The 72,089-nt window shown below is 43.5% G+C and overlaps 1 pseudogene; it reads right to left on the minus strand.

Annotated features, from left to right (window-relative positions):
* Positions 1–21,450: 21,450 nt before the first annotated feature.
* Positions 21,451–52,053, minus strand: LOC145713693 (BOS complex subunit NCLN pseudogene; annotated as a pseudogene).
* Positions 52,054–72,089: the final 20,036 nt, after the last annotated feature.

Raw genomic sequence — 72,089 nt, forward strand, 5'->3', positions numbered from 1 at the left:
TCTGAGCGATCAGCACAGAGCCCGACGCGGGGCTTGAACTCACGGACTGCGAGATTATGACCTGAGCCGAAGTCAGACGCTTAACCGACTGAGCCACCCAGGCGCCCCTCCTCTTTTTCTATATTATCTCTCTTAGTAATTTTTTTTCAGGCTTATGTGAATGACAGTTTTTTGTTTGTTTGTTTGTTTGTTTTTTAAAGTAAGCTCTGTGCCCAACATGGGGCTTGAAGTCATGACCCTGAGATCAAGAGTCACATGTTCTACTGACTGGGCCAGCCAGGTGACCCTTATGTGAATCACTTCCAAATGTGTATCTCTGATCTCAACTTTACACTTGAGCTCCAGACCTGATTTCCAGACTCCTCACTGACCATCTTCACCTGGATGTTTTGAGGGCCCTGCACATCTATATGCTAATGTCTTCTCTTCCAGTTCTCCTTCCCACCCCACCTCAAACCTGTCCTTCTGACTATTTCAGTTGTTAATGGCCTCACCCTCTTCTCAGACCCTAGGTTTAAACTCTCAACATCTTATGGTTCTAAGAACTGTCATGCAGTCTCCACATTTCTGTTCTCACTGCCATCAACCAGTTTGCTACCTCGGCGTCTTGCCATCCAGTAGAGGCAATCCATCCCTTTCTAGTGGGGAGGCCGTTTGAGTACCGTCCTATCCAGAGTACTCCCTTTTCCTGATAACAAGATTGCCGGGACATACAATTCAGAAATTTGCTTGATGAACAAGGATTTAAAACAAAGGGAGGGGAATAGTCCTGACGGATATTTTATTCCAGCTATGATGAAGACCAAGGAACTGTCCCTGCTCTGCAGCAAGTGGTACTTAGATTCAACCTTTCTCTCCCCCATGTGCTGTAAGACACGCACTGCCAAGCCATGCTCTTGGGATACTTTTTTTTTCAGTGCTGAGTTCTATTAAGAAACATTAATGCATGCGTTAACACCATTGGCTAAGCGACCGTATAGTTGACAGTCCCCTTCCATTATGAGTTGATTCAATGAGTGGGCATCTCAAAAAAGCAATCTGTTTTTTTAACGTTTATTTATTTATTTTTGAGAGAGAGCAAGAGAGCAAGGGAGGGACAGAAAGAAGGGGACAGAGAGAATCCCAGGCAGGCTCCGAACTGTTAGCACAGAGCCCAATGTGGGGCTCGAATTCATGAACTGTGAGATCATGACCTGAGCCGAAATCCAGAGTTGGACACTTAACCAACTGAGCTACCCAGATGCCCCTTAAAAATGCGATCTGAATCCTAACCATAAATCCCATTTGGCCATTATACCCTAGGGAAAATTTGTACCTGTGTTCCAAAGACATTTACATGGGGCAAACTGCCCCAGACTGAAAACAATCCAAATATCCATCAGGAGCAGGATGGATGAATAAATTATGCCATATTCCATAAAATGGAATATCGACAACAAAGAGAATGAGCTACACGTACACACAAGGTCACAAATAAATCTGAAAAACAATGTTGAATAAAGTAAGTCTGAGAACATATGCAATATAATTCCATTTATATGGAGTTCAAAACCAGGCAAAACTAAGTAATATCATATTGGCTGGAGATAAATGCATATGTGACAACAACTGTAAAGATAAGCAAGGAATAATTAGCACAAAATTCAGGAGAGTTCTTGGAGCTTTTGAAGGTGGAGAGGAGCATAGTAGGCTGAGGAGGGGCTTTGAAGGCTTTAAAGGCATTGTTTTTTAATGCTGGATGGTGGGTCACAGGTTTTCATATCATTATTATTTAAACTGTGTATCTGCATTAAATACACTATTATATGTACAGTATACAATTTAAAAAATGTATTTAAAGTAACATTATTTCCAAGTTCTTTGAGATGAGAGGATGACCTTTCCTTTAGCGAGATAGCTCTATTTTTTTTAATGTTTATTTTTGAGAGAGTGCACAGGAGCAGGGAAGGGGGCAGAGAGAGAGGGGGACAGAGGATCTGAAGTGGGCTCCGTGCCGATAGCAGAGAGCACCATGTGGGGCTCGAACCCACAAACCACGAGATCATGACCTGAGCCGAGATTGGACGAGGTTGGACGCTTAACCGACTGAGCCACCCGAGTGCCCCTAGCTAGATGGCTCTCGTCCACCTTCAAAACTCACTTCAAACCTCCTTCGGGAAGCCACCTCTGACTCCCCAGGTTTATTTAATGTGGAAAATTTCAAACATAAACAAAAGTAAGGAAAATAATATAATGAGCCACCATGTAACCCCCCCCCCACCCCCCCCAGCTTCAACAGTTATCAACGTATAGCCAACCATGTTTCTTCTGTACCCTGGCACACTCCCCTCCCCATACTGGATCATTGGAAAGCAAACCTCAGCCATCCTATTACTTCATTTGTAAACACTTTGGTAAGAGTCTCTAAAAGATAAGGACCCAGGGCACCTGGCTGGCTCAGTTCGTTGAGCTTCCGACTTCCGCTCAGGTCGTGATCTTGGGAGTTGGTGAGTTTGAGCCCTGGCTCGGGCTTTCTGCTGTTAGCATACAATCGGCTTTGGATCTGCTGTCCCCCACCCTCTGTCCCTCCCCTGCTCTCGCTCTCTCTCTCAAAAGAAAAATAAATAAATAAAACTCTAAAAAATTAAAACAATAAAAGATAAGGACCCTTTAAAAAGGGCCCAACCCCAATACCATTATCCACTTAAATTTGACAGACTCCTTAATATTAAATATCCAGATAGTGTTTAATTTTCCCATGTCCTATAGCTTTTGATTCGTTCAATTCAGGATCTAAACAAATTTCACACATCACAGTTGGTTGTTATGTTTTTTAAGTCTCTTTGAATCTAATGTTCTCCCACCCTCTTTTTTTTTCTTGCAATTTATTTGCTGAAGAAAACCACATCTGGTCAATTTCCTACATTCTGTATTTCTGGCTGATTCACCTGTCCTCCACTCATTTCCAAACCTCTCTACCTTTCCCTTTCCCACCATTTTCTATTTCCACCTATACATTTTTTTGGAGGGTAGATAGAACGGACGCCAAGAGCATAGAATGGAGGGAAGGGTCACCCCTATGCAGACCTCTACCCTAGCACTCCATACACTTGACTGGAATCATGAGGGGTTTTTTGTCTGTCTCCCTCCAGCGCACCTCTTGGGGCTCAATACTGTCTCTTAGTTGATTTTTTATCCTCTGCTTTAGACAGAATTTTACACATAGTAGGTGCCAAAGAAATGTTTATTGAAAGGATGAATAATATCGCTCTCTTGTACTGCTTATGTGCTATACCCTCTTTTCCAACTTTGCAGTAAGATTAAGACTTTGTAGAAACTTTGATTTCAACCCCCTGGGGTAAGGTATTATGCAAAATTCTTTTGATAGTTACTTTTCTTGATAAGTGTGACAAATTTCATTGTGAAGAGTGCTTTGTTTATTGTACTTTCCTTTCTTGCCCATTTCCTGAAACACCGTGGTCTTGATAAGCTTGTTTGAAAGTAAGCACAAAAGTTCCCTGCTCTGTAACTTGATTGGGGGGGGTGGGTCCCAGAAGCCTTGGCCTCAGGGGGAATTGTGGGTTAACGGCTTCTGAGTAATGCATTACTCACCACAGCTTCTTAGAAACTTCTGAAGCAAATTATTACTTTCTGAGATATCTTTGCTTTGTTCTTTGAATTCTACGGGTCATCCCCTCTTGTAGATTTTCCTCCTTTACTATATGAAAAACAATGTCTCCGAGAAAGCTAGGAACGAACTTCCTTTTCTGCACTCACTCTAGTATTTTCTCTTGATTTACAGTTGAGGCGTATGCAGTCTCCAGTGTACGTGGCTAAACCTCCTTTCTGTTAGCTCTGTAACAGGTGCTTGAACCCATATTTATGATCTGTTTTACCTCATCACAAATACAAAATGTACTAACACCACCAAATAAGAAAACTTTCCTATATGCTATTGGATTTGATAATATTTTACTCCTTATCCATCTAATCCTGTGAAAACCCCTGATGTCCTTAGAATTGTTTTAGAAATACTCCCCATCTTCCTAATTCCAGGAAATGAATGTGGTTCATGGGACTTGCGATATTATTTTTATAAAATTGCTATGAACTGGCTGAATAATTCAAAATTCAACTGAACTAATCTAGCTGTAGCTCTGAATGTATAGGGTTTATGGAATTATGTTTGAAATGGTAGGTGATGAAGTCCCTTCCTCGGTATTTTTTAATGCAGCACTTAGATAATGGTGAATTAAGATTTCCTGGAGAGCCAATTTTAAGCCATCAACCGACAGTGAAGGATGAACAAAGACTGGATGACATATTGAAATTATACCTGGCACATAAACTTGTATCAAACACTTCTAATCTGGCAAACAATGCCATGAGTGATGGCAAATGCAATCAAACAGAAACCTAGATCAATTATCTTAGAAAGATTGAAGTCAGCAGATAAAAATGGGACCATGGAGTCTTCTGAATTAACTAGCACCGAGAACATGAATCGGTCTTTCATCTTTTATTATTTCATCCTTTTCCTTTGAAGTAAACTTAAAAATAATCTTTTCGCCAACTCCTCAAAATGAAATATTCACTATATCACTCTTACTCCTTATTAAAAACTGGTATTAGTGTGCCTTTATACTGAAGACATCAAAGAAACTATGGAGTGTGCTCATATAAACATAAGGAAGCCTGAAGTATATTGCTTATTTTTCTATGGAATAAATGCAAAATCATGATACTTCCTTGTGCATTTACTGGAGTCTACTTGGATTTTCTGAGAGAAACTTCCCTTTCTCTTTTGATTCAATCCTCGTTGAATGGATGAAACATGTGGTAATTTGTTTCTAGCATCTTGAGATCAGCCCTACTTTTCATCCATGATAATACCCATCAAGCAGAGTACCGTACTATTTTAGTTTTTCCAATGGGTTTGGATTTTAATAGGTTTATTCCATTGCTAAGTAGTATCAAACTCTTCTATATATAATTGTGTGAGTACATCTGGATGTCATCTAGTCATTCCACATTTAAAAGTGTCTGAACGTATCTTGTTACATGTTGTAAACACCATTGATGGCCTGCCACTACCCCCTTTTCCATGGTAACAGAACCCCAATTGTGCTGGTATGAGGCACCATGGGTTTTAAGAGAGACTGAGTCCCTTCCCAGCCCCAGTCCCTAACCTGGCTAAACCAGCCTTGGTAGTTTTTTTTTTTTTTTTAATTAACACTTTATTTTTTATTTTGTCTTAGTTTTTAAAATGATTTTTTTAGGGGCGCCTGGGTGGCTCAGTCGGTTAAGCGTCCGACTTCAGCTCAGGTCACGATCTTGCAGTCTGTGAGTTCGAGCCCTGCGTCGGGCTCTGGGCTAATGGCTCAGAGCCTGGAGCCTGCTTCGGATTTTGTGTCTCCCTCTCTCTCTGCCCCTCCCCCGTTCATGCTCTGTCTCTCTCTGTCTCAAAAATAAATAAATGTTAAAAAAAATTAAAAAAAAATAAAAATAAAATGATTTTTTATGTTTATTTATTTATTTTGAGGGAGACAGGGGCACACGAGGAGGGGAGGGGCAGTGAGAGAGAGAGGGGGAGAGAGAATCCCAAGCAGGCTGCACCGGGTCAGTGCAGAGCCCGACGTGGGGCTTGAACTCATGAAACTGTGAGATCATGACCCGAGCCGAAATCAAGAGTCAGTTGCTTAACCGACCGAGCCACCCAGGCACCCCCAAAACTTTATGGTTTAGAGCAGATTTAGATTCACAGCAAAATTGAGGAGAAAGGAAGAGATTTTCCATATGCCTCTCATCACCACACATGCACAGCCTCCCCCATTATCAACAAACCCCCCAGAGCGGCACATTTGTTGCAGTCGGTGAACTTACGTCGTTGCCTCATCATCACCCAAAGTCCATAGTTTACGTGACTCTTCACTCTTGGTGGTGTGCCTTCTATGGGTTTGGACAAATGCATAATGACATGTATTCACTGTCATGGCATCATGAAGAGTATTTTCACTGCCCTAAAAATCCTCTGTACTCTGCCTATTCATCCCTCCCTGTCCCCCTGGCAACCACTGATCATTCTGCTGTCTCCATAGTTTTCCCCTTTCCAGGATGTCATATAGTCGGAATCGTACTGTAAGTATCCTATTAAGATTGCTTCTTTCACTTAGTAATATGCGTTTAAGGTTCTCCCATGTCTTTTCATGGCTTCGATAGCTCATTTCTTTTTTTTTAATTAATTAATTTATTTTGAGAGAGACAGACTGTGAATGGGGGTGGGGCAGAGAGTGAGGGAGAGAGAGAAAGAACCCCAAGCGGACTCCATGCTGCCAGTGCAGGGCCCGACACAGGGCTCAAAGTCATGAAACTGTGAGATCATGACCTGAGCCAAACCCGAGGGTCAGACCCTTAATCGACTGAGCCACCCAGGCACCCCATAGCTCATTTCTTTTTAGTGCTACATAATATTCCATTTGTATGAACCACACTTTATCCATTCACCTACCGAAGGACATCCTGCTTTCTTCCTGGTTTTGGCGATTATGAGTAAAGCTGTTATAAACTTCATGTGCAGGTTTTTGTGTGGACGTAAGTTTTAAGGTCCTTTGGGTAAGCACCAAGAGAAGTGACTGCTGGGTCATGTGGCCAGAATATGTTTAGTTTTGTGAGAAACCGCCATAATGTCTTCCAAAGTGGCTGTACCATTTTGTAGTCCCATTAGCAGTGAATGAAGATTCCTCCATATGCATTTGGTGGTGTCATGGTTCTGGATTTTGGCCATCCTAATTGGGATCTAGTGGTATCTCGTTGCTGGTTTTTTTTTCTTTTAATTTTTTTAACGTCCATTTATTTTTGAGAGACAGAGACAGAGTGTGAGCGGAGGAGGGGCAGAGAGAGAGGGAGACACGGAATCCGAAGCAGGCTCCAGGCTCTGAGCTGTCAGCACAGAGCCCGACGCGGGCTCGAACTCACAGACTGTGAGATCATGACCTGAGCCGAAGTCAGACGCTCAACCGACAGAGCCACCCAGGCGCCCTGCTCATTGCTGTTTTAATTTGCATTGCCCTTGTGATACGGTGGGAAGCATCTTTTCCTATGCTTATTTTCCATCTATGTATCTTCTTTGCTGAGCTGTCTGTTAAGGTCTTTGGCTTATTTTTCAATCAGGCTGCTTGTTTTCTTTTGGTTGAGTTTTAAATGCTCTTTGTATATTTTGGGTAATAGTCCTTTGTCAGATGTGTCGTTTGCAAATATTTTCTCTCAGTCTGCAGCCACGGTAATTTCGTTACCCTCATTGACGCCTGGCTTAGGCACAGATATTTAATTTTGGTACCGACACATGTGGAAAAGTCTGTCGGAGAGCTGTGGGGAAGGCTTTTCTCAGAAAGGGGCACCAGAAAAGGATGTCCTCTCTTCTGGCCTTTGGAAGTCGCTGTTTGGGGACGTGCTACCTGGGGCTGTTGGAATGATTCTGCAGCTATGAGGAGAATAGGAGACAAACAGAGCCTCAGAGTAGAAAAATGGAAAGAATATGAACCCCTGGTAGTATTGTTGAGCCAGTGAATTACCCAAACTGCCTTATCTCAGTTCTCCTTGTCATACAGCTTAATAAACTCACAGTTGTTGGGTTGCTTTCTTTTACTCGCATCCAGGCATTCTAGCTGACATACTACCTAAAGCGGATGGTTCCTATAAAGCATTAGGTGACATCACTCTGATTCCTGACACTACACAGATTCAGCTCCGTTAGGGCTGAATGTCAACATGAAATAATTAGAACTGGTTTCTACAGTATGTCTGTCTTTTGTCATTACTTTTACTTTATTAATAAGAATGTGTCGTTATAAAAGCAATAGTTATAGACAATTAGGAAAAGTCTTTACATTTCCTTTTTCTTTTTGAAAATGCAGAATTATTGGATGAGGTGTGCTCATTAAATTTGCAATGACACAGAGATAGGAGAGCACCATATGACAGTTAAGATTCAGAGATATTTCAGCAAGCTATAATGATGAGCCCGAACCAACAAGATGAAATGTAATAGAAACGTACATTTTTGCATTTAGGTTTGAGATGAGAACTGTGGCTGCTCAGGATGAGAGTTAAAGGCTGTTTATAAGAAAAGTATCTGGGGGTTTCAGTTAAGCGCTAATTCCCTAAGTGCCAAGATTAGAACAGGGCAAAAAAAAAATTACTGAAAGTGTAATTATAGAAATCCTTCCTTCCTTCAATGAGTATGTATTAAACACGTATTCAGCAAATGCATATTGGCAGCTGGTTCCAAGAGGAAGCGTTTTGGACTTCAACCGATTTCAGCTTGGACTGTGTGATCTTAGGGAAGTTACTTTACTTCTCTGTGTCTCAGTTTTCCTAACTGTCAAATAGGACTGATTACAGTGTATGGTGACTGAGAGAGCCAAAATAAGGATATAGTCAAAATACTTATTAGCAATATTTTTTTAGTGTGTGGCCTTGCATTAGATCAATTGTGGTAATTTATGCACAATAATCTGTTTTGTTCCTTTTATACCTGGAGAACTTTATTTTTATACCGTGTTTTGAAGCACACTGAGACCAGGGAAGGACCAGGCGAGCTTGAAAAGAGGATCTCTGGAAATGGTATCACATGAGGAATCCTTTCAGGAATTAAACGTTTGATCTGAAGAGAACAGACTTCATATGTTTAAACAGGAGCCATATGAATCGGGTAATGTAGTTGTTTAGCGTTGCTACAAAGGGAACCCTGGACACAACAAGGAGAGGCAGAATTCAGCTCAATATACTGAAAACGTTAACTATGATTGTTCTGCGATAATTGCATGGCCTAATTGGAACAGCGGTGACCTCCCTGTCACTATTGTAAGGACTTGGGCAGAAGCCAGACGGGCATCTGTCAGGGAAGAGGTGGGGAATTCAGTGAGTCCGGCAGTTGTAAATTTGACTTGGGCTCCTTTGAGCAGCAAGGTTCTGATTGCATTTTTCACCTGTGTATCCTTGGAAGGTTTTTTAACCTACAGGGAATATTAACACACCATCAGGGAAACTATTGTCTCACCTATTTTGCAGAGTCAAAAATTTCAGAATTCAAATGTCCTTTAGAGACTAAATAGATGTATTTCTCAATTACTGGTCTATGAATTGGTAAGAGAGTTGAAAGACAAATTATTCTTCTCTGTATTAAGTTTTCTTCCATTGTAAGACTAATATAAACACATTAAATAAAATGGTAAAAAGAGAAAGGAAGGGAAAATCAGTTCGGCTACATCATTTTTATGCATAGTTTTAAATATATAACTTGTATTTCATATATATAGAAATAAGTATCAACATAATTATATATAATTATATATTTGTATATATAAAAATACAATATATAAAAATATATAATATATAAATATATAATATAAATACAATACTATATGTATGTGTGTGTATGTGTGTGTATGTGTGTATATATATATATATACACACACACACACACATACACACACACATATATATATATATATATATATATATATATATATATATATATAAATGTTTTTCGCTGTTTTCAGTATATAAGGGTTGTACTAGTTTGCTGGGGCTGCTGTAATAAAAAACCACACCACACACTGGGCAGTTTAAACAGCAAAAATGTACTGTCTTACAGCTCAGGAGGCCAGAAGTCTGAAATCAAGGTGTCGGCAGGGTGTACTCTTTCTGAGAGTGGTGAGGAAGAATCTGTTCCAGGCCTTTCCTCTAGATTCTGGTGGTTTGCTGGCCACCTTTGGCCTTCCTTGTTTCTGCTGCATTACCCCAATCTGCGCCTTCATCATCACATGGCCTTCTCCCTGTGTGCATGTCTGTCCCCAAACTCCCCCTTTTCATAAGGACAACAATCACATTGGATTAGGGACCCACCCTACTCCAGCATGATCTCATCCTAACTTAATGAATCACATCTGCAATGACCCTATTCCCATATAAGGTCACATTACGAGGTACTGGGGGTGAGGACATCAATGTACGAATTGGGGGGGTACACAATTCAACCCATAAGAAGGATCAAACCAATTTACAGCGCCATCTGCAATGTATAAGAGTGCCTGTTTTCCTGTATCCTCAATGACGTTAGGTTTCATTTTAAAGAGTAATATTTTTGCCAACTAGGTGAAGGATAGCACCATGGTGATGTTTTAATAGATATTCCTTTCCTAGTGAGAGTGAATGGCTTCTGTTGGCTTGTTAGTTGAACGTCTTCTTTTGTGAAATGTCTGTTTATGTCTACTGCCTCTATTTTTTTTAATTAGGAAAGTAATATATTACAAAAGATTTGAAAAACAGAGAAAATAAAAACCACCCATAATGCCACTACAGTGTATTATAATATGGAAATGGGTTAATACACAATGTACTAGGAGAGCACATTCTTCAATTATTATGAATTCAGAACCAGGCTTCTGGTATTAGACAAATAAAAGCTTTCCCCCCTTAAGGATATGCTACCTGGCCATTATTGGGGTACAAAATAAGAGGACTCCTGGTTGTAAGAAAGTTAAAATTACGTTTCTGTACCAGGGCCTATCTTTGAGCATCTTACATGTCCAATACCTGTTGAATGAATTCATAATCTAGTTATTAGACATAATTTTTATTCATTATTTTGCTGAGACAAGTCAGGTTTCAAAATTTTCTTCGTCCTGGGCTACACGCGTGAAATACCTTAAGGCTATCGTAATGTACATAAGTCATACATTTAAGAACCAGCATCTTACTAGGCCAAACAGAAGTTGAACCAGTATAAGATCTACCATTTAAGACATATATTTAATAAGTCATAAGTGAAAAAAGGTCTTACAAAGTACTTTTTTAAAAAATTAGGCTTCCTGCCCAGTGTGGAGCCCAATGAGGGGCTGGAACACGCAACCCTGAGATCAAGACCTGAGCTGAGATCAAGAGTTGGACAATTAACCAACTGAGCCACCTGGGTGTCCGTACAAAGTATCTTTCAGAGTAAACTTACGTATATCAAAAAATACAGTTTCACAAAAACAAATCTGTTCTGTGGAAAATTCCCGACATGGAATCCTTTTGTTTCCTTTGTAAAGGAAAAAATTCATGTTAGAATCAAGAGACGTTACAACTTATCATTTGTCCATCGTCTGAAATAAGTTGAGCTAAAAGAAATATCTGATGGTGTCTGTAATGTTATAGGTGCATATTGGTAATATACGCCAATTATCTATTTTTCTATTTTGTATCCTTCCTCTTATTTCTTTGGTAATATTTTGCCCATATTGTTACTCATATTTCAGTCTTTGTAATTAAAATGTAAAGACTGGCCTCAAAATGAAACTCAAAGTTTTCATATCTAAAAAAAAAAAAAAAAAGTTGAGGCACCTGGGTGGCTCAGTAGGTTATGTGTCCGACTTTGGCTCAGGTCATGATCTCACGGTTCATGGGTTTGAGCCCCGCATCGGGCTCTCTGCTGTCAGCATGGAGCCTGCTTTTGGGTCCTCTGTCCCCCTCTCTCCTTGCCCCTCACCCATTCTCTGTCTCTGTCTCTGTCTCTGTCTCTGTCTCTCTCAAATATAAAAAATAAAAACATACAAAAAACCTGTTTAAAAAGTTGTATAAAAAATAGAGCTCCTCAAAATGTGTGGTGAAACTCTTTTCTAAAAATTTCCAATTCGTTTATAAAAATTAACTATTAGAAGAATACTTTTAAAAATCACCAAGGCATAGAGAGTAAAAATCCAAAAATTTAAAAGCTTCTGTAGACATGAAAACTAACTTGCCAAATTTCTATAAATTTTTTTAAATTTTTTTAAATGTTTATTTATTTTTGACAGAGAGAGAGACAGAGCACGAGCAGGGGAGGGGCAGAGAGAGAGGGAGACACAGAATCTGAAGTGGCCTTCAGGCTTCGAGCTGTCAGCCCAGAGCCAGATGCGGGGCTCGAACTCACAGAATGCGAGATCATGACCTGAGCTGAAGTCGGACGCTCAACCGACTGAGCCACCCAGGCGCCCCAAAATTTTTTAAATTTTCATTTAATCTTTTTACAGAGAGAGGGTGAGAGTCGGGGAGAGCAGCAGCAGGGGGAGGGAGAGAGGGAAAAGGAGAGAGAGAATCTTAAGCAGGTGCACACTGAGCAGAGTCCAACGTGGGGCTCAGTACGACGACCCTGGGATCATGATCTGCCCTGAAACCAAGAGTCAGAGGCTCAGCCGACTGAGCCACCCAGGTGCCCCAGATTTCTATAAAAGTTTTAAATGCTTAATCTTAATTCCTGAACTTATCTAGGCATGGTCTGGTAACAAATAGTCCACAGACTACACCTTGAGTAGACCTGATGTAAGATATAGACCCTGTCCTCAAGATTCCTCAAGGAATCTTGTTAAGGTGAACCCCGCAAGAGTACATATAAGTAAGCACAAAATTGTATTATAATCTATGCTACCCCAGACCACACCAGCCTGGAGTAACGTGAGACATACTCACTGTGACATAATAGATAAAATATATATTGGTCTCTGTCCCCAGTTCCTGACACAGGGCTCCTAACACCCTTGTAGTTTCCTTAGTGATAAGAGCACCAGGAACTTCTTTTGTTCTAATATTTGGTCTTTGACCCCAGTTCCTGACACAGACTTCCTAATCCCTTGGAATTTCCTGGGTGATAGAAGTGCCTTTTTGTTCGAATGGATGACTCTTGGTGGGCTTTTGCATGGGAGCTGGTCACCAAGCCATGACTAGAAGCTTGGAATTTTCAGCCCCACCACTCATTCTCCAGAGAGGGGAGAGGGGCTGGAAATGGAGTTAATGATCAATCATGCCTCATGAAGAAGCCTCCCTAAAATCTCAAAAGTATGAGGTTCAGAGAGCTTCCAGGATGATGAACACATCCACCTACCGGGAGAGTGACCCACCCCCAACTCCATAGGGACAGGAGCTCCTGTGCTTGGGACCCTTCCAGACATTACCTTATATATCTTTTCATCTGGCTGTTCATCTGTATCCTTTATCATATCCTTTTATAATAAACTGGTAAATGGTAAGTAAACTGGTTTCCTGAGTTCTGTGAACCACACTAGCAAATTAATTGAACCCGAGGAGGGGGTCGTGGGAATCTCTGATTTACAGTGGATGGATCATAGGCACAGGTGACTTGTGGGACTGAGTCTTTAACCTGTGGGATGTGATGCTGTCTCCACGTAGATAGTGTCAGAACTGAGTTAAGTGAAAGAGATACACAGGAGGAAGACTGAGGTTGTTCCTTCTCATCTTAAAGGTATAGGTGGGTATAATATGGACAAGGGAGCATATATCTGCCTTCTCAGAGACACAAAAAAATCTTGAAAGTTAAAAGAGGTAAAACTGTCAAAAACAGCATTATAAATTGTAAAACGTAAGTCATGGTGAAGTCATGGTTCCTTAATTTGTATGACTGTAAGATTCACAGATTTCATGGAGAAAACCACCATTATTATGTCTGAATAATCACAATATGGTCGGAATAAGTCACCCACAGCATTTCTCTCGATTTGCTTCTATCAAGTCTTGTGGCATCTTCAGTTCTCCTCTATACCAACCCTCACCCCATTATTTCTTGGAATCCCCAAGAACGTAATCTTATTCATACTCAGCTCTCAGATAGTCTTGTCTATACTCTTCCATTATCTGGTGATGTGATGCCAGGGCTTTTGATGCTGATGAAGTTCTCATTACTGGCAGGATCTACCATAGGTACTGCTGTCCTCAACTTTTAAGTTGCAAATATGGGAAACACAAGTTTTGTCAATTATGTTTAATAATCCACGAGAGGAGCCACTAATCTTTTCCAGCCCCTGGACCCCAGACCCATGCACTCTGACCATGAGGAAAAGCATCATCTATGTGCTGTTGGTTGTTTCAGAGTGATTTCACATCCTGTGGCACATTGTCCCAACCATGCAGGGTGTTAATTTCCTAGGTGGTACCATAACCGAGTCTTCAGTAAACCTTTCCAACAATCTATGAGACCTCTTGCTTCTGTGATGATGTACATAAAACCAGTCAGTCTCATGGATTTCAACCCAACTTATCAGTAGAAGCAACAAATTCGGAGCTCCTCATAAGGTACTGTACTTATTTTTGTTGTTTGTTTCAAGTTAGTTAACATATAGGATAGTATCGGTTTCAGGAACAGAATTTAGCAATTCCTCACTTACATATAACACCCAGTGCTCATCCCAACAAGTGCCCTCTTTAATGTCCATCACCCATTTAGTCCATCCCCCCACCCCGCCTCCTCTCCATCAACCCACAGTTTGTTATCTATATTTAGAAGGCTCTTATGGTTTGCCTCCCTCTCTGTTTTTATCTTATCCTATTTTCCCTTTCCTTCCCCTATGTTCATCTGTTTTGTTTCTTAAATTCCACATATGAGTGAAATCATGTGATATTTGTCTTTCTCTGACATATTTCGCTTAGCATAATACACTCTAGTTCCATCCACGTTGTTGCAAATGGCAAGATTTCCTTCTTTTTGATGGCCGAGTAATATTCCATCGTATATATATACCACATCTTTATCCACTCATCAGTCAATAGACATTTGGGCTCTTTTCCATAATTTGGCTATTGTTGATAGTGCTGCTATAAACATTGGGGTGCATGTGCCCCCTTTTGAATCAACACTCCTGTATCCTGTGGATAAATACCTAATACTGCAATTGCCGGGTCATAGGGTAGATTTATTTTTAACTTTTTGAGGAACCTCCATACTGTTTTCCAGAGTGGTTACATCAGTTTGCATTCCGACCAGCAGGGCAAAAGGGCTCTCCTTTCTCTGCATCCTTGCCAACATCTGTTGTTTCCTGAGTTGGTCATTTTAGCTATTCTGACAGGTGTGAGGTGGTGTCTCATTGTGGTTTTGATTTGTTTCCCTGACGATGAGTGATGTGGAGCATCTTTTCATGTCTGTTAGCCATCTGGATGTCTTCTTTGGAAAAGTGCCTATTCGATGTCCTCTGTCCATTTCTTGACTGGATTATTTGTTTTTTGGGTGTTGAGTTTGATAAGTTCTTTATAGATTTTGGGTACTAAGCCTTTATCCACTATGTCATCTGCAAATATCTTCTCCCATTCTGTCAGTTGCCTTTTAGTTTTGTTGATTGTTTCCTTTGCTGTGCAGAAGCTTCTTATCTTGATGAGGTCCCAATAGTTCATTTTTGCTTTTGTTTCCCTTGCCTCTGGAGTCATGTCTAGTAAGGAGTTGCTGTGGCCAAGGTCAAAGAGGTTGTTGCCTGTTTTCTCCTCTAGGATTTTGATGGTTTCCTGTCTTACATTTAGATCTTTCATCCATTTTGAGTTTGTTTCTGTGTATGGTGTAAGCAAGTGGTCCAGGTTCATGCTGCTGCATGCCACTGTCCAGTTTTCCCAGCACCATTTGCTAAAGAAGTGTTTTTTTCCATTGGATATTCTTTCCTGCTTTGTCGACGATTAGCTGGCCATACACTTGTGGGTCCATTTCTGGGTTCTCTATTGTACTTTTTAAAACGTTTTATTTATTTAAGTAATCTCTGCATCCAATGTGGGGCTTGAACTCATGACCCCAGGGTCAAGAGTCCCATGCTCTTCCAATTGAGCCAACCAGGTGTCCCATCAAATACTGTACTTTGAAGTGACTAGTCATAACCTTATGACAGGTTGATGGCATTAAACCCCTTCCATTATGGGCGGGGTGGCAATTTCCCTCAGTAGAAAAGAAACTATTTCTGGATTTGCTTTCCCTGACCCTCCTGGTACCGTTCCTCTGCAATGGAGACTAGGACCTTTGGGGATGCCTGCTACTTGGGACATGCAAATTCTCACTGTCTAGGCCCATTTTAAGTAGTTCTTAACATGTTCATCTCTCAAAGGCTTTGGTAGGTCTGGTATAGTTAACGGACCCCTTCTCAGAATAGTATTTTTAATTTTTTTAACGTTTATTCATTTTTGAGAGAGACAGAGTGTGAGCAGGGGAGGGGCAGAGAGAGAGGGAGACACAGGATCCAAAGCAGGCTCCAGGCTCCGAGCTGTCAGCACAGAGCCCGACGCGGGGATTGAAGTCATGAACTGTGAGGTCCTGACCTGAGCCGAAGTCAGACACTTAACCGACTGAGTCACCCAGGTGCTCCTCGGAATAGTATTTTAAAATGCAACATATAAAACACACAAGATTATTAAGGAAACCACCATTATATGATATTATATTGTTCTATCTTCAGTCCACTTAGGGGTCTGTGGACCCCAAATTAAGAGGTTAAACTTGCTATTCATCCTCTACTTTCGATTCCAAATCCATAACCGTCCGAAACCATTAACCTCTGCCAATGAATTGGTATAGATGAGAATCTGGCAAACTCCAGTTTGTTACCTGGTTTTGTGAATAAAATTTAATTGGAAAACAACCAGATCCATATATTTCCATACGATTTATGGTTGTTTTTGCAACGCAAGGGTGGAGTTGAGCGGTTGTGACAGAGATCGGATGTGGCCTACAAAGCTGAAAATACTTTCTGGACATTTAGAAAAAAAAGTTTTCCAATTCCCAGTCTAGATCCTGGCCTAAAGGCCAGGCAAGCAAAGTGGACCAGAAGTATTTCTTGAAGTTCTGCCCACTGGGAGGGTTTTCCTTTCCTGTTGTCCCTCAGAGATACCCCTCAGGGCTGTAATTCTGGAACAGTTCACTTCTGCTCGTTGCAGGCATACTATGCAGAGCCAGCTGTAAACAAGCCTTGAACCCTCCGTGAGTTAGTAGGTATGAGTCAGTGGAACAATAGCTATATGGTAGGAATGGGTATGCTGGGACTTTTAAAATCCGTTCAAACCACGTTGCAAACACACAGCTTCCACTGAAGATGAAATGTCTCGGGGCACACCTGAGTTCGTGTGCTATAGAGCTAGGTAGCTTCCAGCACACAATTTATGACGGGCAGTTTGGGTTATGTGGTCACTTGAAGATTTATGTTAGAAACTCAATCCCGATCAGAAAGGAGAAGCGAGACAGCAAACGGCTTTAAAGGAGAAAAGTTACTTCCTTAAAAGAACATAGGTTTGTTCCTGAGCTCCAGGGATTTCTCGCCGTGATTCACTGGTATGGACTCTCCACACGTTGTCATAAAATCCCAATCTGCCAGAAATGTATCTGGTACCACTTGGGCTACTGGACGACAAGGGCCAGGTGGTAGAACCACTCCCGCTACAGCGTGGACCAGAGGGAGCGCTATCTCTTGCCCTGGGCCTTCTCAAATATGGCGGGTTACAGCTTTGTAGGCCAGTAAATGGAACGAAGCAACCAATCCAATGTGATACGTTCCCTCCGACATCCACTGAAGCCCGTGAAATAGTAGGGGGCCCGAGATGCAACAGCTTTTCATTCCCAACGGACAGGATATCCTGTGTGTCCCAGATCAGTGGACATTCCGGCCTCCCTCCCCCCAATTTTCCCGAGGTGTCAGCAGAACCTTGTATTTTCTGGAGAATTATCACCCATTTCCTAGCATCTGGGGTACCTGTTAATTTTTGCTCTCCAGATTCAGTCAACGTGATGTCACCGATGGTAGACTAGCATAATGATGTCCCGTGGGAGGACGAGACGATCAATATTCCCTGAAGATTAGCGGCACACAGCTGAGGAGTTGACACGCGCTGTGGCAAGACACGGGTGTTCTGCTTCTGGTGTTCTCCAGTTGGTGTTAGTTCTGTCTCTATTTAAAATTTGGTGTTTTGTAGGTCGTGGATTTTTTTGCACCAATTTTAGTTTTCTAAAATAGTGCGTTAAAATGCTATTGATCTTGGTTACTGAGTGTTTTGACATTCTCTTACATTTTGTGACTGAGGTGAGTGCTTCACCCCACCTCACCCCAGCCCCAGCCTGACTGACATACATAGAAAACGCTTTCATTAGATCAATGCCACTTGCCAAGTGTTTATAAGATCGTATCGGGAACAGTAGCCACAATTAGAGTTGACATACAATTAATGATAATCTAAGGTCACTTTGAGACCCACCTGCCTTTTAAAGTAGCCAAATATGAATTAAATCATCACTCCTACATCTCTCAGGTCATTGATGATAACACTTGTCTCTGCCATTCTCTCTACCAGGGAGGTAGTACTGCTTTCTCGTTAGGGGACTGGAGCTCCAGAAGTTTCTACTTGGCCCTTTCTTCTGGAATAGTCTCTTTTTTTAATGCTTATTTATTTTTGAGAGGGAGAGCATACACACATGTGAGCAGGGGAGGGGCAGAAAGAGAGGGAGACAGAGGCTCAGAAGCAGGCTCTGCGCTGTCAGCAGGGAGCCCAATGTGGGGCTCGAACTCATGAACTGTGAGATCATGACCTGAGCCAAAGCTGGATGCTTAACTGAGCGAGCCGCCCAGGTGCCCCTCTTCTGTAACAGTCTTAAAATCCCTGTCTCTGTGGCTCAAGGAGCCCAGGTGAGAATTCTGTCATTTGCTGAGGATATGCATTTCATTTATGTCCTCAGGAACTGAAGAGATTTCCACTAGATTGGCTTTGGTGGTGTCACTGGGCCCATGGCGAGACCGACAAGGGTCAAAAGCTGCACTTATATCTTGTCAATCCCGATCCACAAAGTCAATAACTGGTAGCTATAGTGTCCTGGCTGTCCAGAAATTAGTGTTTAACTCAGAGCTAGGATTTCCTATTCTTCAAATTTGAGGGTCCTTCTCTTTCACCAGGGAGAATGGCTGCAGGTTCACTGGGGGAAAGCGAGGAGAAAAATGCATACATGGTTGGGGCTCTTCCGCCAGGGTACCTGGCCTCCCTTTCATTTACGAAGCCCTAAACTTGTAAATCCAGTCAGATCTGGTAATTGGGTGAAAGAAAGATCATGACTCAGCATTGTAGTAGATCAAGTCAGGTTTTCATTCACTAAACCAGGAGTTTTGTGAGTTATAGGAGGCTCTCTTTGTGTCCTAGGGCTCCTGCTCAATTATACGATGCCAAGATCCTTGTGAATTATAATTTCTGATTACTATACAGGTCCTGCCATGGATTCCAGTAGTCACCCCCACCGTGTCTAGGTTGGGTCAGTGCCCTCATCAAGTCTCTGGCAACCCAGGCCCCTGATTACCCCCATTGAGATCAGCAAGCTCATTTTGACCACAATGTGTCACACAGCATCCCTACGTCGAGAAAACAGCTAATAAAGCTGATAAGAGGGTATGGGTATCAACTGTGGAGGAAGCACTGGAGTTGGAAATCATTTTTCAACCATCAGAGCAAAGATTCGTTTAGGCAGGAAATCATCAGTTGATGCTAAAACAAAGGGGAAATTTTGATGAGGGGCAGAATATTTGCATTGTTCTTAAAATGTCTCTCCACAGACTGCTTATTAGTTGCTAGAAGAAAATATAGCAATTGTAAAGTGGAAAACTCCGAAAACAACTCGATTGGCTGATCAAAATTTACATCACCCATAGGGAGCAGACAGACATCCCGGGCCTCCCAATATTATGCTCTAAGAAGGACACAGCATCAATTATGTAGTTGTCTAGCAGGAATGCATACTATGAATCTAAACGTGAGGAAAAAGTAGACAAACTCCAAATGAGGAGCATTAAACCAAAAGGAAGGAGGGCTGTATTCTTCAAAAATCTCAATGTCGTAGAAGAAAGACTGTGTGAGTGTTTCAGATTAGAGGAGACGAAAGAAACACGACAACCAAGTACGATGTGTGATCCTAGACTGGATCCTGTGCTCAAGGGTAAAGATGGGCCACACAGGGCCTTACTGGTCAATTAACAAAACTGAACTATGGAAGTTAGATTGGATCGAAGCTCTGTGTTCATGTTACGGGGTTTTGCTGTTGTTGTTGATTGTTTGATACGGCTTTATTTTCTGGTCATCCAGTTGCGTCCCACGACCAGCCTGAGCTCTGAACAGTCAGTAGTCCTGACAACTCGCCCTGGGGAGGAAGGGGGAAGCATGGCCAATGCTGGTCCCCGCATCCGGCGCCCCAGAGGTGGTCCACCCGGCTGGGCACTCAGTAAACAGTCTCTGGGGGAGAGAGGCCACCCAGTGGGACAGAGAAGGGGGGACAGATGAAAGAGAAACGGCGGCCGGCATGCCTGCCCCCTCCCTGGGCTTGGCCTGGCCAATGTCCGGGCTGCCAGCCCTGCCAGGGACGGTCTGACTTGGCAAAGGCAGGAGGCCCAAGACAGGGGCAGAGATGCAGTCCTCCAGGAGCCTGTCCCTTCCAGCGAGTGGAGAGCTGGTTTCTGGATGGGGAGTGGCCGGCTAGGAGGCAGACAGGAGGGAGCCAGTCCCTCTGCTACTTCAGGCAGAGGAGGCAGGTGCCCGAGTGCCTCCTCCCTCCTCCTGACCGGCCTCCCAGCACAAAACACCGAATTGATTACATTGCTAACGAATTGCCAACACCTGAAAGAAACGCCTGGGTCTCCCTGAGGTCGATCTGAGGGTCTCGGGAACTTCTCCCCATGCCCCTCCCTTGCAAGGCACCTGACCTGTGGGGATCAGGCCCCGACCTTCCTCCCTGGGTCCGAGGTCCTGGGAAGAGCAGCCCCGCCGGCCCTGTGGTCGGTTGAGGCTCCTCCAGAAAACACTCTCGCTCCTCTCCCAGCCTGGATGTTCCTCTTTTTTAAAGATAAGGAAACTGAGGCCCAGGGAGACCAAGGTAAGGGGCGGAGGAGCCAGGGGGCCTCCTCTAGGGCTGCCTCCTGTCCCAAGGACTCCGAAGCCACCCAGGTCCCCAGGGGGACAGGCCCCAGCTCCCTGGGGTGTGGCAGGAGGGCAGAGGCAGTGAGAAGCACAGGAGAGGGCAAGCGGTGCGCGGAGCCTGACAGGAAGGCGGCTGGGTGTTCCGGGCACCAGCCGCCCACGGGGGCCCAGGGGAGACGCATCCAAGGCTGCACCCTGAGCTGGCTCCCCTCAGTCCCGGCCAGGGTGGTGGGGGAACACAGGGCTTCCGAGGGAGAGGCCAGAACTGGGCATCCGGAGGCTGGTGCTGCCCTCCTTCGGACAAGAGGAGAGACTGTCTCGGCCACCAGAGGGCGACTGGGGCAGGGTGGAGGACGGACCCAGAGCCTCCCGAGGTGGACCCCACCCTCAGCCTGCAGTCCCTGGTCAGCCTCGCGTGCAGCAGGAGGGACGCTGAGGCTGCGCCGGGCGCGTTTCCTCTGTCGTCTCGGCTCACAAGCCCCGAGGGCCAGGGGGTCACCTCCAGGAGTGGGGGCCCATTTGCAGGCTTGTTCCCAAGTCCATGGCCTGGCTCCGGGACTTCCACCGAATGCTCTTCCAAGGGAGTTCAAAGGACAAAAAAGAGAATCCCCCAAGTCCTCAAGAGCGATACAGAAAAACTCTGTAGTTCAGGGCTGGGGCTTCTCAGCAAGGGGTGAAGCCCTGTCCCCCGGCCGGCTGTGGGGCAGGGAGGGGTGGCAGGTGGAAAGCTCATCGTGCTGGTGGATGGCCATGTCACTGCATCTTGGCCTTCAAGAGCAGTCCCTGAACTGTTTTGTACAGGAGGTCGTAGTGCTGGGGACAGCAGGAGGGTTTGAGTGAGGCCGGGGGCAAACCCTGCATCCAGGAAGGCCCGGGGGCCACTTGTGGGGCCACCTTCCAGGCAGGATGGGGGGGCAAGGACTGACCTGACCAAGGTGACCCTCGCACAGGGACCCTGGCTCCCACCTGAGCCCCGCCTGCTCACCGGGACTGTTGTAGAGGCCACCCCGAGCTAGGCGCCCATGCAGATGGCCAGGAGCGTGGAGAAAACGGCTGGCTTGACCTTGTAGGCTCTCACCACCTGCTTCAGTTGCTCACAGAAGACAAACTTGGGGTCCCACGCGTCAGCCTTGATGCGGTGCTGCTTCACCTCCGCCAGGTGGCAACTCAGGTGGCGTGCTGGCGTGCTGAGGAACATGCAGAATTTGTCCACCAGCTGGGTGGCTGGTTGCCGGGCTGGGCTGGCTGGTGAGCCAGCCCGTCACGCGGTCCCGCTTCTCCTGCTGGATCATCCGCTCCGGGAAGATCGGCATGTCTCGGGGGGTTCCTTCCCGGCCAGGTTGTAGATGACGCGGGCCAGGGCCTCTGCGATGAGCCTCAACTTGTGGGTCAGAGTTTTCAACTTGGGCCCTCAGGTCCATGAGGTGGCTCTCCAGGTGGGACAGGGCGAAGGCAGACACCCAGAGAACCGCAAAGCACTCCGGCTCTCAGGCCGGGATGTCCCCAGGTCGACCCTCTTGTGCACCGTGGAGACCTTCTTGTGCACCGGCGCCCCAGAACCGGCAGCCACTATTTCCAGCTCCAGGAGGAAGGCTTGCCGCAGTTTCCCCTCACAAGGCGGCTTGGACACGTACAGGTCCTGGCTGGCCCTTTGGGCCACAGTGTTCGAGAACAAAGGCAGAGGACAAAGGGTGCCTGGTCCCCCGGTAGTGGAACTCGCTCCTCTGAAGTAAAAGAACGGAAGCTTTGCATGTACCCGGTATGAGTGCGCTTGTTGGTGTAGGGCCTGGAGAAGGGGCGGGCGAGCTCCCGCAACAGGGAGACGCCACTCTCATTGGAGTCCCAGCCGTGCGACGGCCAAGGGGCCACTCTGAAGGCATCGTAGTGGGGCACGATAATGGTGGTGCTAAGGTCCTCTCCACCCGGCGCCATCAGCCACCGGTCCGCTCGTGGCCTTGCTGTGGACGCGTGACCGTCCGGAAGCCGGGGGGCAGTGGCGTGGAGGAGAAGCGCTTGGGCAACAAAGGCAGAGCCCTGGGAAGCCGACCCGGCCTGCGTCCGCTCGCAGACGGAGGGCGGGGCCTCATCACGCACAGCAAAGGACAAGGGGACGATGCTGTGCGTGGCCGGCGTCCTGGGCTCCGTCTCCGCGACTGGCTCGATGACGTCCTGGGACACAGAGGCCACAGCCCTCGGCAGGACGGTGACCACGGCACCTGCCGCCTGCCGCAAAGGCCCGCGGGTACCGCTCGCGGCAGCCGCGGGAGCCCGCAGCAACGGCGCGTCCCGCACGGCCGCAGGGATGCGCGCGCGCCTGCGTGGGAAGCGCCGTGTGCTCGGGCCCCGGCAGCTGGGCGGGGAGAGGCGAGGCCGGGCGGACGCCCCCTGGAGGGAAGCCGGGGGTCCTCCCGACGGGACCAGTGCGGGTCGTACCCCTGCGCGCGGGAGATGGGCTGCGTCACGGGTGATGGGCCGGAGCGGCGGCCCCCACGCCTGCCGCCTGTTCCCCGGGACCTGACCCGCTTCTTCCCGCAGCCTGGCGGGGCCACACCGGGCGATTCCCGAACCCACCTCCGCGTGGGTGGCCGCCGGGGCCCCCGTAAGTTCATAACCGTGCTGTGGTTACCTAAGAGAATGTTCCTGTTCTAAGAAAATACACAGTGAAGGGGCTCTTGGGTGGCTCAGTCGGTTACCCATCCGACCTCGGCTCAGGTCATGATCTCACGGGTTGTGAGTTCGAGCCCCGCGTTGGGCTCTGTGCTGACAGCTCAGAGCCTGGAGCCTGCTTTGATTCTGTCTCCCTCTCTCTCTGCCCCTTCCCCGCTCATGCTCGCTCTCTCTCTCTCTCTCTCTCTCTCTCTCAAAGATAAAAAGAAAATATACACTGAGGCATTTAGCAGTAAAGAGCCAATGTGTATGCAACTTATTCTAAACAATTTCAGAAAAACATTATGTGTACACACACACGCATAAAGAGCTCACACACAAACGTAAAGCAAAGAAAGTAAAATGTTAAAAATAGATGTATTTGGTTAAAGGGTATATGAGAATTTTTGGCTACTCCAACTCTTCCAAAAGTTTTACGTGATTTTCAACAACAACAGCAAAAAGATATTTGAGCTTAACTCAATAATTTGTCTCAAGTTTTTAGGGAAGAGATAGTTATCTGGCCTTTCAGAGGATATAATTAGGGAGTGAACAGGCAAGTTGCATGTGATAAATTTACACTAATGTATTTCTCTGGCCGACTCCTTGAATTCTTTCCATTGCATCATGCGGGGGGATTTCTAGGGTTTCAGCATCTAGTCTAGATGTGTGCTAATCAGATCACTAAAATAATAGAAGCATATAATAATGCTCTAGCTAGCAAACATCAGGGCGAACTCCATCATCCTTTGTACAGTGTCCCCAATGCCCAAGTTTCTGGTACATCTAAATTAACAAATTCCTGCAAGTCTTTTGGGATTTTCTTTAGTGACTTTGCATTTGAGGTGGGGGGGGGGGGGGAGGGCTGCTTCCTCTGGCTAGAGAGGAGATTCTTTTAGCAAAGTCAAGTAAACCCTTGAATTTCAGTCTGTACTTTGAAATGAGAAATTTAGGGACATTGTTGCACTTCGGTTTCAATGCAATGTTTGTTTAATGCAGTGTTATAAAATGCAACATCTCTACCCCCTAGGTGCTGTCATTTCTTAATGTTCCGGAAAACCTCTGCAGTTCCCTGATCCCGGCCCTCAGTGAGCACATTCCCTCCTGCCTCATCTCTGCTAGATTGCTGGTATGCACTGATTACAAGAAATAGATTTGGCATAAATCTGGCACTTACGCTTTTCAAAGAAGTTTCACATAAATTGTCCTATATTCTCTTTCATTGTCACACAACCATGTGAGATAAGGAGGGAAGCATTTTGTCGTGAAGACACTGAGGCACAAAGTGGTTAAGGTCCCATACAACGTAGTGATGGAACTGGTATTAGAATTTAGGCTTTCTGTTCCTCTCTTGTTGGTTTGTTTGCTTGTTTTTAAGTAGGCTCCGTGCCCAAGTGTGGAGCTCAACACAGGGCTTGAACTCATGACCCCGAGATCCTAACCTGAGCCGAGATCAAATGTTAGATGCCCAACCGACTGAGCCACCCAGGTGCCCCTCTGTTCCTTGTTTTAGTGAAGCATCCCAGGTCTAATGAAAATATTGCCAAGTCCCCTGAGATATTTTGGAAATACTAAAATATACAAAGAATTTTGCAGAGATACCTTTTAACCAATGTGAAGTAATCATTAGGATACTAACTATCGAAAATAATGTCTCAAACTCAAAACTTGTCTCTTCCCTACCACCCTTCTCTCTTACTGTCTCAGTTTGTGCCAATGATACCATTATTCTTTGCTTGCTGTTCTCCCCCTCAGCTTCCACTCTGGCTATAGACCCCACAGACTCTAGACTCTGATGGTTGGGATCACCTTGCCCTAGCATGCATACCTCTTCAGCAGGTGCCTTTCAAGAATATTCAAGCCTCAGTATCTTCCTTAGGAACCTTTCTGTCCCATGGCAAACACTCTGTACTGTTGCCCCGCCAAATACTTGAAGTTCAGACTGCACCCACCACGACGCGCTGTCTTTGCTCGGCGGTCACAGATAACTGCAACCAGTCTTTAAATTTATTATTTTAAGCAAACCTCAATCACAGCTCCCTGGGCCTTCTGTACTTCAAAGCACACATATCAAGTGTTGTCTCAGCTCCAGGGAATACGGTGGTTCTCCTGAAGCCTTTTTAATTTGGTTTGAATATCAGGAGAGTGCAGAGAGAAATGCACAGCATTATAACAATCAGGAAGGGTAACTGATCATTCTCTTCTCCTCTTGTATAGACCAGAGGCTGGCAGTGGGCTGTTTTATAATGCACTAAGCATGTCCTTCATTGGGTAAATTAATATTTCTTTTTCTTTTTACTTTTTAAAGTTTACTGAGGAGAGAGAGAGAGAGAGAGAGAGAGAGAATATGCACGCAAGCAGGGGAGGGGCAGAGAGAGAGGGAAAGAGAAAATCCCTAAGCAGGCTCCTCACTGTCAGTGCAGGGCGCAATGTGGTGCTCAGTCTCATGAACTGTGAGATCATGACCTGAGCCGAAATCAAGAGTGGGTAGCTCAACTGACTGAGCCGCCCAGGAGCCCCTGAAATTTCCTTTCAGAATTGTCTCAGTTGGCTATAACAAATTACCATAGACAGGGTAACTTAAACAATAAATATTTCTGTCTCACAGTTCTGGAGGCTGGAAGTTAGAAATCATTGTGCCAGCATGGTCAGATTCTGATGAGAGCCCTCTTCTTGGTTGTAGATGGTTGATTTCTTGCTGTGTCCTCATTAGGTAGAAGGACAGCTAGCCAGCTCTCTGGTCTCCTCTTATAAGAATGCTGATCCCATTCATCAGGACTCCACCTATATCTCCAAGTACCATCACATTGGGATTAGGGTTTCAACATATACATTTTAGGGAAACAGGCATTTAGTCCATACCAGGAATGATGGGTATTTGTCGCATATATTTTCCAGAAGCAATTTGGAGACAAATATTCCATTCTAACACTGTGCCTCATGGATAAGAGATACATTAAAACATAGGAAGACAAGGATCCTGGCTCACATGGCCTACTCTTCTGGAAATCCCAACAGTTTTATGCTGGCTTATAGTGCACATGATAATTTGCGATATTGCTATCTACTTAATTCCTAGGAGACAGCACAAGTTGGCCTAACAACATTTGGTGCAGAGGAGGAGAAAGTAGTGAAGGCTAAAAGCTCAGATCTAGATGATGTCAAGAATAGTGGAGTAAGAAACTCTGATAAACCTGTGTTCTGCAAAAGCAATGAGAACACTAGTCAGAAAATGTCAAAGGCAACTTTTCCGTAACTCTAGAAATTAACTGAAAGCTTGCAAAAATTGAGAGAGTATTTCCTCAGGAAAAATAGTTGAATCTTGGTAAGAATAGTAAGCCTTGCGTCATTAGAACTTACCCTATTCCCATACTCTCTCCCCATCTCTGTAGTACTCTTGGAAATCAACAGCTCAAAATCATGGTGAAAATCAGCAACTTAGCAGCCATGGGAAGTATCAGAATGACAGAGAACATAAACTTCATACTTCCTGATTTCAGAAATTACTGCTAAATCACATTAATTAAGACAGTGCAATGCTGGCCTATATAGATCGATGGAGTAGGATAGAAAGTCCATAAATAAATCCTCGCATCTATGTCCAACTGATTTTCAACAAGAGTTCCATGACCCACTCAAGGGGAAAGAACAGTGTTTTCAACAGAAGGTACTGGGACAACTGGATATTTGCATGTAAAATAATGAAGCTAAACTCTTACCTTACACCATATACAAAAAGTTAAATCAAAATGGATCAAAGACCTAAAAGTATAAAACTCTTAGAAGGAAAATAGGTGTAAATCTTCATGACCTAGATTAGGCAATTTAGGTACTTCTTAGTTATAACACCTAAAGTGCGAACAACCAAAGAAGAAATAGATAATTTGGATTTCATTAAAATTAAAAAATTTATACTTCAAAGGTATCATCAAGAAAATGACACGACAACCCATAGATTAGAAGAAAATATTTGCAAATCACATATTTGTTGAGGGTCTTGCATACAGAATGTATAAAAAACTCTTACAACTCAACAATAAAAGCATACCCCAATTCGAAAATGGGCAATGGACAGTCGCTTGGGTGGCTCAGTCACTTGAGCATCCAACTTTTTATTTTGGCCCAGCTCATGACCTCGTGGTTTGTGAGGTCAAGCCCCATGTCAGTCAGTGTGGAGCCTGCTTGGGATTCTCTCTCTGTCCCTCCCCAGCATGTTCTCTCTCTCTCTCTCTCTCTCTCTCTCTCTCTCAAATAAACTTAAAAAAAAGAAAATGGGCAATGGAGGGGCACGTGGATGGCTCAGGTGGTAGAGCATGCAACTCTTGATCTCAGGGTCATGAGTTCAAGCCCCATGTTGGCTGTGGAACCTACTGAATTTAAAAAATGAATGAATGAATTAATGAATGAAAGAAAATGGGAAATGGATTTGAATGTGCACTTCCTAAAAGATGATACATGAATGGCTAATAAACACATGAAAAGATGTTCAACATTATTAATCATTAGGGAAATGCAAATCAAAATACAGTGAGATACAACTTCACACCCACTATGCTGGCTATAATGGCTAGGATATCTATCTATCTATCTATCTATCTATCTATCTATCTATCTATTGTAGATAGATAGACAATAGCAAGTGTTGGTGAAGTAGAGACACTCACCCATGCTAGTGGTCATGTAATATGATGCATATGTATTTATTATATAACAAATAAATATTATAAGCATATATAAAGAGATTTATTATAAGAAATTGGTTTATATGATTATGGAGGCTGACAAATCCTAAGATCTGCAGGGTGAGTTGGCAAGCTAAAGACCTAGGAAAGCCAATGGGATAGTTCCACTCTGAAGGTGGGGTTGAGATCCAGGAAGAACTAATGTTTCCATTCGAGACTAAAGGCAGGAAAAAGCTGATGTCTCAGCTCAAAGGCAGCAGACAGGAGGAATTCTCTCTTCCTTGGGGAAGAGTCAACCTTTTTTATTATATTCAGGTTTTCAACTGATTGGATAATGTCCACTCACATTATGGAGGGCAAGCTGCTTTACTCAGTATACTGACTAAACACCCAGCCAAAAACACCCTCATAGAAACACCCAGAATAATGATTGACCAAATAGATGGCCATCCCATGACTCATCAAAATTGATACATAAAATTAACCATCACCAGTGGTAACTAGGAAATGAGTTCTAAACCTTTTTATTCTCTTAATTCCTCCTGTTTTTCTCTTTCCTGTTTTGCTAGTCGGCACATCTAGAATTCTGCCTTAGTTTCCTGGAATTTCTCTCCTGCTCCTTTCACCATCTCCTTCCCCCCGTTCTCAGTATTCTGAGCGGCTAATGACAGTTCTACTCTAAACTGGATGAACTGCTCCAAACCACATTGCTGACTCTTACTTCATTCACGGGTTTATTTACTCCAGTTTGGAAACTCTTACTGACATAACTTCATTCTGCAGACTGACTCCCGTAGACATTGATGCTAGTATAAATCAAGGCCCGGCTCTCTTGACCTTTTGGCCAGTGATTTAAATTGTTAGCTATCACTTACAGGAAGGAATCCAACAGTTGATTTTGTTTCCCTAACCTGAATCCCCACTGTTCAGAGTTCCTTTCTTTCCCTGTAGTCTCTCTGCTGAGTTATTACCTCACATACATATGTTCACTTAAAGTATAAACATAGCAAGGTTGCATCCCTCATCTCTTGCTTTAGTTTTGGTCCAGTTTCACAATTGAAGAATTCGACTTTAGAGAAAAGGAGGTAAATTGGAGTCCATAAAAATTTTAAAACTTTTGTGCCATTGACAACATCATCAAGAAAATGAAAAGACAAACTACAGAATGGGAAAATGTTGGCAACTATATCTGATAAGGGCAGAATACCCAGAATATATAAATTAGAACAATGACAACTCAACAATAACAAGGTAAATGACCCAATGAAATAATGGGCAAGGGTTTGAATAGAAATTTCTTCAAAAAAGACATACAAATGGCCATTAAGCACATGAAAACATGCTCAACATCATTAGTAGGGAAATGCAAATCAAAATCACGATGAGAGAATTAAATAACCAGAGTGTGGGGGGAGTTAACATGGCAGAGAAGCAGGGAGACTGGGATTTCCCTCATCCCTCAAACACAGCTGTATTGAGGTCAAATCACTTGGAACACCCGGGAAATCAATCTGTACAGTGACAGAAGGATTTCCACAGGTGGAAGAAGACAGCTTGGCAGGATCAAGGCTCATAGTTTCTGATTGGTTGTTTTTGGTCAATTCATATATATATTATATTATTATATACTAACATATATATTATATATACATAATTTTTTTTCTGGTTTGTTTAATCAGGCATTTTTATTCTATTCTTTTTATACCCTTTCTATATCTTCTTCTTCATTTTCCTTTCTCTCTGTCTGGATTAAGCCTTATAATTTTTTTTGGTCCTCTGCTCAGACTTTTCTCCCCTTCCTTTTTTCTTTGTATGAGATCAGGCTTCTCCCCCCGCCCCCCACTTTCCTTTTTTTTTTCCAGGGTGACTTCAACAAACAAATCAAAGCACACCTGGTGGAAGGTCCAAACACTCCACCACTACGAGCAAGGAGAAGCTCTGCAGAGGACTGACCAGTGGGATGGAGTAGCCAGAACACGACAACAAAGTACATAAAACGTACTCCAAAAACACTTCCTGAAGTGCTAAGTCCTGGACAGTGTATGGCCCATTTTTTAATATAGTAGTACTCACAGGTGTAGGACACATAACAAGCTTTTTTTTTTTTTAATTTTTTTTTAACGTTTATTTATTGTTGAGACAGAGAGAGACAGAGCATGAACGGGGGAGGGTCAGAGAGAGAGAGGGAGACACAGAATCCGAAACAGGCTCCGGGCTCCGAGCCGTCGGCACAGAGCCCGACGCGGGGCTCGAACTCACGGACCGCGAGATCGTGACCTGAGCCGAAGTCGGCTGCTTAACCGACTGAGCCACCCAGGCGCCCCATCAAGCTTTTAAAAGAAACGTAAAAGAGAGAAACCTAGCCAAAATGATGAAACAGAGGAATTCTTCTCAAAACAAAATTCGGGAAAAAATGACAGCCTGAGAATTGCTCAAAACAGATATAAACAATATATCTGAATAAGAATTTAGAATAACGGTCCTAAGACTAATAGCTGGGCTTGAAAAAAGCATAGAAGACAGCAGAGAATCTATTGCTGCAGAGATCAAAGACCTAAGAAATAGTCACAATGAATTAAGAAATGTTATAAATGAGGTGAAAATAAACTGGATACAGTGACAGTGAGGATGGAAGAAGCAGAGAAGAGAATGGGTGAAAGAGAAGATAAAATTATGGGCAATGATGAAGCTGAAAAAAAAGAGGGAAAGGAAATTATTAGATCACGGGGGGAGAATTAGAGAGCTAACTGATTCCATAAAATGAAGCAATATCCATATCATAGGAGTCCCAGAGGAAGAAGAGCAAGAGAAAGGAGCAGAAAGTTTATTTGAACAAATTATAGCTGAGAACTTCCCTAATCTGGGGAAGGAAACAGGCATCCGAGTCCAAGAGGCACAGAGAACTCCCTTCAAAATCAAAAGCAGGTCAACACCATGACATATCATAGTGAAACTGGCAAAATACAAAGATAAAGAGAGAGTTCTGAAAGTGGCTAAGGACAAATGGTCCTTAACCTACAAAGGTAGACACATAAGGTTAGAAGCAGACCTGTCCACTGAAAGTTGGCAGGCCAGAAGGGAGTGGCAGGAAATATTCTATGTGCTGAATAGGAAAAATATGCAGCCAAGAATCCTTTATCCAGCAAGGCTGATTCAGAATAGAAGGAGAGATAAAGGCTTTCCCAAACAAAAACTAAAGGAGTTCATGACCACTAAACCAGCCCTGCAGGAGATCCTAAGGGGGACTCTGTGAGTGGAAAGCAGCAAAGATTACAACAGGCCGGAGACATCACCACAAACACGAAACCTACAGATAACACAATGGCACTAAATCCGTATCCTTCAGTAATCACTCTGAATGTAAATGGATTAAATGTCCCAATCAAAAGATATAGGGTATCAGAATGGATAAAAAAAAACAAGATCCATCCATATGCTGCCTATAAGAGACTCAGTTTAGACCTGAGGACACCTGCAGATTGAAAGTGAGGGGATGGAGAACCATCTATCATGATAATGAACATGAAAAGAAAGCCGGAGTAGCCATACTTATATCAGACAAATTAGATTTTAAAACAAAGACTGTAACAAGAGATAAAGAAGGGCGTTATATCATAATTAAGGGGTCTAGCCATCAAGAGGAGCTAACAACTGTAATTGTTTATGCCCCCAACATGAAAGAACCCAAATATATAAATCAATTAATCAACAAATATATAGATAATAATACCGTAATTGTAGGGGACTTTAATATTCTACTTACAACAATGGACAGATCATCTAGGCAGAAAATCAATAAAGAAACAATGGCTTTGAATGACACATTGGACCAGATGGACTTAACAGATATATTCAGAACTTTTCATCCCAATGTAGGAGAATACACATTGTTTTCAAGTTCACATGGAACGTTCTCCAAAATAGATCACATCCTGGGTCACAAAATAGCCCTCAACAAGTATAAAAAGATGGAGATCATACCATGCATATTTTCAGATCACAACACTATGAAACTTGAAATCAACCACAAGAAAAAATTTGGAAAGCCCCAAATACATGGAGATTAAAGAACATCCTACTAAAGAATGAATGGGTCGACCAGGAAATTAAATAAGAAATTAAAAAATATATGGAAGCAAATGAAAATGAAAACATGACAGTTGAAACCCTTGTGGATGCAGGAAGGGCAGTCCTAAGAGGAAAATACATTGCAATCCAGGCCTATCTCAAGAAGCAAGAAAGGTCCCCAAAATACAACCTAACCTTGTACCTAAAGGAACTAGAAAAGCAGCAGCAAAGAAAGTCCAAAACCAGCAGAAGAGAAATAATAAAGATTAGAGAAGAAATAAATGATATAGAATCCAAAAAAGACCACACTAGAACAGATCAATGAATCTAAGAGCTGGGTTTTTGAAAGAATAAACAAAATTGATAACCCCCAAGCCAGACTTCTGAAAAAGAAGAGAGAGAGGACCCAAATACATAAAATCGTGAATGAAAGAGGAGAGATCACAACCTCTCTCACAATCACAATCTCTCTCACAAAGAGAGAGAAACACAAGCAATCATTAGAGAATACTATGAAAAATCATATGCCAGCAAACTGGACAGTCTGGAAGAAATGGGCAAATTCCTAGACACTCACGCACTACCAAAACTCAAATGGAAGAAATAAAAAAATTTGAACAGACCCATAACCAGCAAAGAAATTGAATCAGTTATCAAAACTATCCCAACAAATAAGAGTCCTGGGCTAGGTGGCTTCCCTGGGGAATTCTACCAGACATGTAAAGCAGAGTTAATACCTATTCTTCTCAAGCTGTTCCAAAAAATAGAAATGGAAGGAAAGCTTTCAAACTCATTCTATGAAGCCAGCATTACCTTGATTCCCAAACTAGACAAAGACCCCACTAAAAAGGAGAATTATAGGCCAATATCCCTGATGAACATGGATGTAAAAGTTCTGAAAAAGATAGTAGCAAATAAAATTCAACAGTACATTAAAAGAATTATTCACCATGATCAAGTGGGAGGCATTCCTGGCCTGCAGGGCTGGTTCAATGCTCGTAAATCAATCAGTGTGATACATCACATTAATAGAAGAAAGGATAAGAACCATATGATCCTGTTAACAGATGCAGAAAAAGCATTTGACAAAATATAGCATCCTTTCTTAAATAAAAACCCTCAAGAAAGTCTGGATAGAAGGAACATACCTTAACATCATAAAAGCCATATATGAAAGACCCACAGCTAATATCATCCTCAATGTGGAAAACCTGAGAGCTTTCCCCCTGAGATCAGGAACATGACAAAGATGTCCACTCTCACCACTGTTTAACATAATGTTGGAAGTCCTAGCCTCGGCAATCAGACAACAAAACAAAATAAAAGGCAAAGAAGTCAAACTTTCACTCTTGGCAGATGACATGATACTCTACATGGAAAACCCAAAAGATTCCACCAAAAAACTGCTAGAGCTGATACAGGAATTCAGCAAAGTTGCAGGATATGAAATCAATGTACAGAAATCAATCACAGTTCTATACACCAATAATGAAGTAAAAGAAAGAGCCATCAGGGAACTGATCCCCTTTACAATTGCATCAAAAATTATAAAATACCTTGGAATAAACCTAACCAAAGAGGTAAACCCTCTATATGCTGAAAACAATACAAAGCTTATGAAAGAAATTGAAGAAGACACAAAGAAATGGAAAAATTTTCCATGCTCATGGATTGGAAGAACAAATATTATTAAAATGTTGATACTCCCCAAAGCAATCTACACATTCAATGCAATCCCAATCAAAATAGCACCAGCATTCTTCACAGAACTAGAACAAACAATCCTAAAATTTGTACAGAACCAGAAAAGACCCCGAATAGCCAAAGTAACATTGAAAATGAAAACCAAAGTTGGAGGCATCACAATCCCAGACTTTAATCTGTATTACAAAGCTGTAATCATCAAGACAGTATGGTATTGGCACAAACACACTCACATAGATCAATGGAATAGAATAGAGAACCCAGAAATGAACCCACAAATAGATGGCCAACTAATCTTCAACAAAGCAGGTAACAGTGTCCAATGGAAAAAAGACAGTCTCTTTAGCAAATGGTGCTGGGAGAACTGGACAGCAACATGCAGAAGAATGAAACTAGACCACTGTCTTACACCATTCACAAAAATAAATTCAAAATGGATGAAAGATATACATGTGAGACAGGAAATCATCAAAATCCTGGAGGAGAAAACAGGCAACAACCTCTTTGACTTCGGCCACAGCAACTTCTTGACATGTATCCAGAGGCAAGGGAAACAAAAGCAAAAATGAACTATTGGGACCTCATCAAGATAAGAGGCCTCTGCGCAGCAAAGGAACCTATCAACAAAACTAAAAGGCAACTGACAGAATGGGAGAAGATATTGGCAAATGACATATCAGATAAAGGGTTAATATCAAAAGCTATAAAGAACTTCTGAAACTCAACACCTGAAAAACAAATAATCCAGTGAAGAAATGGGCAGAAGACATGAATAGAAGACAGGAATCACACTTTTGAAAAGAAGACATCCAGATGGCAAACAGACACATGAAAAAATGCTCAACATCACTCATCATCAGGGAAATACAAATCAAAACCACCATGAGACACCACCTCACACCGGTCAGAGCGGCTAACATTAACAACTCAGGAAACAACAGATGTTGGTGAGGATGTTGAGAAAGGGGAACCCTCTTGCACTGTTGGTGGGAATTCAAACTGATGCAGCTACTCTAGAAAACAGTGTGGAGGTTCCTCAAAAAATTAAAAATAGAATTATCCTATGACCCAGCAATTGCATGACTAAGAATCTATCCAAAGGATACAGGAATGCTGATTCAAAAGGGCACATGCACCCCAATGTTTATAGCAGTGCCATCAACAATAGCCAAATTATGGAAAGAGCCCAGATGTCCATCAACTGATGAATGGATTAAGAAGGTGTGGTGTGTGTGTGTGTGTGTGTGTGTGTGTGTGTACAGGAATACTTCTTGGTGATGAAAAAGAATGAAATCTTGCTATTTGCAACAATATAGATGGAACTGGAGGGTATTATGCTAAGCGAAATAAGTCACTCAGAGAAAGACAGATATCACATTATTTCACTGATATGTGGAATTTGAGAAACTTAACAGATGCTCATAGGGGAAAGGAAGGAAAAATAAGATGAAAAACCGAGGGGGAGGCAAAGCATAAGGGATTCTTAAATACAGAGAACCAACTGAGGGTTGATGGGGGAGGGGAAAATGGATGATGGGCATCAAGGAGGGCACTTGTTGGGATGAGCACTGGGTGTTATATGTACCTGATGAATCACTGGATTCTACTCCTGAAGCCAAGCCTACACTGTATGTTAGCTAACATTGAGAATAGAAAAAATCCAGTGAGATAAACCACTTCAACCACTGGTATGGTCATAATAAAAAAAGATAGGGGCACCTGGGTGGCTCAGTCAGTTAAGTATCTGACTCTTGACTTCAGCTCAGGTCATAAGCTCACAGTTCATGAGTTTGAGCTTGCATCGGGCTCTGTGCTAATGGCACAGAGCCTGCTTGGGATTCTGTCTCCCTCTCCCTCTTCCCCTCCTCTTCTTGCTCTCTCTCTCTCTCTCTCTCTCTCTCTCAAAAAATAAAAATAAACTTTTTAAACAAAAATAAAAGACAATGACAAGTGTTGTCACGGACATGAAGAAATTGAAATCCTCATACATTGCTAGTTAGAGTATAAAAAGTTTAACTTCATTGGAACTCATGAGCTATGAGATCATGACCTGAGCCAAAGTCAGTCACTTAACTGACTAAGCCACCCAGCTGCCCCATCACTTTTTACCAAAATAGAGAAACAATCCTAAAATTCATATGGAACCACAAAAGACTAAGTAACCAAAGTAATTTTCAGTAAGAAGAACAAAGCTGGAGACATCATATTCCCTGATTTCAAAATATATTATCAAATGATAGTAATCAAAACAGTATGGTAGTAGCATAAAAACAGACATGTAGAATAATGGAAGAGAATGGAGAGTCTAGAAACCCATGAATATATAGTCAACTAATCTTCAACAAGGCTGCCAAGACCATTCAAGGGGGAAAGTCTCTTCAAAACACAGTGCTGGGAAAACTGGACATCCACGTGTAAAAGAATGAAATTGGACCCTTGTCTTACACAATACACAAAACCCAACTAAAAATAGATCAAAGACTTAAATAAGACCTGAAACTGTAGAGCTCCTAGAAGAACAAATAGGGGAAAACCTTGACATTGGTCTTGGCAATGATTTCTTGGATATGACACCAAAAGCACAGCCAACGAAAGAAAATGGATAAATGAGACTATGTAAAACTAAAGAGCTTTGTAAAGCAAATGAAGCAATCAACAAAATAAAGGGCATCCTATGTATTGAGAGAAAAATATTTTCAGGCTATACATCTGATAAAGGATTAATATCCAAAATGTATAAGGAACTCCTATAACTCAATAACAAAAACCCCCAAATAACCTGGTTAAAAAATGAGCAAAGGACCTGAAGAGACGTTTTTCCAAAGAAAACATACAACTGGCCAACAGGTATATAAAAGAGTGTCAACATCACTACTCATGAAGGAAATGCAAATCAAAACCACAATGAGATAACACCTCATACCTGTTAGGATGGCCATTATATATATGCTAAGTGTTGGCAAGGATGTTGACAAAAGGGAAAGTAAAAACATAGAAATCCTACTCTGTCAAAATTAAAAACTACCACGCACCAAAGGACACAATCGGAGTGAAAAAGTAACATACAGGACGGTAGAAAATATTTGCAAATCATGTATTTAATCAGGGGCTCATATCCAGAATATATAAAGAACTCCTACAACCAAACAACAGAAAAACAACACAATTTAAAAATGGACAAATAATTTGAATAAACATTTCTCAAAGATAATATACAAATGTCCAAGAAGCATATGAAAAGATGCTCAACATCATTAGTTATTAGGGAAACGTAAATGGAAACCAACAGTGAGGTATCATCTCACAGCCATCAGGATGGCCACTATCAAAAAAGAAAAAACCCAGAAAATAACATATGTTGACAGAGATATTGGAGATATTGGATACGGAGAGATTGGAACTATGGAGAAATTGGAACTTTTGTGTGCTGTTGATAGGAACACAAAAACAGTACAGCTGCTATTGAAAATGATATGGTCGGGGCGCCTGGGTGGCGCAGTCGGTTAAGCGTCCGACTTCAGCCAGGTCACGATCTCGCGGTCCGTGAGTTCGAGCCCCGCGTCAGGCTCTGGGCTGATGGCTCGGAGCCTGGAGCCTGTTTCCGATTCTGTGTCTCCCTCTCTCTCTGCCCCTCCCCCGTTCATGCTCTGTCTCTCTCTGTCCCAAAAATAAATAAAAAACGTTGAAAAAAAAAATTTAAAAAAAAAAAAAAAAAAAAAAAAAAAAGAAAATGATATGGTCGTCCCTCGAAAAATTAAAAATAGGATTACTATCTGATCCTGCAATCCCACGTCTGAGTATAGACCCAGAAGAACTGAAAGGAGGATCTTGCTCTCATGGAAATATTTGCGCACTCATGGTCATGGCAGCATTATTCACAATAGCCAAGAGGACGAAGCAATACATGTGTCCGTCGATGGATAAATCAAGAAACAAAATATGGTGTATATATGCGATGGATTATTCGGCCTTAAAAAGGAAGGAAATGCTTGAATGGCTATATTGTACACATGAAACTAATATAACACTGTATGTTAACTCTACTGGAATTAAAATAAAAAAATTTTTAAAAAGGAAGGAAATCCTGTCACATGCTACAACATGAGTGAATTTCGAGGTCATTCTGCTGAGTGAAAATAAGCTAGTCACGAGAAGACAAACATATACAGTACGATTCCGTCTATATGAGGTATCTGAAATAGTCAAATACACAGAAACAAAGTGAAAGGGTGGTTGCCAGGGGCCGAGGGGAGGGGAAAATTAGAGATAGAATTTCAGTTTTGCAAGATGAAGAAGTTCTGGAGATTGGTTGCACAACAGTGTGAATATAGTTAATGCCGCTCAACAGTGCACTTAGAAAGGGTTAAGATGATATATTTGATCTTGTGAGGTTTTTTTCAAACCACAATTAAAAAGTTGAAAACAGGCAGCAAACTCAAGGGTTAATTAGCCACTCAAGAGCTGGTACGGGTTTCTCTTGTAAAGAAGTTTAAGAAAGGTTTAAGTACGATGATAAGTGATAACATTAAAATAAGTTGCTTTTAAAGTTTATTTATCTATTTTGAGAGAGAACACGAGCAAGGGAGGGGCAGAGAGAGGGAGAGAGAGAATTCTGAGCAGGCTCTGCACAGGCTCCCGCTGAGCTGCCAGCACAGAGCCCAACACGGGGCTTGAACCCACGAACCACGAGATCATGACCTGAGCCAAAACCAAGAGTTGGACGCTTAGCTGACTGAGCCACCCAGGCGCCCCTTAAAACGAATTTTTAACAGAATTTGGGATGTTTTGGTGACACTCCAGATCTTTAAAAAGATCACTAAATAGAGGATGATAGGTTGTCAAGCAACCTACCTTCTTTTTTTAATGTTCACTTGTTTTTGAGAGAGAGAGAGTGAGCAGTGCAGGGAGACACAGAATCCGAAGCAGGCTCCAGGCTCCTCGTTGTCAGCACAGAGCCCGACGCGGGGCTCAAACTCACGGACCATGAGATCATGACCTGAGCCGAAGTCTTACACTTAACCAGCTGAGCCACCCAGGTGCCCCAAACAACCTAGCTTTCGGTGCGTGGAAAAAAGGGACTTCTGACCTGGATGGACCACAGCTCTGATAGAATGAGACTACTATTATGTTCCAATGAAATTATAAGTGTGCTTCTTTAATGTGCTTAAACAATATGACTTTAATGTAAGTCTGTTGAAGCAAAGTGGTACCGCACAGAACTTTGTGGAACAACCAAACCCAAGCAAGTGCCATAGACTTCAAATACTGAAAGGACCCTTTTTCATTATTTTCGGGTTCTATATTTTCATGGCAGATGTTGACATTTTACCATTGTTCCAGAATCAAATGTCAAGTTATTCCTGTTCAGAATCTTCCATTTACATTTTCAAAGAATTCCATGTGCAGCTGTATTTCTAAGTGAACTCTCTGCTTTGCAAAAGCCCGGCGTTTCTAAGCAGGTTTGTAAATAGGTTTGAAGGAGGATATGCAGGCACTGGAGACCTGCCTGGGTTAATTAATTCTCTTTTCAGGCATTAGAACCTACACAAGTAGGCCAGCTGGAGGTGAATGTTTCCTTTGAAAGAGATAATTATATGCCTTACCAATTGTTTGCTTTTCCACATCTCTCCCAGTCAGATTCCCCAGAATTCATAAACTAAGTATCAGGAGAGGTTTTTTCACCTCCTGGGAAACTGAACATGGAGATGAGCCGAGGTAATAATTGTGCATAATACAGATAGTTTGAAGGTCTGGATGATGCATACAAATAATTATATAAAGAGGGGACTGTGGGCTTCTGCTAAGCATAGCAGCTAGAAACTGCCATGGCTTTGCGAATAGGTAATTATGCTTCCATTCACATTTTCTTTCTTTTGTTAGTTGTAAGATGCCATTCCTTCCGATCGCACACCATCCACTTTCTTTCCAGCAGGATGCTGTGGTAAATAGCTCTCTGTACCACTCGGCCGTGTAAACGCAAAGGGACCCGGCCCCCTTCCCATCCCCAGGGGAGAGCGCACGGCCCCCCGCACCAGCAGGTTAGGGAGGGCTCGGCCAGGCTGGCGGCTCACCGCTCTCCTGGCCTTTACCATCCAAAGCCCACCTCACCGGGGACCTGGCTTCCCGGGGTGCTTTGTGAGGCAGACCCAAGTGTTCATCCTTCCTTCCTGGTTGGGACTCAAGTTGGCCGGGCCCGCTCCTTGAAGTGGCATGCGGCTAGAGAGGCAGTTCTGTGTTCCAAGCCGCTTATCAGGACAGCTGCATGGACTTCCATGCCAATCTGAGTCTTGCGGCTCCTGGTGTTTTCTTTACAGCTGTTTAGAAAAGGACCTGTAAAGGCTAGCGTTTTCATGTGCTTCTCTCCTGCTGTGCCTAAAATCTTGTTTGTTCTACGCTGTTGGGGTAATGGAGCTTTATAAAGATAAAGGACTACAGTTCCTTAATGTTTTTCCTCTTCCAGCTTTATCTACCCCCAAGAGAAAGAATGTTTGAGGAACAGGTCAAGAAGGACCTTTGCTTCCCTTGCAGAAATGGAAGAGGGCCAGAGGGGGGTTGTCTGGTAGCACCTAATTGAGACACAAGTTAACAGCTCTCTCCACAGTAAAAGCAGCAGGGACAAAGGAACGGGTGCCTTTGCTGACCTGTTCACAGCAGCTTCAGCTTCACAGATCAGGGCCGCTCTCCGCCCCGGGCTCCTGTAGATTTCCTCTCTCATTTCACCAGTACTGCTGTGTTAGTGCCCCCTACACAGGCAAGGAGCTCCTGGTGACTGATGTCTCCTCCCCATCTTGCTGTTCAGGATGAGGGTGCGGGGTGGCTCATAAAAAGAATAGATAGATCCACAGAGGCTCCAGGCTCGCTCATGGGGATGGGAGTTAGTCCAAAGGGAGAAAAAGTGGGAGGCCCTGGTGGGGGCCTCTGGCATTAGTCCACAACGGGGCAGATGAGGAGTGAAAGCTGGGCTTAATTTCGCCTTAACTGAAAGACTGAAAGGTTCCCGGAAGGAGATTTTGGGGGGGATAGGTACCCAAAGAGTGATGCTGTCTATGTTGACTTGGAGCAGGAGAGAAGCTACTCTGTACAGTTTGCCCTGTTAACACTAGCATCTCCTTGCTAGGCCTCTACTGACCTGGGCCTGTAAGTTTGGCAATTTTGTTTCTTCTCCTTGTGAGAGACTGAATAAGAGTGGCTGCCTTAGTGCTGTCACAGAGCTTGGGGACTGGAAACACCATCAGATTTTCCATTTTTCTACAGCATAATCTATTTCTTTTTTAAAATTTTATTTATTTTGAGAGAGAGCCAGCGGGGGAAGGGCTCAGGGGGGTGGGGGGGGAGACAGAGGCTCAAAAGCAGGCTCCATGCTGATAGCAGAGAGCCTGACGCGGGGCTGGAACTCACGACCTGTGAGCTCACGACCTGAGCCGAAGTCAGCCGCTTAACTAGCTGAGCCACCCAGGTGCCCCCAAGATGATCTATTTCTGATGGAAACAAGCATGCAGTGGCTGCAAGGGTGCCGGAAGGCAGCCCAAAGGGAGAACTTGGTGGTGGTGGTGGGGGGGGCTCTGGTATGCACCTATGGAGAGGAGGAAGTGGCAGAGGAAAACCTGCTGCCCTGGGAATTCTAGAACCTCTGCTGCCCTGCACCTGCACCTGCACCTGTGGGCTTGGGATACCTCTCCTTTCTCTCTTTTTGTGAAAATAAACCTTTAATTAGAGAAGAATTTCAGATGCACAGAGAAGTTGGCAAAGGAAGTACAGGGAACTCCTTTGTAGGCCACGCCCAGTTTCCGCTGTTGTAAACATCTTGCTTTGGGATGGTCATAATGAATCAAACTTGATACATCGTCTTAACTGAACTCCACGCTTTATTCGGATTTCATTGATTTTTGTAATATCCTCTGTTTCAGGATCCCATCAAGGCTACCACTTATATTAGCCTGGTAGGGCCGCCATAACAAAATGTCGCAGATGGTGGTGTGGGGGGGGGGGGGCGGGTAAAAAACCAGAACTGTGTTTTCTCACAGTACTGCAGGCTGGAAGTCCAAGGTCAAAGTGGCAGCCAGTTTGGTTTCTCCTGAGGCCTCTCCCCTTGGCTTGCATATGGACCATCTTCCCTCTGTGTCCTCACATGGCCTTTACTTGGTGCACATGTCACTCCTGGTCTCTTCCCCTTCTTATAAGGACACCAGTCCTTATGGTGGGCCCCACCCTCATGACCTCATTTAACCCTAATTACTTCTTTAAAGGCCTTACATCCAAATACAGTCACATTGGGGGTTACTGATTCAGCATATGAATTTGGGGTGGGGGACATAGTTCAGCTCACAGCACCAGGTCTCTCTTTTTCATCGGTTGAGATGGAGCGACTGTGTTTCTGCCTTTACAGAGGTTGGGGAGGAACTACTATCAGCTTTTCCATTTTTTCCAGAAATTTTTCTGTATTCAAAAGAAAAAAAAAGCAGGGTGGTCATCTTAAGGTATATGGAGCAAGATAGATCCTTCCCTTTTTGGTAATGGAAGGCTGCTTAGATATAAATTTAGATGACAGACTCAGGCAGGTGCCAATGCTTATCAATCTGCAGTATTTAAAAAAAATTTTAAGTTTATTTTGAGAGAGAGCAAGACAGTGGGAGAGAGAGAGCGCGCACACAAGCAGGGGAGGGACAGAGAGAGAGGAGAGAGAGAATTCCAAGCAGGCTCCATGCTGTCAGCATAGAGCCTGATGCAAGGCTTGAACGCACGAACCGTGAGATCATGACCTGAACTGAAATCAAGAGCTAGATGTTTAACCGACTGAGCCACCCAGGTGCACTCAGTCTGCAATATTTGAGAAACATTGGTGAGAAAGGACCTGCCGTGTTCACACTAGATCTTTCTTCCCTGGTCTTTGCTGCTCTCTGCCTCTGGTCCTACTCTTCAGATGGATGCATGACGCTACAGTTTTGAGAACATTACTGGTAGTCCCTTTATAGAACTAGAGGCCTCAAGTTCACAATGGTCGTGATGTTTTCTCTCACCCAGTTTATGTCCCAAGAAAAGAATTGTGGAGAAAAGGTCTAAAAGTGTTCCTTGAGGGAGTGATACCAGTAAAATGGCAGAGCGAGGACCTCTAAAATATCTCTTCTGCATCAAATAATAAGAAGACGATAAGGGTACCTGGGGGGCTCCATTGGTTGAGTGTCTGACTCTTGATTTTGGCTCAGGTCATGATCTCATGGTTGTGCACTCAGCATGGAGCCTGCTTGAGATTCTTTCTCACCCTCTGCCCCTCCACTCACTGTCTCTAAAAGAAAAAAAAAAAAAGAAAAGAAAACTGTAAAAAAAAGTCAGGTGTGGTACACAGACACACACACACACACACACACACACACACACACACAGAGGAATATTGTGCAGCCATAAAAAGAGAATGAAATCTGGCCATTTGCAACGATGTGGATAGAGCTAGAGAGTATAATGGTAAGTGAAATAAGTCAGAGAAAACCAAATACCATATGATCCCACTCGTATGTGGAATTTAAGAAACAAAACAAATGAGGAAAGGAAAAAAGACAAACCAAGAAACAGACAATTAACTATAGAGAGCAAACTGAAGTTACCAGAGGGGAGGCGGGTGGGGGGAGAGGGAAAAGGGGATTAGTAAGGAAATTTTAAAAATCTGTGTAGGAAACCCCCCCACAAAGGAGTATGGGAGAGAGTAGTACACATAATAAAACGAAAGAAAGTGCTGGAAAAAAGGTCAGAATTAACTCTTTCAGACCCTGGGACATTAACCAAATATCTGCAGCAATCAGGGAGTGTTTGTACAAGAAAAAAATGTCTGACTAGGTAAGAACAGGGAGTTCTGTGTCTTTTAACTTGCTTTAGTCCCATCCCCTACTCTGCAGCTCTCTGGTAACCTTGAAAAACAACAGCGAACTTCTCATCACGGCAGCCAACAGAGGGAGCAAAACCAGTATGCAGCTCTTTCAAAGACTCATTCCCAAAGAATGATCTGTCTGGTGGCTCCCCGGAAGACCCCACTCACAAGTGTCTCTGTATTTGACCTGACTCAGAGCTTACTTAGTGTTCGAAACTCTTCTCCATGAGGCAATTGTCAAAAGCAATCTGTGAGGTAATTATTTAACTTCCTGGCTGTCTGGGAAGGTGATACCGGTTGTAGAAAACAACAAGCTAACCAAAAAAACCTTTTAAAATAAAGCTAGGGAATGAGATTTTGAACAGCTCTCTGATATATTCCTGGGAATCTAGAAGGCCGTATGCATGCTCAGCATTGTTCGTATACTCAGGAAGGACCTGAGAAGGCCCTAAGCTCTCACCTCTCGCTGACTTGAGGCTCTGCAAAAGCAGAGAGTGAAGGTTAAGGCAAAGTGTTAAACTGATTTCTGGAGCATTGAATGTGGGCCCTAACATACCCACAGAGCCCCTCAGCAAATGTTGGTAGACTTATCGGTTTCAGTAGTTTAAAGAAACTCCTGTCCAGTGGATAACTGATCACTAAGCCAACTGAGCAGAGGTTTTGAATGGTCACACATGACAAAGAATACAGACTTTACAGTATTACTTCAGGAAAATCCCCTAAACAAGCAGCAACAATTAAAATAGCAACAACGACTTTATCTGGGAAGGGGAGAAAATTTGATTTCCAAAGTTTTTACATTATATTACTTCAAATGCCCAGGTTTCAGCAAAATATTATAAGATAAGCAAAGGAATGAGAAACTATGGTCCATACACAGGATGAGAAGCAATAAACAGAAACTCACTGAGGAAGCCCTGACATTAGACTTACTAGACAAAGATTTTAACTCAGTCACTCACACTATGTTCAAAGAACTAAAGTAAACTATGTCAGAAGAACTAAAAGAAAGTATAAGAATGCCTTCCCATTAAACAGAGCACATTAATTAAGAGAAATTATAAAAAGAACCAAACGGAAAAAGAGAATGAGATCTCGCCATTTGTGACAACATGGATGGACCTAGAGGGTGTTACGCTAAGTGAAATAAGTCAGACAGAGGAAGACAAATACCAAATGATTTCATTTATATGAATCGAAAACAAAACCCCAAACAAATAGAAACAAATCCAAAAATACAGAAAACAAACTAATTGTTGCCAGAGGGAAGGGGGTGGGGTTTTGGGCAACATGGGTGAAGGGGAGTGGGAGATATAGGCTTCTATTTACAGAATGAATAAGTCACGGGGATGAAAGGTACACCACAGGGAATATACCCTATGGTGTTTTAAGAGCATTGTATGGTGCCAGATGGTAGCTATACTTGTGAGCACAGCAGAACATATATACAGTTGTTGAATCACTACGATGCACGCCTGAAACCAATGTAACAGAGTCGAGACCTCAACTCTACTTCGAGTTATATAAAAAATAATCATTAAATGGGGGAGCCTGGAGGGCTCAGTCAGTAGAGCATGTGACTCTTGATCTCGGGGTTGTGAGTTCGAACCCCATTTTGGCCGTAGAGATTACTTTAAAAAAATAAATAGGGGCACCTGGGTGGCTCAGTCATTAAGCATCTGGCTTTAGCTCAGGTCATGATCTCACAACTGGCGAGTTTGAGCCCCACTTTGGGTGAGCCTGAGCCCCGCGTCTGGTGAGTATGAGCCCTGCTTCAGGTAAAACACGAGTCCTGGGTGAGCCCTACTTCTCTCTCTCTCTCTCACTCTCTTTGTCTCTCTCTCTCTCTCTCTCTCTGCCCCTCACTCATTTGTACCCTTCTCTCTCTCTAAAAAACATAAATAAAAATAAATTAATTCGTTCAAAGAAGAACCAAATGGAAATTCTGGAGTTGAACAAGACAATAACTGAAATGAAAATTTTCCTAGAGGGGCTCAAGAGTATATTTGACCAGAGAACTTGGAGATGGGTCAATTAAAATTATCCCGTCTGAGGGACAGCAAGAAAACAGAATGAAAAATAAACAGAGCCTCAGAGACCTGTGGACACCGCCAAATGCACCAACATTTCCATAATGAGCGTCCCGGAAGAAGAGGAAAGAGCAAAAGGCAGAAAGACTGTTTTAAGAAGTAATGGCCAAAAACCTTGCAAAATTTGATGAAAAACATTAATTTGCACACCTAGCAAACTCAACAAACTCTGATTTGATTAAACTCAAAGAGATCGAGGGGCACCGGGGTGGCTCAGTTGGTCAAGTGTCCGACTTCGGCCCAGGTCATGATCTCGTGGTTCATGAGTTCGAGCCCCACGTCGGGCCCTGTGCTGACAGCTCCGAGCCTGGAGCCTGCTTCAGATTCTGCGTCTCTCCCTGTCTCTGGCCCTCCCATGCTCATGCTCTGTCTGTTTCTGTCTCTCAATAATAAATAAATGTTAAAAAAAATTGTTTTAATTAAAAAAAAAAAAAAAGAGATCGACACCTAGGCACATCAAACTGTTGAAAGATAAAGACCAAAAGAGAATCTTGCAAACAGCAAGAAAAAGTGATCCAAAATATAACAAGGGATCCCCCATAAGATTAACAATGACTTATCATCAGAAACCACGGAGGCCATATTACCTGTGAGAAGGCAGTGGCACAACATATTCAAAGTGCTGGAAAAAATAGTCCATCGACCAAGAATTCTAAATACGTCAAAACTATACTCCATAAAAGAAGAAGCAATTAGGACATTCCCAAATGAATAAAAACAAAGAATTCTTCCCTAGCAGCCCTGCCTTCCAAGAAATACTAAAAGGCGTTCTTCAGGTTGACATGAAAGGACAGTAGACAGTAACTTGAATCCACGTGAAGAAATAAAAAGCCTCAGTCGAGTTAGCTCCATAGACAAACATAAAAGACAGTATCTATGTATCTTTCCCGTAACTTGTTTTTCTATCTGATTTAAAAGACAGCTGCATAAAGCAGTAATTATAAATCTGTGTTCATGGGCTTATAATGTATAAAGACGTAAAGCAAAAAGGAAGGGAGAGTGAATGGAGTTTTATGAGAGCAAAGTTTGTGTAGACTCTCACAATTAAGGTGATATTAATATGAACTAGATTGTTATAGATGAAGACGTTCATTGTAATCACCAGAGCGACCACGGAGAAAATAACTCCGCGTCATTATGCCGACCAGACAATGCTAGGTGACTTTCTATCTGCCCGTAGCCTGATTTGCCTTCCCTCTTCGTTCCCTGTGTTTTTCCTCCAGTGCTGCTAAGTTTGAACCTTTACAGGGCGGGGGGGGGGGGGGGGTATAGAGTGAGGGAGACATTGTTCATTCTGCCGCACGCATATCTAAGGTAAAGGGACTCATTAGGCCCAATCTTGTATTAGTCACTGCCTGATTTCATCTGAAGAAAATGGAAGTGAAAATAATTCTTTTGTGGAATTATCTTTGGTTGGTGAGGCAGTTCCGGCCGGAGGGGGTGCCTTCCTGGGCCCTCTCTCCACCTCAGTCAGGGTGGCCACGTGCAGGCCGCACGCAAACTGTCCATAGTATATCTGTATGTACTATGTACATTATAGCCTATGCATGTCTGTGAATGTAGGCATTCATGTGAAGGAGCCTGGAGACAAAAGAAGGATTTTTAGAGACAGCGTCTCTGTAAGATGCCCACTGAGTCTCGGTACAGCTTAGAAGGATGCAGTGAGTTGATGAAAACTAGGAGTCTGGACGTTTCTCTTTAGCATCTCCTTCACGGGCCTCAGCTGCTTTGTGCTGACAGCCTTTGTTGATCTCGTCCCATTTTCTGTCCCGTTTTGCATTGGACTTGCGTCTTCCCCCTCCCCCAGATGCTGGGTTAGACTTTGGTGTTTTGTTGCCTCTAAAAAAAATGCGTTTTTTACACCAAGCCTGCAGTACTCACATACTGCCCTACATTTTGAAGGGCAAGGAGAAATTTTGGTTGTGATCTCTCCTTTTCTTCCCTCTCTGCTTTCCTCCCCTTCTGCTCAGGCTCAGGAGGTTGTCTCGGTCCCGAGAACAACAGGCCGTGGCGCAGATTTAGGCAGTCTGGCACTTTGTCTGGGCTGCGAGGCTCTCAACAGCTCCACAGCGCCGTGGGGGAATCACACTGCGACCGGATGGGGCCAGAGACAGCCGGGAAGCAGGTGAACGTCTGGAAGTATGTGATGTAAAGCCTTTTTCTTCTTTCTGCTTTTCTTTCTGTTGCAAAGGCCAGACCAGCAGGCAAAGTGTGACCACACTAGGCAATCAGCACTGGGGGAAGGAGCGGCCAATATCTGTGTCAAAAGCCATGGGAGGCGCCACGGGACAGCTGGGTTACTGTCGCCGCGAGGAATACGGTTAGATAACATGAGAAGTCAAGGCAGGCTGATTACCACCCTCGGAAAGGAGGAAACTGTTAACAGGTCCCAAGGTCTGGAGGTGACTGAGATTTCAGTCCCTAGAAGGGGGGACAGCACGGCTGGTGCTGTGGGATCAGGGTACTAGGTAGGACACCAGAGTGAGGGCGTAGGCTCGGGGAGGAGGCACTGTTCCGGTGACAGAACTAGGGTGCGAGGAGGGCCTGGACCTCAGGAGAGGGTGTGTGCCGAGCAGTATAAAGCTCGGCTTTGCATCCTGAGCTTCCCCCACGTGCCAGAGGCAGGCGCTGTGCCAGGTGCTGGGTATGGAATGACAAATAGGACAGGGCGATCCCAGCTTCGGAAAGTTGGGGAATCAAAATGGCCTCAGCTCCACCACTAGCTGTGTGACCTTGGGCAAGTCACGAAACTACCCTGCGGCTCCATTTTCTCAACTGAGAAATGTCTTTGAGGCTGTGGTGGCTCCTGTGAATTCTCAGTTTGGTTGGAAGGAGCAGAGGTGTGGTAGGCTAGGAACTGGCTTGGGAGATGCTTTCACACAGCAGGCAGAGTTTGTGTTTTCTCCATTTTAGTATGAAAACGTTCAAACGTGTAAGAAAGTTAAGAGAAGCGTAAACACCAAACGCCCGCCACCTAGATTCTGTAGTGGTTAACGTTTTGCTATGTTTGCTTTATCACCTGTCTGTCCATCCTTCCACCCACCGACTAGAGGAACTTGCGGACATCAGTACACTTCATCCCTAAATGCTTCAGCATGCATATCCTCACCTGGAATTCAATGTTTATTTATGGTATTTTTTGTTTTTGAGGTAAGCCTTACACACAGTAACACGCACAAATCTCGAGCGTACTCTTAGATGAGTTGTGGTGAATGAATACACGTAACCCAAACCCCTGTCAGAATATAGAGCATTTCCTTCACTTCAGAGAGTTCCCTCATGCTTCTTTCTAGCCAATCCCTGCTCCACCCACCCTGTAATAGTTTCCTAGGGCTAATGAAACAAATTATTATAAACTGGAGTGTTGAATACGACACAAACTTATTCTGTCACAGTTCTGGAGGCTACAAGTCCAAAATCAAGGTGTTAGCGGGGCCACGCTCACTCTGAAGGCTCTAGGGAAGAATCTGTGCTATTTCTTTCTTTCAGCTTCAGGTGTTACTGGCAGAATCTGTTCTATTTCTTTCTTTCAGGTTCAGGTGTTACTGGCAATCTTTGGTATTCCTTGCCTTAAAGACACATCACTTGAATCTCCGCTTCTCTCATCACCTGGTACTCTCCTTGGATGCATCCGTTTCTGTCTCTCATAAGGACACCAGTCCTTTTGACTTCGGGCCCATTCTAACAACATATTTTATTTATTTTTATTTTGAGAGAGACAGAGAGAGTGAGCAGGGGAGACAGGAAGAGAATCTTAAGCAAGCTCCACCCTTAGTGTGGAGCCCAACATGGGGCTCAATCCCACGCCCCTGGCATCACGACCTGAGTGGAAATCAAGAGTCAGACACTCAACCGACTGAGCCACTCAGGCAACCCTAATGACCTTATTTAAACTTGACTTTATTTGCAAAGACTGTGTTTCCAGATAAGGACACATTCACTGGTACTGAGGATTAGAACTTCATCTTATCTTTTGGGGAGGCATAATTCAACCCAGTTGCATAATTGCTACTGCTCTCCTGATTTTTTCCACCACTGATTTTGCCTGTTCTAGAATTTCATATAAACGGCATCATGGCGTATATATATGTTGTTAAGTCTCGCTTCTCTCACTCAGCATGTTTTTGTGATTCATCTATCCTGCTGTATGTATCAGTTCTTAATTCCCTTTTATTGTTGAATAGTATTCCACTACATGGATGTACCACCGTTTATCAATTCTTTTGTTGATGGACACTTGGGCTGTTTCTAGTTTTTAACTTTTTTTAATGTTTTATTTTAGTTTTTGGGAGACAGAGAGAGAGCACAAGCAGGAGAGGTGCAGAGAGAGAGGGAGACACAGAATCCAAAGCAGGCTCCAGGATCTGGGCCGTCAGCACAGAGCCCGATGCGGGACTTGAACCCACAGATGTGAGATCATAACCTGAGCCAAAGTTGGATGCTCAACCAACTGAGCCACCCAGGCACCCCTCTTTCTAGTTTTTTAGTTATCAGAAATAAAGTCGAAGGGACACCTGACCGGCTCAGTCTGTAGAGCATGGAACTCTTGACCGTAGAGTCATGAGTTTGAGCCCCACATTGGGTGTAGAGTTTACTTAAAAAAGGAAATAAATAGGGGCACCTGGGTGGCTCAGTCCGTTGAGCGTCCAACCTCGGCTCAGGTCGTGATATCACGGTTTGTGAGTTCGAGCCCCGAGGCGGTCTCTGTGCTGACAGCTCAGAGCCTGGAGCCTGCTTCTGATTCTGTGTCTCCCTCTCTCTGCCCCTCCCCCGCTCGTGCTCTGTCTCTCTCTGTGTCTCAAAAACAAATAAATGTAAAAACATTTTTTAATAAAAAATAAAAAAAGAAATAAAATAAACAAAAAGTATAAAATCGTGCAAAAAATAAAAAATAGAAATGAAGTTACTATGAACACTGATCGTCACCTCTTTTTGTAGACATATGATTTCATTTCTCTTGGGTAAAAGCCTAGGAGTGGAATTACTGGATGGGGAGGAAGAAGGGAGGAGGGGAGGGAGGGAGGAAGAAAAGGAAGAAGGGAAAGAGTGGGGAAGGAATTCCATTTTATTTTCATTTATTTATTTTCAGTTGTTTTAAGTTTATTTATTTTGAGAGAGGGAGAGCAGGAGCTTGAGCAGGGGAGGAGCAGAAAGAGGGGGAGAGAAAGAATCCCAAGCAGGCTCCGCGCTGTTCGCGAGCACGAACCATGAGATCGTGAGCTGAGAGGAAATCAAGAGTCAGACACTCAACCGAGTGAGCCACCCAGGTGCCCAGGGATTCCATTTTAAAACGCGAGCCGTGGGGCACCCGAGTGGCTCAGTCGATTGGGCATCTGACTTTGGCTCAGGTCATGATCTCGCAGTTCCCGAGCTCAAGCCCTGCGGTGGGCTCTCTGCTGGTAGTGCAGAGTCTGCTCGGGATCCTCTCTCCCTCTCTCTCCTCACTTCCCCCGCTTGTGTGCTCTCTCTCTCTCTCTCTCTCTCTCAAAAATAAATAAACATTTGAGGCACCTGGGTGGCTCAGTCGGCTGAGCGTCCGACTTCGGCTCAGGTCATGATCTGGCGGTTGGTGAGTTCGAGTCCCGCGTCGGGCTCTGTGCTGACACCTCGGAGCCTGGAGCCTGCTTCAGATTCTGTGTCTCCCTCTCTCTCTGCCCCTCCCCTGCTCACGCTCTGTCTCTCTGTCTTTCAAAAATAAATAAATGTCAAAAAAAAATTTTTAATAAATAAACATTTTAAATAAATAAATAAACAAACAAAAATAACTGGGCTCCGAGCCTGGAGTTGGGATCAAACTGATGTCCCAGCTGGGGGTAGAGGAGGCCTATCGGGACCGGAATCGGGCCCTTGGGGTGACCTTGGTACGTTGCCCAGGAATGAAGATTCATTTGTCTTCGGCTGTGCCTCTTCCCTCCACGCCCTCCTGATTTTTATGGCTCCTGCCTGCAGTGACCGGGGTCCACGTGTTTCAGGTCTGGTTTTGGAAACATCATTTGCTATTTCTGGGTCTAAGACGTCTTTTTAAACCAAAGGTCCTGGCGGCTTACACTGAATCGTGTTGTGCTTTCCAAATGTCTTCTTAGGGGCCGTGGTGTGGCCGTGTTCTTATAGAAGAAAGAAGCAGAGGAACTTAAGTAGAAGCAAGGAGTCCGGTTTCCTAGGAACTATTTCTTGGTGCTACCTGGCCACACCGGGGGAGAGCGGATGGCTGGCCGGCCGGCTTCGGCCGCTGGCTGGGATCCACTTGTTTCAGGGCAGCCAGCCCTTGCCGCAGACCGCGTTTCGCTCCTGTGTCTCCCGGTGGCATTCCTCCGACTCTCCTCCTGGGCGGATTCCAAGTGGGTATCTCTCTTGCTCTTAATGAGTTTCAGGGAAGAAGATCCCACAGCCTCCTTTGACAGCTTATATTACAGTGCTTTATAATATTGCCAGGCAACGCCTTTCTATTTCTACTGCGCCTCATTTCCTCTTTTTGTGAAGTGGCGAAAATAGACATGGGGCTGCCACTGCCTTCTCCCACGGCAGCCCTCATGTCCTGTGATCCCATGAAGGTAGCTTCGTGCATTAGCCCTCCAACTTCTTTCTCGAAAAAGGAGAGAATATATCTTAGTATCCTCCCAATCTGAGGCACTACTGAGCGTGAGTGAATCCACCACCTTGGGAGCTGACGTGACCCTTGGGTACTTGTCCCAACTGGACCGTTATCACACGAAGACTTTTTCTCTTCGCCTGGTTTGCATTCAGTTAACCCTTTGGCACACGCCCGAGGAAGGTGGTTTGTTTTCCTGATGATGGGGGCAAATCTCATTGCTGTGACACTAACCTGTCTGGTCCTGCTTAACATCCAGCTCTTTGGACTCATGTCTGATCCTTGACTCTGGAACCCGGTCTGCTGTTTATAGTATGGTCATCTCAGTGTTTGTGGCTTATACTGACAAGGGCTTTTACTTTCCCTTTTTTTGTGTGAAAGGATCCTTTAGATTATTAGGGGAGGAGGACCAGGATCAGCCTCCAGACGGTGACAAGAACTGATACATCGTTGTGCTTGGGAACAGCACATATTTGATTTAGAGTATAGCTAGGTTTGTTTTCAGTTTGGAAAGACAGTATGACATAATGGTTAAGAGCACAGGCTCTGGGGGCACCTGGGTGGCTCAGGCAGTTAGTGTCTGAGTCTTGATTTCAGCTCAGGTCAGGATCTCCCGGTTCATGGGTTCAAGCCCCACGTCGGGCCCTGCGCTGACAGTGTGGAGCCTGCTTGGGATTCTCTCTCTCCCTCTCCTTCTGCTCCTCCCCACCCCCTCTCAAAATAAATAAATAAACATTTTTTTTGAAGAGTATAAACTCTGGTATTGGACAGACCTGGGTTTGAATGCCAGCTCTGTTGGGGCGCCAGGGTGGCTCAGTCGGTGGCCGAAGCGGCCAACTTCGGCTCAGGTCGTGATCTCACAGTCCATGATTTCGAGCCCCGCGTCGGGCTCTGGGCTGACAGCTCAGAGCCTGGAGTCTGTTTCCGATTCTGTGTCTCCTTCTCTCTGTGACCCTCCCCCGTTCATGCTCGGTCTCTGTCTCAAAAATAAATAAACGTTAAAAAAAAATTTTTTTTGAATGCCAGCTCTGTGATTTAGGACAGTGACAGTTAACTTCTCTCCATGCTTCACTTTGCCTTATTTGTAAAGTGGGCACAAATATAATATTACCTGTCTGAACGGATAAACAAATTGTGGTAGATACATACAAATGGAATACTATTTGGCAATACAAAAAATATACTAAAATGGCAAATTTTATGTTATATATATTATGCCACAATTTAAAAATTAAAAATGTAATATACTAAAACCATTGAATTGTATACTTGAAGTGGGTGAATTGTATGGCATGTGAATTATATCTTAATGAAGCTGTTTAAAAAAATAGAATGGACTGGTGATACATGCAAGCCCCTGGATAAATCCCAAAACCATTATGCTAAGTGAGAGAAGCCAGACAAAACAGAGTATCTGCCATGTAATTGTACGTATATAGAAGTCTAAAAAATGCATACTAATCTATAACGACAGAAAGCAGATCAGTGGTTGTTTGGCAGGGCGGATGGGAAGGGTCAGGAAGGAGGGATTACAAAGGAGAGCCAGGAAACTTTTAGAGATGATGGGTATGTTAATTATCTTGATTATGGTGATGGTTTCGTGGGGTGTATACATATGTCTAAGCTCATCAAATTTATACTTTAAATATGTGGAGTTTATCATGTGTCAATTATACCTTTAAAGAGCTGTTTTTTGTGGGTTTTTTTTTGTTTTTTTTTTAATTTTTTTTTTTACGTTTATTTTTGAGACAGAGAGACAGAGCATGAACGGGGGAGGGGCAGACAGAGAGGGAGACACAGAATCGGAAGCAGGCTCCAGGCTCTGAGCCGTCAGCCCAGAGCCTGACGCGGGGCTCGAACTCACAGTCTGTGAGATCATGACCTGAGCTGAAGTCAGACGCTTAACCGACCGAGCCACCCAGGCGCCCCTAAAGAGCTGTTTTAAAAAAATGACACTTTTTTCATATGGCTGGTAAGAGGTTGAAATGAGATAGTGATTGACAGTGGCCTGGCACATAGTAAATGCTTCAGAAATTGTAACTGAAAAAAAAATCAGACATATAAATGGTCAATAAGCACATGAAAAGATGCTCAACATCATTAACTATCTGGGAAAAGCAAATCAAAACCATGATGAGATACTGTTTCACATCTACTAGGATGGTTATAATAATAAAAAAGAAAGACAGATAATAACAGGTGTTGTCCAGGATGTGGAGAAATTAGAACCTTTGTATACTGCTGATGGAAATGTAAAATGGTGCAGGCACTCTGGAAAACAGATTAGGCCTCCTCAAACATTTATTTATTTTTTTAAATGTTTATTTATTTATTTTTTTTTTTTTAATTTTTTTTTTTCAACGTTTTTTATTTATTTTTGGGACAGAGAGAGACAGAGCATGAACGGGGGAGGGGCAGAGAGAGAGGGAGACACAGAATCGGAAGCAGGCTCCAGGCTCTGAGCCGTCAGCCCAGAGCCTGACGCGGGGCTCGAACTCACAGACCGCGAGATCGTGACCTGGCTGAAGTCGGACGCTTAACCGACTGCGCCACCCAGACGCCCCTATTTATTTTTGAGAGAGAGAGAGAGAGAGAGAGAGAGAATGAGTGGGGGAGGAGCAGAGAGAGAGGGAGACACAGAATCCGAAGCAGCTCCAGGCTCTGAGCTGTCAGCACAGAGCCCGATGCAGGGCTCGAACTCACGAACCGTGAGATCATGACCTGAGCCGAAGTCCGTCGCTTAACCGACTGAGCCACCCAGGCGCCCCGGCCTCCTCAAACATTTAAACATAGAGTTAACATGTGACCCACTCCTAGGTCTATATACCCATGAGAACGGAAACATACGCCCGCCCAGACACCCATACACAAATGTTCACAGTAGGATTATTCAGAGTAGCCAAACAATGGAAACACTCAAATGTCCATCAACTGATGAATGGATAAACAAAATGTTGCATATGCATATATTGGAATATGATCAGCATGAAAAGGAATGAAGTCCTAATGCATGCTATAGGACAGACAAAGCTTGAAAGCAGTATGCTAAATGAAAGAAGCTGGTCACAAAAGATCATGTATCCAGAATAGGCAAATCCATAGCGACAGAAAGTAGATTGCTAGTTGCCTAGCACTGGAGGGGTTAGGGCAAAATGGAGAGTGATTGGTAATGGTACTGGATTTCTTTTTGGAGTGACAATTATGTTCTAAAATTAGAGTGTGGTGATGGCTGCACAACTCTGTGAATATACTGAAAACCACTGGGTTATATACTACAAAAAGGTGATTTTATGGTATGTGAAGTATGTCTCAATAAAGCTGTTATTTTAAAAAGTCAATCAGCCAACAAGTATTTATTATTTTCTCTGTGTTTGATAGGAGGTCAGTGTCCCTAATGCCAACATCTTCCATGCAGCAATGGGAATAGAAAGCATTTCTAGTTTGTTTTTTGTAAAAGTTCATTTATTTTTTTGAGAGACAGAGAGACAGGGAGAGAGAGGATCCCAAACAGGCTCTGCGCAGATAGCGCAGAAGAGCCCGATATGGGGCTGGGGCTCACGAACTGCGAGACCATGACCTGAGCCAAAGTCAACGCTTAGCCCACTGAGCCACCCAGGTGCCCCCAAAGCATTTTTATCCAGAGGAAATATTTTCAATTTTTGTTGAACGTGTTGGAAGCGTGAATGAAAGAAGTGGGAAGTAAACACCTATTTGTCATAAAGTTTCCTACAGAATATAAAGTGGTTTTTTTGTAGCCTAAAGCCTTGCTGCTTTGTGGTCAGTTGCAGGAGCACCACCTGGGAACTTGTGAGAAATGCAGAATCACGGGTTGCACGGAGACTTTCCGAATCAGAATCTGCATTTTAACAAGATCCGCAGGTGTTTGGCATTGCACATTACAGTCTGAGAAGCAATAGCCTGAAGGTTAGCAGGATGACTTCATGACACTTTAATTCGCCTTGCAATCAGTCTGTAAGTGAGATGGTGACAGCATATTTAATATTGTATTATGTTGAATATTCTCTATACGGATGAATCATAGATGTAATCATAATCCGAAGAATTGAAGGTGAGTCCATTTTAGTATAATTTCTGTCCTTACTTTTAATCTATTACTTTCCACAGCCCTTTGCAAAATCCTATAATACATTTCTTTTCAGTGATAATGTTTTTCTGGTAATTTGTCATGACGATGATTAATATTGCCATATTTCAAGACATACCTGCTTAGTATACTGTAGAAAAAATTCTTCGAATTTTAAATTAGAAGTGTGGGTACAAAGATAATTTCTAGTTTTAAAGTTAAACTCAGTAGTAAGAAAAACTATTTGCTTTTTAGCGTATTATTTGCTTAGTATGAAAAGTAGGTAAGTTATACTACTCAGTTAAAAGCTGTTCATTTTCAAAGGATTATTGTGTCCTTGTTAAAGTGCTAAATTACATTTTCAATATTATGGGGCTGCTCTTTCATCTATGTAGAAATTAAGATAAAATGACAGACTGGTTTCATAAAATAAAACTGTTAGGTACATTAATTTGAGCAATATTTGATAAGTATATATTCATATATTTTGGAGAAGGGGTCATATAATCAACTTTGAAAGCATTTCTGATGTATCAATCATACGTATGCATTTTGTAAAATTCAAATAAGTCTCTTTTTGCCTTCCTATAGTAATATTATGCCTTTTGAATATCCATTTAGATGATAAAGTTGTTTTCTTGATCTTCCTATATTGCCGGAGATTTTATTTTGCAGTTCAACTGCCGGGTCTCTCAAGTATGAGCATCCAGACGTTAATAATCACCCAGTAGGCCAGAACCTGTGTTTATTATTTCCCTAAGTTATTGTGGCATAAATAGAATGTAGTTTATTTGTGGTTTGTTTTAGGTATAGATTAATATGATTTGATAATATATATGGCCCCATTTTTTTCTTCTTGCCTTTGCTCTCTTTTGGCCCATCTCTTTTCAGAAGGAAAGGGACAACTTACTCTTTAGGAATTACTGTGTTGGAGGGGCACCTGGGTGGTTCGATCGGTTAAGCAACCGACTCTTGACTTTGGCTCAGGTCATGATCTCATGGTTCATGAGTTCAAACCTCCCGTTGGGCTCTGCACTGACAACGTGGAGCCTGCTTAGGATTCTCCCTCTCCCTCTCTCTCTCTGCCCCTTCCCCTGCTCACTTTCTCTCTCTCTCTCTCTCTCTCTCAAAATAAATAAATACACTTAAAAAAATTACTCTGTTGGAGTAATCCATGGAGATTGTGAAGGAAGGGTTCAGGGGTGGAAGAGAATGATCATCCCAGCAGAAGCGAGATCAGAGTTGTCCACCAGTATTTTATTGGTGAAAGCGTTTGTCAGTATGAACTGCACTATAAAGGCCCAAATTTTTTAATTTTTTTTTTTAACGTTTATTTATTTTTGAGACAGAGAGAGACAGAGCATGAACGTGGGAGGGGCAGAGAGAGAGGGAGACACAGAATCGGAAGCAGGCTCCAGGCTCTGAGCCATCAGCCCAGAGCCCGACGCGGGGCTCGAACTCACGGACCGCGAGATCGTGACCTGAGCCGAAGTCGGACACTCAACCGACTGAGCCACCCAGGCGCCCCAAGGCCCAAATTTTTAACATGGTCTACACAGCCCTGCATCATCACCTCTTCCTTACTCACTGTGCAGAAGCTTTAGGAATATTGTAACTATTTTATTTTGCTTTGTGTATGTCTAAAGTCCAAAAGAGCTCCCTTCAGTAATTATAGGATAAAAATTTCAAATGGAACTATTGAGTTATTGTTTGATTGGTAGCATTTATCTTTTCTTAGTGTTGCATAAAATAACAATGGAAAAATCTTTTTTTTTTAATTTTTTAACGTTTATTCATTTTTTGATAGAGAGACACAGAGCGTGAGCAGGGGAGGGGCAGAGAGAGAGAGAGAGACACACACAGAGTCTGAAGCAGGCTCCAGGCTCTGAACTGACAGCACAGAGCCCAACGCGGGGCTAGAACTCACGGACCGCGAGATCATGACCTGAGCTGAAGTCGGACGCTTAACCGACTGAGCCACCCAGGCGCCCCAACAATGGAAAAAACTTAAAAAAAAAAAAAAAAAAGGAAAAAGAAAAATGGGGCACTTAGCTGGCTCAGTCGGTAGAGCAAGTGACTCTTGATCTTGCATTATAAGTCTGAGCCCTACATTGAGTGTAGATTACTTAAAAATAAAAAAAAATCTTGGGGTGCCTGGGTGGCTCAGTCAGTTGAGCATGAGACTGTTGATTTCTGCTCAGATCATGATCTCACCATTCCTGGGACTGAGCCCTGCATCGGGCTCTGTGCTGGCAGCATGGAGTCTGCTTGGGATTCTCCCTCTCTCTCTCTCTCTCTCTGCCCCTCTCCTGTGCATGCTCTCTCTCTCAAAATAAACAAACTTGAAAAATTAAAACAAACAAACAAACAAACAAATAAATAAATAAATAAAAATCTTTGGAGCACCTGGGTGGCTCAGTCAGTTAAGCATCCGACTTCAGCTCAGGTTATGATCTCGTGGTTCATGGGTTCAAGCCCTGCATAGGGATCTCTGCTGTCAGCATGGAGCCCACTTGGGATCCTCTGTCCCCATCTCTCTGCCCCTCCCTCTCTTTCTCTCTCTCTCAAAAATAAATAAACATTGAAAATAAATAAATAAATAAATAAATAAATAAAAATTTAAAAATCTTAAAAAAAATAACAATGTGTCTTATGATCACTGGTGGCTTAGATTCACCAAAAGTCAGTACTTACTATTCTTATGTGCATCTCAGTACATTTTTCCATGCAGTTACCCCTGCCTGGAATCCTCTTCCCCTTTCTTTTTTTTAAAGTTAATTAATTTTTTTTCTAAAATTTTTCTAGCATTTATTCATTTTTGAGAGACAGAGAGTGAGTCGGGGAGGGGCAGAGGGAGAGAGAGACACAGAATCCGGAGCAGGCTCCAGGCTCTGAGCTGTCAGCACAGAGCCCGACGCGGGGCTCGAACTCATGGACCGCGAGCTCATGACCTGAGCCGAAGTCGGAGCTTAACCGACTGAGCCACCCAGGCGCCCCTAATTTATTTATCTTTAGTTGAAGTATACTTGACATAGAATACCATATTGAGGTATACAACATAGTGGTTAAACATTTATATACATTGTGAAATGCCCACCACCTTAAGTGTGGTTACTGTCTGTCACCACACAAACTTATTACAGTATTATTGGCTGGACATTCCCTATGCTGTATTTCACTTCCCTGTGACTTATTTATGTTATAAGGGGAAGTTTGTACCTCCCAATCTCCTTCACCTATTTTGCTCACTCCCACGACCCCAACGAGAAACAACCATTTTGTTCTCTGTATTTAGGCGTTTTTTGTTTGTTTTTTAGATTCCATATATAAGTGAAATCACACAGTATTTGTATTTCTCTTCCTGACTTATTTCCCTTAGCATAATACCCTCTAGGTCCACCCATGTTGTTGTAAATGGTAAGATTCCATTCTTTTTTATGGCTGAGGAATAGTCCATTGTGTTTATATACCACATCTTCTTTATCCATTCATCTTATCAGTGGAGGCAGGTTGCTTCCATATCTTAGCCTTTGTAAATAATGGTGCAATAAACGAAGGGGTGCATAAATCTTTTTGAATTCATATTTTTGTGTTCTTTGGGTAAGTACCCTGAAGTGGAATTACTGGATCAGATGTTATTTTCAATTTTTGATTTTTTGAGGAACCTCCGTACTGCTTTCCAAAATGGCTGCACCAGTTTACCCAGCAGTGCGCGAAGATTCTTTTTTCTCCACGTCTTCATCAATGCTTGCTATTTCTTATCCTTTTAGTACTAGCCATTCTGATAGGTGTGAGGTGATATCTCATTGCAGTTGTTTCTTTTTTTTTTTTTTTAAGAGAGAGAGAGTGCACACACACAAGCATGGGAGAGGGGAAGAGGGAGAGAGAGAGAATCTTTTTTTTTTTTTTTAATGTTTATTATTTATTTTTGAGAGAAAGAGAGAGAGAGCACAAGCGGGGGAGGGTTAGAGAGAGAGAGGAAGACATAGAACCCAAAGCACCTCCAGGCTCCAAGCTGTCAGCACAGAGGCCAATGTGGGGCTTGAACTCATGAACTGTGAGATCAAGACCCGAGCTGAAGTCGGATGCTAAACTGACTGAGCCACCCAGGTGCCCTGGGAGAGGAAGAGAATCTTAAGCAGACTCCATGCTCAGCATGGAGCCCAGTGAGAGGCTGAATCCCTTGACCCTGGGATCATGACCTGAGTCAAAATCAGAGAGTCGGATGCTCAACTGATTGAGCCACCCAGGAGCCCCTTGCTGCAGTTTTGATTTGCCTTTCCTTGATAATTAGTGATGTTGAGCATCTTTTAATATGTCTGTTGGCCATCTGTATGTCTTCTTTGGAAAAATGTCTGTTTAGACCTGCCCAATTTCTAACCAGATTGTTTGTGTTGTTGGTGTTGAGTTGTATGATTTCTTTGTATATTTTGCGTATTGACCCCTTATTGAGCATATTATTTGCAAGTATCTTCTTCTATTTAGTAGGTTACCTTTTGGTTTCATTGGTTTCCTTCACTGTGCAAAAGCTTTTTAGTTTGCTGTAATCCCAATATTTGTTTTTGCTTTTGTTGCTCTTGTCTTCCCTTTTCTATGCAAACTAAAACCTTTCTATCTTTCAAGCCCTAGAAACTTCATCACCTCCTCTATGAAGCCTTTCCTAATGTCACCAGTTAGAAATAATCTTCTGCTTTCGAATTCCTATATCATTTGATCCCATTTATGGTTTATTTTCATCATTCTATTATAGTTGTTTGTATATAGGCCTTATCTCTTTTTGTAGCCTGTGATTTTTATTCATCTATCTCTCTCTCACTACATCTTGAATTTCGTAATTAAATATTTGGAAAATAACGACAATAATATCTAGATAATAAATCAATATTCAAATCATAAACACATGACAGGTACTGGAAGGCCTCTTCTCTTCCATCTCCAAAATGGAGCTGGACCTAATCATCAGTTTTCAGTTACGTATTTCTTTGGGCTAAGCATTGCCACCCCCACTCTGTAAGCCCTCCCCCCAGGGAACGTCAGTCTAAATGAGTTCCTAAGATCTTTTTGATAATGACTGTAGGTTCTAGGAAACATAATGATAAGTGGAGGAAGAGATGCGAAAGTGGGAAAAGGAAACCAAAAAGGAAGGGGAGTCTCTGATGATGAGGAGAGCCCAGCATGTTGAAGACCAGCTTTGCCCAGGGTTTGATGGAGCCATTGGCTTAACCTAGAATCTGATTTTATCGTTAGGGCATACATACTTCTTAGGAATTTCTCAGGTGTCATTGGATTGCCTCTCTTTGATTTTAAAAGTTACTGGAGATACAAAATTAAAGGTAGTTTTAGAAAGGAAATAAATCATCCTTAATTCTCCTACATAAATATGACTGTTGTCATCTTTTCACATTCTATTCCAATATTAGTATACACAGAATTTTGTACTGAGTTTTTCATGTTAGGTTATATATGTATATAATGTAAGAATATTTGTATATACATCCCCTCATGTCATTACACGATCTTTATAATTTTTACTCTTAATAGTTACATAATATTTTGTTGAATCTTCATTTATATTACATACTTTCTTTAAATATTTCTCAGTAGTTGCCCATTTAAGTCTTACAGTGTTTGCTTCTAGAGGTTACTCATTAATTCATTATTCACTACTCATAAAATGCAGAGATAAAGTAAATATCGATGAACGTAGCTTTTCTTCATTTGAATTTATTCCTTAGAATAAACTCCCAGGAATATCATTACTAGGTTAAAGGTTCTCGATAGGTATATTTCAATTGCTTTCTGCAGTGGACATTGTAGTTCTCTTCCTAGCAACCATCTGATATGTGTGGAATTGACTCCAACACCACCTCCAAGTGTGAGCCCTCATTAGTCTTAGCCAATCTGAATGATCCATCCCCTGGGCCACAGTATTTGGTTTGAGGTAACCCCAGCCTAAACTATTCAGCATATAGTATTCCCCTGGTCACAGAAGTTCCCCTGGTCATCAATGACCCAGTCATGATGAAGGTCAGGGCTTCTTTCCATGTTTATAAAAGGTGGCAGGCTCTCTTTCCTAATATATTCAAGAAGAAGCATATAGCCTGCTTGCTTTGGCAGCCATTTTGCAACAGTGAGGAGCAGCTGCCCGAGGATGAAGCCAAGGCAAAGAGGCAAGCAGAGGTGAAGACATCACAATGAAACAGAGCTCGAATGCCGGGGCGTTCCAGAGGAAAACAGCAGGTGCAAAGGTCCAGAAGAACAACTGCACGTGCTATGTTCAAGGAGGCCAGCGTGGTTGGAGCAGAATGAGCAGAGAAGGAGATGAAGTCCGAGAGGAACCAGCAATCCAGATTATATAGATCTTTATAGATTATAAGAAGGGTTTTCTATTTTGTTAGACAGAAGTTGACTTGTTTACACAGTGCAGTCATAAAAGTTTATCATTTCCTTTTAAATTTGTTTTCCTGAAATATATCTTTCCAAACACGTTCTCTTCTAATTCCTATTTATTTCGCAGGAAGTCAATTTTTAATACTTAATTTTTGCTTTTTTTTTAAAAAGTAATCTCTACGCCCAACGTGGGGCTTGAATTCATGACCCCAGGATCAAGAGTCACATGCTTTACCAACCGAGCCAGCCAGGCCCCCCCGAGTCTGGTATTCTTGAACGGCTGTTTTTACCAGCTTAGGGATTTATGGGGAGTTGCAAACAGAGGACAAAATGCAAAAGCAAATATTAAAAACCTTTGCGGAGAGGGCCTGAAGGACAGATGGCATGAATACGTATTGGTGGCTGGCACGAGGACATGGGAAGGCTGAGAGAAGATGGCAAAGAAGTACAGAGTAAGGTAAATGAAGATTTGCACACGTGCACAGGTCGCCGATGAAGGCAGACTTAACCTAGAAATTAATTAGGGCATACTCAGTGGCCTGAAAGAATTCGTTTTGGCTTGGGTCTAATCGGACTGAGGGGGTTGGATTTCTCAAGCGCACCAGTTGTGGTAGAACAGCTGTTATCTCACATCTGCAAATCTCCACAGGACAAAACCCATGCCCTGCATTTGGCTATTTTTTAGTCACAGAGCTGGAGCTTCTGCAAGAGAAGGCCATCTTGGGTCTTGGGACTGGAAAGAGCACTGAGCCTTGACACTCTGGTGCCTTAACAGCAGCTTGCAAAAGGGCATTTTGCAGGGAGGGGACGTTTGAAGAGACAATAAGAAAAGTCAAAGAAGAAAAGAGTGGAGGGAATCGGCAGTAACAGTGCCTGTGGCAAAAGGATAAGCAATTGAATCGGTGCAGGAAAACATGGAAGAAGCCACTGGGGGTCTGGCAGAGGAGGCTGAGTTTATCACCATGTAAGAATCGTGAACAGTAAGCATATCAGCCACCTTACACACATTTAATCCTCACAGCGATTCTATGAGGCGGTTACCTTTATTACCCCGTTTTACAAATAAGAAAACCAAGGTACGGGGAGGTGAAGTAACTTATCCAAATCACCCAGGTAGTAAGCGGCAGACACTGGATTCTAGTCTAGATGGTCTGGGGTCAAGTCCACGCTCTTAGCTGTCACTACATGGTCTCTCTCAGACTGTGTGAAAAGAGGTAGAGCAGGATTTTGACATCATCCCAAGACCATTTTATTTCTTTTGTTGTAGTTATTATTTTTCAGTGTTGAGTGTGTGAGGATTTATTTTGTGGGGTTCCTTCTACTTTTGCTCTTTTTTTTTTTTCAGATTGCCCCATGGGGAATGGTTGGACCTCTACATTCCCGAGCCAATTTTAGGATTAAATCCATGAACACTGAGCTGGCCCATGCTTTCAATGCTCTGTGTGTTGTATCTGTGAACCCCCTCCCCTCCTCGCAGGAGCCCAGGGTTTGCAGGGGGAATGACTGTCTTGGGGTGACTTGATGAGCTTCTATGGCGTCCGTCAGTATAAAAGCAACAGGCTTATGAAGAAAAAGAAAAGCAGTGGGAACGTTAGAAGTGATTAGAAAAAGGGAGGGATGTGTATTGAGAAAAGAACGTCTTGAGGAAAGTTGGAGAAAACAGAATTAAAACACACAAGAGCTTTTGGACTACATTCCCCACTGTTAGAAGGGAGCTGAGTGTCGGCGAGGGCATTAACAGAGCCAAAGACCAGGGCCTTCCTGTGTTCTGATGAGCTCTGGCATGAAGTCACCAGGGGAGAAATTACAACTAGAGAGCTTTTTATATTTTGGACAGGGTTTGGAGAAGACATCCCTAGTGTACTTTGAGATATCTCTCTTAAAGATGTCAAGTAAATCCTATTAATAAAAAATACCCCCCAAATTTCCCACTCATAAGCAATCTATATTTTCTGCACCTCTGGAGTCACTTTTCCCCTGGAATATGGTGCTAAAAAATAACATATTGATTCAAGGAGAATGTATATTCTTATAATCTTGTCCATCTACGAACATGGCATGTATTCTAGGTATTGAATTCACCTTTTATGTCTTCTTAAAAACGTCTACCTTTGTTAATTATGCCTAGAACGCCTTAACTCTTGTCCTTGACAACTGTCTTTTCTTAGGGATCTTTTGGAGTAGGTAGCAGCTGAGAGCACAGAGCTGGAGGTCGGACGGAGCTGTGTTTCTGTTCTGCCTCTGCCATTTTCCTTGCTGTATAATTTTGGATACATCACTACACTTCTCCGAGCTGCGGCGTTCTCACCTGTAAATTGGGGTTAATAAAAGCGCCTACTTCATCAGTTTGTCGAGAGAGTTGAATGAGATAATGCGTGTCAAGCAGCACCTAGCTCAAGCATTCAATTATTCATAATTACTGACAACATCACTTCTATCTGCTTATGAAAAAAGAGGTCCTGCTCTTCCATCAGTGCTTTGGCCTAAATGTAGACACATTCACCTTTCCCGAGTACCTTCTGGCATAGTTGAGGCAAGGCTGGGATATTGAACAAGATTGTCTGAAGACCAGGCAATAACGGCAGATAAATAAATTCAGAAAATAATATGAAACCAGATCATCGTCCTTCATCCTATAAGGCTTGCTTTTCAGGGCCCCGTCTTATCCTTGGTTCTTGCTTATTTCCCCAAGATGCCTACCATCTTAGCAAGCCACCATCCGGGAGCATAAGACAAGAACTTCTAAATTTTTTTAATGTTTATTTATTTTTGAGAGGGAGGGAGAGAGAGAGAGAGACAGAGCACGAGTGGAGGAGGGGCAAAGAGAGAGGGAGACACGGAATCCGAAGCGGGCTCCAGGCTCCGAGCTGTCGGCACAGAGCCCGACGCGGGGCTCGAACTCATGAGCCCTGAGATCGTGACCTGAGCCGAAGTCAGATGGCTAGCCGACTGGGCCACCCAAGTGCCCCAAGGTGAGAACTTCCGAATCCTCTGACATCTGAACCCAAGAGCACTAGGGTTGGAGAAAGACAAGCAGTTCATTTTTTGGCATACCAAAGACCTGCCTTCTAAGTTTCACATTCTTGTCTTTTTGTGCAGATGAGCAAGAATCTGGAATAACCACGGCTTTCCAGGGGGACTCCATCCATGCTTTGCCCACAGGAGTGTGGCCTTTCTCTCCAGCCATAACTTGACAACGATAGACTATAACACAATAGTATTGTCATTCATACGAAACACGTATGTAGTTGATGATGGGGGCTTTTTATTATATCTTCCCATAGTATTATAGTTTTCTTTATATTGGTAATATAGCTTATGTTTATTCTTTTTTAATGCTTGTTTATTTTGAGAGACAGAGAGAGAGAGAGCTGGAGGAGGGGCAGAGAGAGAGAGGGAGAGAGAGAATCCCAAGCAGGCTCTATGCTGTCAGCACAGAGTCCGATGTGGGGCTCGATCCCACAAACAGCAAGATCATGACCTGAGCCGAAATCAAGAGTCACACGTTTAACCAACTGAGCCACGCAAGCACCCCAACTTATGTTTATTCTTAAGCTTTTTTATATTTTGCATTTTCTATCATTATTTATCTAGTATTTATAGCTTATGTCCTTTTTTATCTTAGTGATCAGAAGTTCTAAAATAATATTAAAAATGATAGACGATATCTTTATTTTGTTTGTTTGGTTTTTAAAGAAATGATGGGGCAGTCTGTGGAGCATGCGACTCTTGATTTTGGTATCGTGAGTTCAAGCCCTACATTGGGTGTAGAGCCTACTTAAAGAACAAAAACAACAAACAAACAAACAAATGCTGTTAATATTATTCAGTAAGTATTACTTTTCCTTATGTTTATTTATTTATTTTAAGTTTATTTATTTGTTTTGGAAGAGAGGGGGGGGGGGAGAGAGAGAGAGGGGCAGCGCAAGCAGGGGAGGGGCAGAGTGAGAAGAAGGGGAGAATTCCAAGCAGGCTCCATGCTGTCAGTCCAGAGCTGTCTTGGGACTTGATCGCATGAACCACAAGATCATGACCTGAGCTGAAATCAAGAGTTGGACACTTAACCGACTGAGCCACTCAGTTGCCCCTAGTTTCACTCACGTTTAAAAGAGACGTTCTTTATTATGTTTTCCTTTTCCTTTTCATGTATATCATTTATCCTCAGAGCCCTAATCTGACATAATGTGTATTAAATGTTATGATTTGCTCTTTTGGATATCTCTTTGAAATGCTACCTGATCCATCTGGCAACCATTTCTTAAGCTTCTAGTCTATGTCAGATACTTTGCAGGGATGCTGAGAAGACAAAGATGGTCCACTCCACAGACTAGTCAGAGGAAGGACAAGGTAATCAATGGTATTGTAACAGTGTTGCACGGTGACAGATGGCAGCTACACTTGGCGGTGGGCACAGCATAACATATAGACTGGTCCAATCACTACGCTGTGCACTTGAAACTAATGTACCACTGTGGGTCAACTACACTTCAATAAAAAATAAAAGGAGGACAAGATGCCGTTACAATACAGCGTGACAAATATTAGAAGAGTCTCAGAGTGTGGTTTGACCCAGAACTTCCCGAGTGCTCCGTCTGACCATTTGGTCTGGGTGACAGCCAGAGCTGATACTCAGCTGGTATACACCAAGACAGTTAGACCATTTAAAGTATTAAAATACCTCCACAGTAGATCACTACTGCCCTGGGCACCCTGAGCACTCCTTCTCTGACCCAGCTCTTCCCTGGGACCTGCCCCTCAGACCTCCTGAGAATGCTCCAGCTATAGCATGCTGCCGCCAGGCCCCTGATCAGATGCTCCTGCCTGGCATGGATTGTGCGTTCTGATTGGTCGATTCCTGTGCCTTAGCACTTGGCGGATGTTGTGAATTTCACGCTTGGTAACAGCCAGACCAACATATCCGTCCCCTGAACTCTCAGGGTAGCGGGAGAGCCTGAACCGCCTTCTTCCCTTCCTCATTTGCACACGCCAGTGGCCCATGCAAATACCTTCATTTTCTATGCCTGCCTCGAAAAGTCGGGAAGCACCGATTTAACCTACAGATAGTATTGTACTAACAGACTGCCGTAGGCTTGGACTGTTGTTGCTTCCCCAGGATCAACCCTTGGTGATTGTGTTTTGCTCCTTTCGAGCTTTGCTAAATTATGTTTGCTAGTGTCTTACCTGAAGTTTTTATGCTGTGTTTGGAGTTGATACTGGTCTCTGATTTCTGAGGTTCGTTTCATCTTTCTCAGGTTCTGGGGTCAGGACCATATTCGTTTCACGGAATGAATTAAGTACATCCCAACTTTTTCTGTTTTCTGCCTTAAAGATTTGAAACTGCTTATCATTAGGTTTAGGGACCTCGTGTGACAGTCTCTCAATTTATTCCTAAGTTATTAATTTATTCAGATTTCCTACTTGTTGTAGTATGAATTTTAATATTTTATATTTTCGTCAGAAGAAAACATCCCTTGCATCACATTTTTAAAACTTACTGGCATGCAATTGTGCACAGAATTTCCTCACAATTAAAAAACTATTGTTGATACTGGTCGTTGTACCCCCTTTCTCCTTTCTAATTTTATGTGTGTGTGTTTCTTACACAGGTTTGCCAGAGGTTTATCTACTTTAGTGGCCCTTTCGAGCTACCAGCTCTTGAATTTATTTATTAATTCCACTGTTTTTACATCCCCTAGTTTATTTAGTTTTGCTTTTATCTTTATTGTTTCCTTCCTCCGATTTTCCTGTGCAATTCCTTGCTCTTTTTTCAAAAATGTGAAGCCCGATGTTTATTTAGTTCCGTTTATTGGCCTTCAACTTTAACGGTGAGAGGTAAAGGGAGGAAGTGGAAAATGGGGGCCGCCAGGACCCCAAAGCCAGACGGCAGAGGAGGGCAGCGGCTGTGTCTCTCTCCGGCTTCAGCACTCTCCCCGAAGCGTTTCTCCACAGCGGGGCAGTAGGGAGCAAGGAGCGTCGGGCCTGGCTTTCCGGAGAGAAGGTTCTCTGCGGTGCTGGGGAGCCTGTGCCGATTTCCTGCGCGAGCCCTCCACCGGCCCCTCTGCGGCTGGCGGAGGGTGGTGCTCGTCATTCCTGGCCCCCCGCCCCCCGCGTTTTCTTTCTCTGGGTCTTGCTCTGCTGCGGAAGCTCAGCTCTCTGGACCCCGCTTTTAGGCTTAGCGAAAACTGCCACCCCCCCCCCGCCCCCCCTCCTGGGCTCGGGCGGAAGACGTCTCTGAGCTCTGACCTCCAGCTGGGACTTGTCTGCTGCCGCGGTCACCATCGCTCCGTCCTCTTATCTGACCCAAAGGTCTGCACGCGAGAGGCTCAAGGCACCGATTGGCCGTCTCACGGTCCCACGAGGAGGGGAAAGAGACGGCCTGCGTGCTTAAGCGGTTGTAGAGGTGTGTGGGGAGGACTAGGAGGAGGAGTCAGGGCAAAAAATGGAAGTAGGCGACGAAGAGAGGTATCTGCAGGGAAGAGAGCAAGCGGGTGTGGGGAAGGCCCATACCTGAGATCCTGCTTCTGAAGCCCCTTCAGAAACGCGGGCGTCTTCCACTCTGGCTCCTGTTGTGAATCAGTAGGGGGCAGCGGTCCCAATGCTGAGTGTGGGGACCCCAGGAGGCGCCGGGATGCCCACAGTCCCTGCACGGTCCGCCATCTACCACCCAACCCTCTGATGCTTGGGCTTCACCCACACTAGCCTTCTTGCCATCCTCAAATGTGCCAAACTCTTGCTCACCTCCTGGCCTTTGTCCATTCTCGGCCCTCTGGCGGGAGCACGCTTCTTCCGGTGCCTCTTATGGCTGGCTCTTTCCCATCAGGTAGGTCTCAGCTCCAAGGAGCGGTCGCCTGCTCGGAGAGGTCTTCCCCGACCACCTTAGCCTCACAAAACGCTGCCCACCCCCACCCCCAGCTACTCTTAATCACATTTTCCCGCTCTGTTTTCTTTATTTAAAATATTGAAAATCTGGTTTGTTTACTCGTCTGTCTCCTTCACCCGAATGGAAGCTCCACCAGGCCGGGGATCTTCCCGCCTTGCTCGCGGAGGCATTGGCCAACGACTGTAACCAGCGTCTAGCTTACAGTCCACACTCGATAGATATGTTCTGAAGGAATGAAGGACCCAACGTGCCGAGCGTTACGCTAGGTGCCGGTGGTTCAAACCCCAAGGGCGCTCATAGGCACAGTGGGAGAGAAAGATACGTAAACGAATGCTTATTAAATAGTGGGAGGGAGGCATATGTCCAGTATTATCATAGGCCATGCCTCTGTGCTCAGAAAGGCCTGGTTTCAAAACCCTGGCTCTACCATTTACTAGATGCATGACTCTGGATGGTTGCTCAGCCTGTCTGGCTCGCTTTCCTCATTTGTAAAATGAGGACAATAATAATAATAGAGCAATAGTACCTATCCCATAAGATTATTATGAGCAGGATATGAGATGACATATATAAAGGGTCAGTACGGTGTTTGATACATGTGAGTTATTGGGTATTATACACACCTGAGTGTTGCACACGTAGAGACTGCGCTGTGATTCTAAATCTTTATTGTTGTTGCTTTTGCCCACCTTTGGCTCCAGTTGCTCTAATGGAGAGCAATCCAGACCTGCAAGGAGCCACAATGGTGTTCACTAACAGCGAGCCCGCTCAAAATAGCTTGGGCTGGGATGATGGAACTGGAAAGTGCTTCTCTGAGCCAGAGGGGTGCCTCCTACTTTCCATTCCATCCTATAAAGCCAGGCCAGTCCTTAATTCAGGTCTTTAAATGCTGATAAATGCAGAAGCACTTATTGCTAATATTTCAATCAAGTGTCAGGATAGAACTGATTAAAAGAGGATTCAGAAGCTTCTAGTTGATGGAGGCTGTATCCCTTAACCATTCTAATGTAAGACATCATTTTAATTTTTTGTTTATTTGACCTCGGTGAATGTTATATTGCTAATGCAATAAGGGAAAAAAAGTACTATTTGTACAGTGACAGTGCCATTTTGCATTAATTTGAGAGAAATGCATTTTTAATGCATTTGGCATCCTGGCTCTCCTTAATAATGATAGGACTAATTAAACATATACTTGTAAGCAATCAGTGTCAGGGCTAAAAGGGATGGTAGGGATTATTCAAGCGAGCCCTTCATTTTATGGAAGAACCGAAGCCCGGTATCTTGCTTGAGGACATCACGCTTGCAGAAAGCGGTGCTGGGAAGTCGAGTCGGGTAGCACATTAGCAAACCTCCCCTTGCCCTGCTGTCTTTCTGTTCCCGGCCATCCACTCGTGTTCCCATTTCATGACTTCTACAAAGCAATCGAGTGTCTACTCTGCACCACGTAGGTACGGGTTATGAGCAGTATACACGCATCGCCCTCACTGTTGTTGAGCTGGCCGTCTGGGAGGAAGACAGAAAGACAAGCGACAGGGGTAGCACGTAGGAGGCTTGCCTAACCCAGACTGGAGGGGGAGAGTAGGCGGGAGGAGGTGGCCATCAAAGGCTTCCAGGAGGAAATCTTGTCCTTCCATCTAAACTAGAGAGGTGAAGTTTCAGTGGGAGTTACCCATGCGGGTCGGGGTGGACAGAAGCCACGAGTGACTGACAGAGGGATGCTGTGTACAAAGGTCAGGCAAGGAGAGGACACGGTGTGGCCGCAACAGGGAAGGAAGCCCTGCCACGTGCTGCCGCGTGGAGGAACCTTGAAGACATGGTGCTCAGTGAAGCAAGCCCGTCACGAAAGAACAAATGTTGTGTGGTTCCGCGTATTTGAGAAGTCCAGACTAGGGCAATCCATGGAGACACAAAGGAGATCGATTAGTGGTTGCCTAGAGCTGGAGCAGATGGGGAGGGGGTGGGGGGGTGATGATTAACGGGTGGGGGGTGTCTCTTTGAAGTGACGAAAACGTTCCAAAATCGAGCGTGGTCATTAATGCGCAATTCTGTGAATGTGCGAGAAGCCATTGAGATATACATTAAAAAAAAAAAAAAAGATAACAGAATGTGTCATGCTGTAAGAAACCAAAAGACATCATATGGTTAGAGAATAGAGAGAGGGGGAAGGAGTGGCAGGAGATAAGGTTAGAGAGATCATATTACTACTAAAAGCTAACATTTATAACGCACTATTTTTTTAAACTTTTTTTTAAGTTTACTTATTTTTGACAGAGACAGAGTGCGAGCATGAGCGGGGGAGGGGCAGAGAGAGAGGGAGACACAGAATCCGAAGCAGGCGCCAGGCTCCGAGCCGTCAGCACAGTCAGCACAGAGCCCGATGTGGGGCTCGAACTCATG

The sequence above is a fragment of the Panthera onca genome, chromosome X (assembly GCF_046562875.1).
Source record: "Panthera onca isolate mPanOnc1 chromosome X, mPanOnc1 haplotype 2, whole genome shotgun sequence".
Taxonomy (NCBI): Eukaryota; Metazoa; Chordata; class Mammalia; order Carnivora; family Felidae; genus Panthera; species Panthera onca.